This window comes from Thalassophryne amazonica, chromosome 8 (genome assembly GCF_902500255.1).
Source record: "Thalassophryne amazonica chromosome 8, fThaAma1.1, whole genome shotgun sequence".
Lineage (NCBI taxonomy): Eukaryota > Metazoa > Chordata > Actinopteri > Batrachoidiformes > Batrachoididae > Thalassophryne > Thalassophryne amazonica.
This window is the reverse complement of record NC_047110.1, coordinates 28,297,133-28,369,221: the sequence shown is the minus strand read 5'-3', so window position 1 is coordinate 28,369,221 and position 72,089 is coordinate 28,297,133. Positions and strand designations below refer to the sequence as shown.

Below are 72,089 nucleotides of genomic sequence, written 5' to 3'. Positions count from 1 at the left end.
ATAAGCTGGAGTGGAAGATTGCTGCTAATCCTCCGCCCCGGCCCGTGCTACGAGCGTTCTGGCAGTTAGTGTGACTCGGGGGTGTTGACTCATTTAAACTAACATTCATCCTGCTGTAACCAGGTTTCTGTAAGGCAGAATAAATCAATATGTTGATCAATTATTATATCATTTACTAACAGGGACTTAGAAGAGAGAGATCTAATGTTTAATAGACCACATTTAACTGTTTTAGTCTGTGGTGCAGCTGAAGGTGCTATATTTTTTCTTTTTGAATTTTTATGCTTAAATAGATGTCAAAACAGATGCTTAAGCACATGTCAAATATAAAGTTTATTACTGGAACCGTTGTAACTTCTGGTAAGTTTTTTCTATTTCTTTTCCATATGGGATTGTAAGCTAGCAGGGTGAACTTTAGATAGATACCTAAAACATATTACATCATAGCTTCTGTTTCTATAATAAAATAACCATATTTAAAGCTTAGTCTATTATCTATAATTTAATTTTACTACTACTCTACAGACTAGGTATACGTATACTATAATCTTTATTAATATTTAGGTTTTAGAAGCTAAGTCCTATAATACAACCCCTGGCAAAAATTATGGGATCACCGGCCTCGGAGGATGTTCATTCAGTTGTTTAATTTTGTAGAAAAAAAAAAGCAGATCACAGACATGACACAAAACTAAAGTCATTTCAAATGGCAACTTTTTTTCTACAAAATTAAACAACTGAATGAACATCCTCTGAGGCCGGTGATTCCATAATTTTTGCCAGGGGTTGTATTATGTAGTAACTATATTTCTTGTATATGTTGTTTAGTACCCTTTTTTTATTTGATTTATTTGACATACAAGATATAAAATTGCCAAGGATAACACAAAAAGCATAAACACTTATTTCCATCGTGGTCCTTGACCACAATGGAAATAAGTGTTTACATACATAACCCTTATGTAAATATCACTTATATACATGATGTCCATTTTCTTGAGCCGCTTGGGTGGGTAGGGAGAGTTCATGGGATAAAAAACAAAAGCTTTTCAACCTACCATCCCTGATTCTCAAGACCAGGCACATAAGTGGCTCTACTCTGCTCTTTTTTTAATTTAGATATACATTAGTATACACTACAACCCCTGGCAAACATTATGGAATCACGGCCTCAGAGGATGTACATTCAGTTGTTTAATTTTGTAGAAAAAAAAAGCAGATCACAGACATGACACAAAACTAAAGTCATTTCAAATGGCAACTTTCTGGATTTAAGAAACACTATAAGAAATCAAGAAAAAAAGATTGTGGCAGTCAGTAACGGTTACTTTTTTAGACCAAGCAGAGGAAAAAAAAAAATATGGAATCACCCAATTCTGAGGAAAAAATTATGGAATCACCCTGTAAATTTTCATCCCCCAAACTAACACCTGCATCAAATCAGATCTGCTCATTGACATTGACCCTATGTGTCTTTTTGCAAGGAATGTTTTTGCAGGTTTTTTGCTCTATGGCAAGATGCATTATCATCTTGAAAAATGATTTCATCACACCAAACATCCTTTCAATTGTCCAAAATATCAACGTAAACTTGTGCATTTATGATGATGTAATGACAGCCATCTCCCCAGTGCCTTTACCCTGACATGCAGCCCCATATCATCAAGACTGTGGAATTTACATGTTCTCTTCAGGCAGTCATTCTTTATAAATCTCATTGGAAGGCACCAAACAAAAGTTCCAGCATCATCACCTTGCCCAATGCAGATTCGAGATTCATCACTGAATATGACTTTCATCCAGTCATCCATAGTCCACAGTTGCTTTTCCTTAGCCCATTGTAACCTTGTTTTTTTCTGTTTAGGTGTTAATGATGCCTTTCGTTTAGCTTTTCTGTATGTAAATCCCATTTCCTTTAGGCGGTTTCTTACAGTTTCGGTCACAGACATTGACTCCAGTTTCCTCCCATTCGTTCCTCATTTGTTTTTGTTGTACCATTTTTCGATTTGAGACCATATTGCTTTAAGTTTTCTGTCTTGACGCTCTTGATGTCTTCCTTGGTCTACCAGTATGTTTGCCTTTAACAACCTCCCATGTTTGTATTTGGTCCAGAGTTTAGACACAGCTGACTGAACAACCAACATCTTTTGCAACATTGCGTGATGATTTACTCTATTTTAAGAGTTTGATAATCCTCTCCTTTGTTTCAATTGACATCTCTCGTGTTGGAGCCATGATTCCTGTCAGTCCACTTGGTTGCAACAGCTCTCCAGGTGTGTTCACTCCTTTTTAGATGCAGACCTCATTTGATGCAGGTGTTAGTTTTGGGGGATGAAAATTTACAGAGTGATTCCAATTTTTTTCCTCTGCTTGGTCTAAAAAGTAACGTACTGACTGCCACAATCTTTTTTTCTGATTCTTATAGTTGTTTCTTAAAGCCAGCAAGTTGCCATTTGAAATGACTTTAGTTTTGTGTCATGTCTGTGATCTGCTTTTTTTTCTACACAAATTAAACAACTGATGAACATCCTCCGAGGCCAGTGATTCCATAATTTTTGCCAGGGGTGTAGTAGAGTTCTACCTTAGAATTGGAATTATTATAGAAGACATACCTTACTGAATTTTCATGGTAAACTCGTGCTTCTACATTTTACCATTTTCATTTTATTATTGTTCCCAACTGAGTATTTATTGTCCTGACCAGCTGACCTTGTATTGACATTATTGCAACCTTTCCTCTGCATTTTAGACTAAAAAATACTTACAACACATGAAAGTCACTTGTGACAATTGCTTGTTTGAATGCATAATTGAGACCAAGTATGTTTGTGCCATTTAAAAATCAATTATTTGAAGTAATTTTCTTGAATGATTTTGTGCACACTGCACTATATTTGTGTCAAATGGTGACCAAATGATATTTACAAGTGCAATTACAAAGAATAATCACTATTTTCATGATGTTTTGGGTGTTACAATTTAAAATAGAACTCATTGAAAACTCCTCCCTTTCAACATTCTGAAACCCGGGGAAAAAACATATAGTGATTGCAGCACTATTTTTTGTAAATATGTATATCTGGGGAATTATGTTTCACAAAGCAATTTAGAATTTTTGCACTTTTATACAATTAAGCACAGCTCTAAAATTAAAGGCCTGAATCAGTTTAGATGATTTAGATCAGCAGAATACTATTTTAACCGTATATTTTATGTGTGCTGAAAAGAGAAAAATATCCAGCCAAGGTGAAATACCACACTTTAATAAAAGTGAAAAACAGAGTATTTGTTTACCAGGATCAGAAAATGAAGCTTCTGTCCTGTAGGTGGCAGCACAGCACAAAATTAGACATTTGGGTTGTTTGTTACCAACAAAGAAATGTCAGAACATAACGTCCACAATAACCTTTGCAATTCCTGTTTACAAAACATAAAAAAACTCCCTTCTTCCTGAATACAAAAGAAAAGGGGTTCTTCAAAAAAGCTAAATATATTTATGGCAAATTCAAATATCATCCATAATAAATAACAACAAGCTGTTACAGTGAGAAGAAGTGTGCATCAGCATGCTATGTTGTCCTTTTTTAACAGAGGCCAATTTTATTTCACTAGTTACTCACTAATGCAATATAAAAAAAAATCATTTGTTGAATTGGAGTTCTTTGCCTCCCAGAAGACATCCCGATACTCATTACTGTATTTGGGCTTTTCCACAAGTCTCATTCTAATTACATTATACAAGCGACCGTACTCAGTGTGCCCACTAAACAGTCCAAATATAAGCCCAATATTGGATCTTACACTCCTAATAAAAAAGGTTCTTTAAGTTATGTTTTGTTTAGGTTTTGTAAGAAAGCAAGAAACATGAACTGCTTTACGCCACTACAGCAACAACAACACATACACGTTCCAGGGTATCAAGGCAGTGGTGGGTGAGCAAGCAGCTACAGAACAAGTCCTGATGATACCAACTGCATGTACCAAATGCATTGGTGAGTAACTAGTGAAATAAAATTGGCCTCTGTTAAAAAAGGACCACCACAGCATGCTGATGCACCCTTGTCTTACTGTAACAGCTTACGAAAACTAGTATTTTTTATATATATATATATATATATTATTATGTGTGTGTGTGTGTTTTTTAAGCAGGAATTCCAAGGTTTATTGTGGACAATTATTTTCTAACATTTCTTTTGTAGTGGTAACAAACACCCCAAATGAATAATTTTGTGCTGTGCTGCCACCTACAGGACAGAAGCTTCATTTTTTCTGATCCTGGTAAGGACAACTACTCTGTTTTTACACTTTTTTTTAAAGTGGTATTTCACCTTGGCTGGATAGTTTCTCTTTTCAGCACACATAAAATATACGGTAAAATAGTATTCTGCTGATCTAAATCATCTACACTGAATTTCCGGGTGGACTGTTGCACGGCGCGCGCACACACACACACACACACACACACACACACACACTACCTGGGGTACTCGCGCTGCCTAGGTTAACCTGTTTTAGACATAAGCCAAATGCCAATCATTTTAATCAAAACAGTTGCCCAACATGTTTTTGTAATGCTGATGTCTTATATAATGGTTACTGGGCTAAAGTTTGTCCAGCAGAAGTATAGAAGGTGGACTCCCTATGGAGTTAAAATTGTCTCATTAATATTTGTAAATGCACACAGGGAATCATTGATTTGCAAAGTGTTCAGATATCCCAAATGCAAATTTCATATTTGTAACTTGTAAATTGGTCTTTGCAAATAATGTATTTTGCAAATAAAAACTTAATTTTGTAAAAAAAAAGTACATTTGTAAAACTGGAAATGTATTGTGAATTGAGTTTCAGCAGTTTGTTGGATCACCAATTACACGCATTCATGCTTTCCTCTGCGAGGTCATTTTGAGACATTCTTTTTGCGAACACAGATCCACAAACCAAATGCCGACTGATTCACAAATACACACACATTGAATATCCACTAGATGGCAGTGTGGTTCCATTCATTGATGTGACAAGCTGAATTATTTTTAAAATTATGTGTCCGCGGATTTCATCATGGGAAAGGGGGCGGGGGTGTTAGTGTTGTACTCTTTAACGCAGTGGTTCAAATAAGCGTATAAAACAGCATTGCGCCTGTGCGTGCTCCGTGACACAGACATGCTGCAAAATTCTTTGAAAAACTTGAAAGTTCTAAAAGTTGCTACATTTAGCTAAGCTTCGCACAGGAGCCACACAGCATCACCGCAGCAACCAACCAGTCCCGCTTTACGAGAACTGTCGCAACAGCCAGTTTTTCGCGGATGCGAGGAAACTGATTTGTATCTGTAACAAACAGATCAGTTTCCGCGGACTTATAAAACTTGCATTATGTCATTAAAAAAGAACGCTTTGCGATAAGCATTTTAAATACTCAGTAAAGATCACGATTAACAGAGTCATCAGGGAGCATATAGTTTCAGCTTGCCACATCAATGAATGGAACCACACTGCCATCTAGGGATATTCAATGTGTGTATTTGTGAATCAGTCGGCATTGTTTGTGGATCTGTGTTCGACAAAAGAATGTCATCAAATGCGTTGCAGAGGAAAGCGATGAATGCGTGTAATTGGTGATCCACAAATGCTGAAACTCAATTCACAAATACAATTTCCAGTTTTACAAATGTAATTTTTTTTTTTACAAATTAAGTTTCATATTTGCAAATACATTATTTGCAAAGACCAATTTACAAGTTACAAATATGAAATTTGCATTTGTGGATATCTGAACACATTTGCAAATCAATGATTCTTTGTAGATCACCCTGCGTGCATTTACAAATATTGAGACACTTAACTCCATACTCCCCAAACTAAGAAGAAATACTTGGTTAAAAGACAAGCACATTTGAAGTCGTTCATGTAGACTTTGTTTTGCAATCAAATTTCTAACAAAATTATTATTAAATTTATAACAAAATTACACACAAAAGATAGGGAACAGTAAATGTAAATATCAGTGAATGAAAATTGAAGTAGTGGTGTATTTCACTGTCTTTACATTGCAATTTTACAAACAAAATGAATGTATTCAGACAGGAAGGCAAACTGGACTATACAGGACAGTCAGGTGCTGTACAGCTTCAGAGTGCTGCCTGCTGGGTTCTGGCTTGGCTGGTCCATTCTGTCAGGATTCAGAGCCAGGTATTTAACAAAATAGAACCCAAATGCGAGACAGCCAAAACACAGGAGGTGAGTTCAAAAAAGTTGCCAAGATTTAATACACAGTCAATGAGCCCAATATTCAAAAACAGGAGTGGGCAAGGCTTCAACAAAAATAGGTCTACATCCAAAAGGGGTGTGGTATCTAACACACAGCAGGTGAGCGAAAAGATTAACAAAAATATAGTCCCAATCCCATTAAAGGTGTAATATCAAAAACTCAGCAGGAGAGTGAAAGGATTCAGCAAAAATAGGCTTCATCCAAATAGGGGTGAGGTTTCAACAGCAGTAAGAGTGAGGAAAGTTACAACTAAAATACAAATAACCCTGAGCACAGGGTGAGGGAAAAACCAGCAAAACAGGAAGTACAAACAAAAGCCACATATGCTTAGAGCCCCAGGGAATTACCTGAACATATCAACAAATAAAATTAAAGAATTTCAATGATCCATAATATAATACATACCACCACGACATGAGAAGCATGAGCAACAAACAATGGACCAGCAAAGACTAACTCAAAATGTGACCTTAAATAACCAGCTGAACTAATGAGGCACACCTGTGTTGATTACACAACAAGAACATGTACTGACAAAAGGAGAACACCAGAATGCAGCAGAGAACAGACTTCCATGTGAAGAGAAATACAACACTTGACCCCCAAGTCATAGCCTGAACACATCAGAGACAGGAACTGCAAAAATCAAACCTGAAGGACTGTTAACACAAATAAAACAAAGAAATAGACTAAAAAGGGGAACAGACCTGAACAAACACCAAAAAATAACCCATCACAGATGGCTGCATGACATTAGCTTTTATAAAGCTAAACTGATAAACCCCTAAAAATTGTAGCAGAGGTTACAGCTAAAAGCTAAACCGATAACTCTTTAGTATTGACTCCAGGGGCCTGTACTACGAAGCGGGGTTCCTGGCTATCGGGGTAACTTCGGGAGTAAGGTGATGACGTGTGGAGAACTTCCCAGTTAACTCGTACTACAAAAGGGGATAGGTTTTGATCGAGGTATGCTGCCATGGCAATTATGCTGTTTGCCAAACCTGCTCTGAGCAGGTTATGTTCTCGGTTACCTTGAGGTTTTCGCTTAACCACTCCCTTTATAAGTACCGTCCATCCACCTTCAATCACTCTGAAGACAATGCCGGCCTACCTGGATGATCCGTTTGATATTGGGGCACAAATTGTGAGGGGCTCTCTTCGCAGGGCGAGGGTTTTTAAAGACCGCCAGAATCCGCTGACATACCCGGACGATATTCTCTATGAAAGATATAGATTCTCAGCCGAGGGAATTCGGCTATTGCATCTGAAATATTGACAGGATTAGGAATAGCAATCATACAGTCAAGGTAGCCTATTTAGGAAACATTAAATTAACCTAACATTTATTAGTAGGCCTATGCCCACTTCTGAATCGTGTTGCATCTGGGCGTAATTAATGAAAGAAGGTCATTTTTTTTACACATATTAGACATTCCACAGGTTAATCATCTGTAACAGATTTGGGGAACAATTGAATTGTACGTACACATTTACCCGATCAGCAATACGTTGCCAACAAACCTGTCTTGCTTTATTGGCAGACGATGTATTCGATTCCCCCTTAACATTACTTTAAATTCCTCGTAGCTCCACATAATAATCGTGCATTCTTCTTCGGTAAAGTAAGGTGACCGCGCCATCATTGAAAAATGGTGACGTGTGCTGCAACCTGCTCCTTTTATGTGAACGCGCACAAACTCCAATTAGGTTAACACAGGTTCAACAAATCAACATCTTAATCAGCGTTGTAGTACCGATTAACACCACTTGAGGAAACCAGGTTTTGTCAACCCCGGTTTAGGAGGTTGACCCTGGGTTACATCTGAGTAAGTTAACCCCGCTTCGTAGTACAGGCCTCAGTACACTGGCAGCTACTGACACAACAACAAGGCAGCGCTTCTGTCTCAGATCAGCCTTCTGTCAGCAAGAGACCTGGTGACCAGAGAGAAAGGAACGAGAGCCAAAAAAACAGATCATGTATTTTCACAGCTATACAGACTTGCAGACAGATCATAGGAGTCATGCACAGCAAGACAGTTTTGACTTATGTCTAAAATTTTAAGCAAGCTAATTCAGGACAAGTTACTGAAATTAATGTCATCTCTATCGTTTACAAAGTGAACATATAAGCTACATGTTTTAGTTTTGAAGTAATGCACTAGTTTTGAAGGTTTTAGCATTTACAGATACACATGCTGAAAGGCATTTCGGGAAAATTTGTTTCCTTTCATCAGTGGTTGGTCGGTATATGTTACTGTGACATGTGTGTTGGTTTTTACAAATAAATCTGTATTTGTAAATGTGTCATTTTTTTCATTTGTAAAAAGAAAGGCAATTTGAAAACTGAAAATTCTGTTTGTTGAGTGATTTAGCACTTATAGCAAATGTGTGGCAAACGACTTTGTTACATGCTTACGAGGTCTATTAGAAAAGTATCCGACCTTATTATTTTTTTCAAAAACCATATGGATTTGAATCACGTGTGATTGCATCAGACAAGCTTGAACCCTCGTGCGCATGCGTGAGTTTTTCCACGCCTGTCGGTTGCGTCATTCGCCTGTGAGCAGGCTTTGCGTGAGGAGTGGTCCACCCCCTCGGCGGATTTTCATTGTCAGGAAATGGCGGAATGATTTGGGCTTTTTTTCCATCAGAATATTTTCAGAAACTGTTAGAGACTGGCAGCTGGAAACCATTAGAAAAATTTATCTGGCTTTCGGTGAAAATGTTACGGGCTTGGTAGAGAATAAGGAGTGTTACTGTCGCTTTAAGGATGGCCCCCAGTGGCTGTGGGGCTGGCCGCGCTCCAGCCGCCATCGACAGGCTGAACGACCATTTAATTTCTAAACGGATGGCTGTCTGGATCCGTGACCATTGTGTGCCATTTCTCTGGTTATCACAAGAGCTGGACATCAACCATTTTCCGGCAGATTTCACTTTTAACAAGAGATTTTGTCATGGAAAGCCGAGCGGAGGCTTCACGCGTCACGATGGATTCGCTACTGGAGCGAGACAAAACCACCTCCGTTTTGGTCTCACAGGACGGCTTTGAGATGGTGTTCAGACAGCTGTCGGTGGTTTTTCCATCAAGTGATTATCCGAGAAATTGTGGATGTGCCTGGACATGCCAGAACATGTCCCGTGAGGCTTTATCACGGCGTTGCTTTGTGCCATGCGGCACCGCCATGATGCGCGGAATTCCTCCGCATGTCTGTCTCAATGTGCCGAAAAAGTGCTGATGTCTACGTCTTTTCACAATTCCTGTACTAGCCAGATGACATCCCGGATAAAACACAGCGTCCAGTTTGGAAATGAATGGCACATTCCATTGTTACAGGAGGTTTTGTCATGGAAAGAGGAGTGGAAGCTTCGCGTGTTGCGGCGGTGCCACATGGCACAAAGCAACACCGTGATGAAGCCTCACGGGACATGTTCTGGCATGTCCAGGCACATCCACAATTTCTCGGATAATCACTCGATGGAAAAACCACCGACAGCTGTCTGAACGCCATCTCAAAGCCGTCCTGTGAGACCAAAACGGAGGTGGTTTTGTCTCGCTCCAGTAGCGAATCCATAGTGATGCGTGAAGCCTCCGCTCGGCTTTCCATGACAAAATCTCTTGTTAAAAGTGAAATCTGCTGGAAAACTGTTGATGTCCAGCTCTTGTGATAACCGTAGAAATGGCACACGATGGTCACAGATCCAGACAGCCATCCATTTAGAAATGAAATGGTCGTTCAGCCTGTTGATGGTGGCTTCAGAGCGCCGCGTGCCCCACAGCTGCTGGGGGCCGTCCTTAAAGCGACAGTAACACTCCTTATTCTCTACCAAGCCCGTAACATTTTCACCGAAAGCCAGATAAATTTTTCTAATGGTTTCCAGCTGCCTGTCTCTAACAGTTTCTGAAAAAATTCTGATGGAAATAAAGCCCAAATCATTCCGCCATTTCCTGGCAATGAAACGACGACGAGGGGGCTGGACCACTCCTCACTCAAAGCTTGCTCACAGGCGAATGACCCAACCGACAGGCATGGAAAAAACTCACGCATGCGCACGAGGGTTCAAGCTTGTCTGACGCAATCACACGTGATTCAAATCCATATGGTTTTTGAAAAAAATAATAAGGTCGGATACGTTTCTAATAGACCTCGTATGTGTATGTATATCTATGTATATGTATATACACTCAACAAAAATATAAACGCAACACTTTTGGTTTTGCTCCCATTTTGTATGAGATGAACTCAAAGATCTAAAACTTTTTCCACATACACAATATCACCATTTTCCCTCAAATATTGTTCACAAACCAGTCTAAATCTGTGATAGTGAGCACTTCTCCTTTGCTGAGATAATCCATCCCACCTCACAGGTGTGCCATATCAAGATGCTGATTAGACACCATGATTAGTGCACAGCTGTGTCTTAGACTGTCTACAATAAAAGGCCACTCTGAAAGGTGCAGTTTTGTTTTATTGGGGGGGGGATACCAGTCAGTATCTGGTGTGACCACCATTTGCCTCATGCAGTGCAACACATCTCCTTCGCATAGAGTTGATCAGGTTGTCAATTGTGGCCTGTGGAATGTTGGTCCACTCCTTTTCAATGGCTGTGCGAAGTTGCTGGATATTGGCCGGTCCAGAGCATCCCAAACATGCTCAATGGGTGACATGTCCGGTGAGTATGCCGGCCATGCAAGAACTGGGACATTTTCAGCTTCCAAGAATTGTGTACAGATCCTTGCAACATGGAGCCGTGCATTATCCTGCTGCAACATGAGGTGATGTTCTTGGATGTATGGCACAACAATGGGCCTCAGGATCTCGTCACGGTATCTCTGTGCATTCAAAATGGCATCAATAAAATGCACCTGTGTTCTTTGTCCATAACAGACGCCTGCCCATACCATAACCCCACCGCCACCATGGGCCACTCGATCCACAACATTGACATCAGAAAACCGCTCACCCACACGACGCCACACACGCTGTCTGCCATCTGCCCTGAACAGTGTGAACCGGGATTCATCCGTGAAGAGAACACCTCTCCAACGTGCCAAACGCCAGCGAATGTGAGCATTTGTCCACTCAAGTCGGTTACGACGACGAACTGGAGTCAGGTCGAGACCCTGATGAGGACGACGAGAATGCAGATAAGCTTCCCTGAGACGGTTTCTGACAGTTTGTGCAGAAATTCTTTGGTTATGCAAACCGATTGTTTCAGCAGCTGTCCGAGTGGCTGGTCTCAGACGATCTTGGAGGTGAACATGCTGGATGTGGAGGTCCTGGGCTTTTATTGTGGGCAGTCTAAGGCACACCTTTGCACTAATCATGGTGTCTAATCAGCATCTTGATATGGCACACCTGTGAGGTGGGTTGGATTATCTCAGCAAGGAGAAGTGCTCACTATCACAGATTTAGACTGGTTTGTGAACAATATTTGAGGGAAATGGTGATACTGTGTATGTGGAAAAAGTTTTAGATCTTTGAGTTCATCTCATACAAAATGGGAGCAAAACCAAAAGTGTTGCGTTTATATTTTTGTTGAGTGTATATGTATGTATGTGTGTATATATGTATATATGTGTATATATGTATGTGTGTGTGTAATTATGTATGTATGTGTAGGTGTATGTTGGTGTGTGTACACATGTATACTGTATATGTATGTAAATATGTATGTAGACGAAGACACAGTGTTCACTTGATATGTTTATGATAATGGGATTTGAGTTTGTGTTGTTAAATGTATTTGTAGCATGGCCCAAGCAGAGGGTCACCCCTTAGAGTCTGGTCTGCTTGAGGTTTCTCCCTCAATAATCAGAGGGAGTTTTTCCTTACCACTGTCGCCTGTGTGTTTGCTTTGGGGGTAGGTAATGTGTATATATGTATGTATGTATGTATGTATATATGGGGTGGGCGTTTATAAGCATTGCTTCTGCTCACCCCCTTTTTGGTCACACGTCACTGTGGAATTGTTTTGTTTATCAGTTTTTGTTATTGACGAGTTGTGTGCCAAATAAATAAGTTCAAGTAAAAAAAAAAAAAGATTTAACATACACTTTTGTGCAACATATTAACATTTTTTTTCACTTCAATGGGATTTTTTGAGAGGTGTGAATTATACGCCAGGAAGTACATCATATTCAGTCTGACCTTCTTAATAAAGTGTCCCTGGAATGTGATGTCTTCTCTTGTTTTGTGAGGAAGAGACATGGGGACGATGTTTGCTAGTCTCTGCGTCTCATGAATTACAGCAGTGATTTTCAACCTTTTTTGAGCCGCGGCACCCTTTTTATATTTACAAAATCCTGCGGCACACCACCAACCAAATAATATTATAATGCTATTACCTCTGGTTTTGCGCAAAACCCAATTATCGAAATAGAAAATCGATACAGAAAACACCGCATTTCGAAATCCTCAAGCATTTTGCGCTCTGATCTCAAGTAGGGCTGTCACGATTAGGAATTTCTGGAGACGATTAATTGTCAGACAAATAATTGTGATTGACGAATATATTGTCTATTTTTTTCTCTTTTTTCCCCCTTCTTTATATTCTACTATTGTAGTATAATTACACACTCTGGAAGAACGTTTGGCTTCTGTGAGTGGAGAAACTGGGAATGGTGCAACATTTTTATTTTTATCTTCATTTTACATACAGTCCAAACCTTTTTCTGATTTGTGGTTGTTTCTGTTGCATTTCTGAAATTGTTTCTCCTCATCAGTCACGTTTTGTGCTTAAACACTGCATTAAGCTCAAGACTGAACAAATAAATACCTTTGGAAAATAACAGCTGTTAAAGTTCAGAGTTCTTACCTGCTTTTTTGTGATCTCTGCGTCTGAACATTGTTTTTTTGTGGCTCAGTTCATTCATATATTCTCATTTTAAAAATGTTTTTAAAGATATTTGACCGTTTATTTCATCTCATGATCTCATAAATTCAGCATACGACGCGCACATGGTGTGAACAGGACGGTAACGGCAGAATCACACCTTTAGAGAAAGTTCAGAGAGACGTAAAGGCAGCTTCATGTTTCCGTTTTGTTAACGTTCACTCGGGTTTAAAATCCTCTCTCTGCTCCGCGCTCGCTGCGCACATGAACGTGTCGCGCCTGCATTCAGGAATCTCCCTCACCCACCCCCCCTCCCTCGCAGTCTGCAGCCTGTTAACTTCGCGCGCGCGCACACAGGCACAGACACACACACCGACAGCTCCACATTTTAGACAGCTTTTGAAGGAGACGGCACTGTTTTAATCGGCCGTCAGCCTCCTTGTTATTGTCCCGCCTTAAGACGAGAGTGAGGCTGCAGCACGTTTGACATCAGATTCTGAGTCGTTTTATGCTTTATGGATAAAATAAATAATTCACGGTAATCGCGAATATGTAAAATAATCGCGAATATGAAAAATACCCACGGCACCCCTGACGATCGATCACGGCACCCTAGGGTGCCGCGGCACCCCGGTTGAGAATCACTGAATTACAGCATCAGTAAATGGCAGGATTTTCCTGTCCTGGACTTGCACCTGGCAGCTTCCAACCACTCTGGTCAGTTCCTCTTGGACCTTGTCTGAAAGGAACAAAAAATATAATGCAATACTAAAATACACTCAGCTGTATCAGCATTGTGTTCTTTATAATTTGCAGTTTAATTAATTATTAAGATCCTATTGTCTTACATACAATTTGTACATGTTCAATAAAGCACCTCAATCAATCAATCAAAAACAATACATTTTAATGACATCTGCAGGAGGCCTTGCATGTGCATGTATATGAGCTTCTGAAAGAAAAGTGGAAGTTGTGCAAATCAAGGAATATTTGTTGATCACCCTCTGTGCATTTGCAGGTATTAATAACACAAATCTAACTCCATAGGAAGTTAGCTTTCAGCTAGGTGGAAGTTAGTGTGCATGCTGACGTCCACAAAATGTCTTATAGAGGTATTATTAGGTTGCACAACCAGCGTTGTCAGATTTAGAAGCGTTTATTTCTTGCTAGTTTTTACACAGTATATGAGAAAGGCGTTATTTCTCGCCAAAAAAGAAGTGAAGTTAGCAGATAGCAACACCAGGAATTTACAACACCATGTTAACCACACTCTCACGAACGCCACTAGCTTAGCTTATGACAAGCTAAAAGTGGATGCTCTCATTACGGCTGAACAGCTGTCCAGTTTCTGGGTATTCTGTGTTAGTACACGGCCGACATGCTTGATGAATTCCTGCGCAAAAAGTAGTTCCAAGCAGTGGTGGGCACAGCTAACCAAAAAGTTAGCTAAGATAACAGCTAATCAGCTAACTGAAAAGTTATCTTTTATAAAGCTAAACCGATAAACCACCTAAAAATGTATCGGAATCTACAGCTAACCGATAGCTTTCAGTATTGTCTCCGGTAAACTTGCAACTGCGTGGTGTTAAACTGAGTTTTAACACCACGATCGCTTCTGGTAGCATTATAGGTAACCACAGACCCAAACAATGAGTCTGGCCTTCTGTCTTTGTGTGCTCTGCCCACTGCTGGAAGCTCCTGTTTACTACATAGCTTGCATCTCTCCCTGCATCCCACAATCAAGTTTTATGTCTCTTTTTCCAGAACAACCTGTACTTTCAAAATATATATGCTATAGTTGTGTTTTATAAGTGTAATAAAGGTTTACAATCAGAAATAAGAAAGGAAAAAGTAAAGTGGGAAAATAATTTTCCACACACATTTATTCAAAACACACAGCAAACTATAATAAACAACTGCTCTGATACTTTATAAAGGTAATTTGGGCTCTAGTGTGAAAGACTGGACAACAAAAAGGTTCAAACAATAGACACAAATGCACATTTTGAACAATATATACAAAATGGTCTATGCGTTTTGTTTGTCTTCATCTCAAAGCAATTTCTGTCTGCTATTACACAAAAGTCACATCACAAACTTCTACAATGAAGTTGACTGTGTGTTTGTTCTCTCCTGCTCTGAAAGCAAAATTCACACTTCCATCCTCATTCAGTTTGAGGAGCGCCCCCTCCCCCCTCACTCCATTGATATGGTAAACAGTGCTTTACCTCCGGAAGTGAGAGAGCTTGCCATAGGCTTATCCAGTAATATTCACAGGAAAACTAGTCGAGCAATCCTGATACTCACACACTGTTTGAGCACATGAGATTGTATGAGAGGCTCTCTGTCTGCTCCGTCTCCTCACTTTCACTTTCGCTGTGTATAATGGCGCAGGGCATATTTGAGCAGCCAGGGGGCTATTCAAACGGGCCAACTAATAACACATCACTCCTAAAAACAATCTTTGGTGTGTCACGTGAGATGACTCTGTCCTACGATTGGATTTTGGAAAACCATGTGACGGTGAACCAAATCTGATTGGCCACTCACATTGGGCTCAAAAGTCTGCGGAGTTAACTTTTCAGAAAAAAAGTACGTTTCTATCTCGTAACAATTAAAAAGTTATTTCTAATTTAGTGAAACTTGGTCTCAGCCATCGTATACGACAGCGTCGGGCCCAGAGGGTTAATAAAATCCTTCTCTGTACCACTTCATCATAAAGCTGGTGATGCATCTTCTATATATATATATATATATATATATATATATCTATAATATATATATATATAATATTTCAACATAGTATTATTGTCTATATGCCAGTCAAAATCAGCCATTCTTAAGCGTCGTGATGGCTGATTTAGACAATGCAATTTAATTATAATTCAGCATCTCTGATTTCATTCTTCATGCTATTATTCACATGTCACTACAAAGCCTTTTTTAAATTTTGCTTTGATGTTTTTCTTCACTGGGTGCCTGGATAACAACTTTGTGTAAGTGCAGCACAGTTTGAGCTCCTACCTTGTATTTTTGGATACTTGGCCATGAGCAGGAAGACCCCATCTGATTTGTAGATGCTGTTGTGTCAGTGCCAGCGTTTAAAATATTTAAAACTGTCATCAAAGGTTGTCATCGTGAAAGTGACTGTTGGTCATGCCAGATTCCTGTGTTGTGGAAAGATGAGCATTAAACTCAGTTTAATTGTGCAGTACCACTTGTTGAGCCTCTTGTCTCTCACTTATGCTGAGGACACAACAATCACAACAGAAAAAAGAATGCAATGATTTGAGATAGGGTGAGAAGTTTGGTCATCTGTGGGGAGTTCTGAGTAGAGTCGCTGCTCCTTCACGTTGAAAGGAGCCAGCTGAGGGGTATGGGCATCTGGTAAGAATGCCTCCTGGGCGCCTTCCTAGGGAGGTGTTCCATACACAATCCGCCTGAGGGAGACCCCAGGAAGACCCAGGAACTAGGTGGAGAGATTGTATCTCCACACTGGCCTGGAAACGCCTCGCGAGCCCCCAGTCAGAGGTGATCAATGTGGCACGGGAAAGGGAAGTCTGGGGTCCCCTGCTAGAGCTGTTGCCCCATGACCCGATCTTGGATAAGCGGTCGAAGATGAGATGATGATCAATGCATTATGATGCATCTTTTTTTTTCTGTACAGGATTTCTTTTTCCTAAAAATGTGAGCATTGGTATCTTTAAAATTAAGTATTTGAACCAAATTATTTACTTCCAATTCTTTCTTTCACCATTCAGCCATATTTGCACTTGCCACATTGTGGGCTTTCATTCACAGATTCAAATTATAAAACCTCCAGAGCCCATGCTTTCAACACCTGTGTATGTGACAGGCTCATACATGGTGACTTACTCTGTTCTCATCTTGTGCACTCATATTTCCTTTTAATTGCATGTCTGGGTCGCAAGATGAACTTGTGTGCACAGTGGGCTCCAAGTTCAAGCTTCACTGTATTTATGAATCTTAAAGTGCAACAGGAAAGTACTCCACAACTCATACAACCCCAATTCCAATGATGTTGGGACGTTGTGTAAAAGGTAAATAAAAACAGAATACAATGATTTACAAATCCTCTTCAACCTATATTCAATTGAATAGACCACAAAGACAAGCTATTTAATGTTCAACTGATAAACTTTATGTTTTATGCAAATGTTTGCTCATTTTGAAATGGATGCCTGCAACACATTTAAAAAAAGCTGGGGCAGTGCTATGTTTACCACTGTGTTACATCACCTTTCCTTTCTAACAACACTCAATAAGTGTCTGGGAACTGAGGACACTCATGATTGGGTTATAAGGTATAATTGTGGTATAATTGTTTGATGTACGACTTCAGTTGTTCAACAATCCGGGGTCTCCGTTGTCGTATATTGCGCTTCATAATGCGCCACACATTTTAAATGGGCGACAGGTCTGTACCCTCACTCTTTACTATGAAGCCACGCTGTTGTAACACGTTGCAGAATGTGTTTGGCATTGTCTTGCTGAAATAAGCATGGACGTTCCTGAAAAAGATGTTGCTTGGACAGCAGCATGTGTTGCTCCAAAACCTGGATGTACCTTTCAGCATTGATGGTGCCATCACAGATGTGTAAGTTGCCCATGCCATGGGCACTAACACACCCCCATACCATCCACAGATGCTGGCTTTGGACACTTGCGCTGGTATCAATCTGGATGGTCTCTTTCCTCTTTTTGTCCAGAGGACACGACGTCCATGATTTCCAAAAACAATTTGAAATGTGGACTCATCAGACCACAGCACAACTTTTCCACTTTGCATCTATCCAATTCAAATGAGCTTGGGTCGAGAGAAGGCAGCGGCATTTCTGGATGTCGTTTTTCATTTTTTCACTTGCATGTAGAATTTTAACTTGCACTTGTAGATGTAGCTACAAACTGTGTTAACTGACAATGGTTTTCTGAAATGTTTGTGAGCCCACGCAAGTAGTAGTAAGATCCTTTACACAATGATGTCGGTTATTAATGCAGTGCCGCCTGAATCGAAGGTCACGAGCATTCAGTGTTGGTTTTTGGCCTTGCCGCGTACATGGAGAAAGTTCTCCAGATATTCTGAACTTCTGATTATATTATGAACAGTAGATGATGGAATCCCTAACTCCTTGCAATTGAACATTGAGAAACATTGTTTTTAAACTGTTTGACTATTTTTCACACAGTTGTTCACAAAGTGTGATTGTCACCCCATCGTTGATGGTGAAAGGCTGAACATTTGGGGATGCTCCTTTTTGAACCAATCATGACACTCACTCATGACACTTAGTGTCCTCAGTTCCCAAATGCTTATTGAGTGGTTGTCGAAGGAAAGGTGATGTAACACAGTAGTAAACATACCACTGTCCCAGCTTTTTGAAATGTGTTGAAGGCATCCATTTCAAAATGAGCAAATATTTACACAAAAACAATAAAGTTTTATCAGTTTGAACATTAAATATCTTGTCTTTGTGGTGTATTCAATGAATATAGGTTGAAGAGGATTTGTAAATCAGTGTATTCTGTTTTTATTTACTTTTACACAACATCAGCCATCACTGGAATTGGGGTTGTAGAAGATGGGGATGATTAAAATTCAAGAAATAAGTCCATCTTAAATTATTTGCGAAGTACAGCAAACCACTTGGAACTTTGGAGGGCAGTAATGTACATTTGAGGCACTAATGTGAGGAATCTGTGTGACTGGGTATTGGAAGGGCATGAGATGCACCTAATGGCATGTGGCTGAAAACCAATGAAAGCAATTAATCTAACTTCACAAACCATGTGGATGTTTCTAATTCGTGATATGTAATATGCACTGGGTACCCCCCTCCAGGTGTCATTGTGGTAAAATTGAACTCTAAAATGCACGTCTAAGTGTAGAGAGACTGAATCTTCGACTGGACTGGGTGCTTGACGCTTGACGTTTCGCTTCAAACACAGAAACCTTCCTCAGCTAAAATTCTTGCTCTGGATGTCGTAGAGACAAATAAAACAGAAGCAACAAAAGCTGGAGTTTTTAACCTAACCAGACCCTTCCTACTGAGAGGCAGACGCTATAGGTTAGGACTAAACAATAGCTTTATTTAGCAACTATTGTGCTCTAGTTAGCACTCTCCTAATGACAGGGCAGCTGTCCCTCCTAATGATGGGATGAAAGCCTTTCCTGATGGCTCCCTTGATGACTCTCCTGATGACGTGAATGACTGATTACCATGAACAAAAGACTGAAACTCCTTTGACCTGAGTACCCCATTGTAAACAGGGGATAAAGCGTGTCTCAGACCTTTATCTTTTCACCACGACGTCCGATACAGCGACCGCATCTGTGCAGATGCGGCACTGATCCGTCTGTTGATCTCATGCTCCATGCATCCCTCTCTTGTGAACAAGACCCTGAGATACTTAAACTCCTCCACTTGAGGAGTGGAGGAGTTTAAATTAACAAGTATTTCAAGTGAAATAACTTAATCAACCAATTTTCTTTGTGTTTTTGGTAAGTCGCAAACAAAGGGTTAAAATCACATTTAGCACAGAAGTTCATGAGTATAGGATTTATTTTCATAAAGTTGACATCCTCACAAGCAATTTGATACCAATTTCATCTTGTTATAAGACTATGCAAGGTATGCCAGAAATTTGGGCCTTGGTCTGCGCCTCCAATATGCTTGTGATACTGTATATGCTATGTGAAACACATGGCCAGATGCAAGAATATATGCAGTTCTGCTTGGGTCAAGAGGGACAACTATAACACAACTATACACTGCCTAATCAAGGTACAACTTTTTCCTGAAGCCATGACTGCACTTTTAAAAACTCCTTTTTCTCTAAAGTTAATGTTTTAGTGTTGTAGCGAGAATCCTGAAACTTTCCTGAGTTTGCATGAAGCCAAAGACCATAAACCCTTTTTCTCCACGGAGACTCAACCTTGATCCAAGGTCTGTGGAATGTCAAATGCCAACAAAGATGTTTTACCTCATTAAAACATGGATGGGAGTTGTCCATAAAACAGACAACCTTATCAAATTCATGACCTTCTAAGAGCATTATTTTTGGGTAGTTTGGCTTCTCTTATCAGTCATCTGTGACCAGAGTCATCTATGAATACACAAAAGCCCAACAGTTTGAATTCTGAACAAACTTTCCCTAAGTCCTGAAACTCTTTGTCAGTGGCATAATTCTACATAATTCTTCACACAATAAACTGCTTAATAACTTGGAGACCACAATACAGTTTCTCTGGCCGAAATCAACCTCAGAATGACCAAATTCATGTTTTATGATCAAACATTACCAGGCTCATCAGAGACATGGAACAAGAGCGACCCCAGGTGGACAAATTGGGAATGGACACAGACTCCTTAGTTTTGCTTATACCAAACTTTTAATAAAAAAGAAAGAAATGAAAAAGAATCCAATGTATTTTTGGCTGTATTACTTTTTGTTGTTGGAGCAGCCGATCTGCTATGTGTCAGTCTGATCCCATCAGATCTTAGAAGCTAAGCAGTGCGAAGCCTGGTTAGTACTTGGATGGGAGACCTCTTTGGACCACCAGCGGGTGTGTGTTTCTCCAGGTTACAATGGAGTTTTGTCAGGAAGGGCATCTGGCGTAAGATTTGCGCCAGTTGCCAATGCGGATCTGGCTGTATCCGCTGTGGCGACCCAGAACAAAATGGGAGTGTTGTGTGGGCCGCCAGAAGAGGAGGTACTGCTGGCCCACCACCAGTGGGCGCCCTGCCTGAAGTGCGGGCTTCAGGCACGAGAGGGCGCTGCCGCCACGGACAGCTGTCACCCATCTACTCTACATCATCTCACTCCATAAAGACCAGATGTCATCTCCACCTCGTTGCCGAGATATCGTACTTCTTTGGAGGTAATATCCTCAGCCGTTTGTGTTACAATATCATCTGTATATTTTGAGTGTTTGCAGGAGTACCGGTACCTCTGTCGGTGGAAGCTGAGTGAGTGCTGGACGGCACTCTTTTCCCCTGAGGAATCACTGCGGTACTCTGCAGAATAATGAGTGAGAGGTGGAGGTGGCATTCCCACCGTTGTTGTTACTGGGTGTACACACACCACACTTGACTGTCTTTGTTCTTCGCCAGCAGTACCAGATCCGACAGTCGGGGACTGAAATGATCACCTGGGAATTCGGGACTTGGCGGCTCCAGTATTCACCAGGTGAAATCGTGTGGTTCCGGCTCTTCTCAGGACAGACGTCTTCTATCCTCGAGCCTGCCCACACGTCATCTTTTTGGATTGACTGTAATCATATTCTGAGATTGTCTGTACGTTCGTTGTGCACCTTCACAACATTAAATTGTTATTTTTTGGCTCATCTATTGACCGTTCATTTGCGCCCCCTGTTGTGGGTCCGTGTCACTACTTTCACAACAGGGAGCAGCTGAATGGACAACTTGTTTGTTGTTGAAAAAAAAAAGAAAATCTTTTCTTTGATTGTGTAATTCCAAGCATCGAGTTTTAATCTACAGTGCCTTTAGGTTTTATATTTACTATAGATTTTAGAAAGTCTTATCAAATGTTTTTCTTGTTTTCATATTATGGTTGTTGTGTGTTGTTTCACAGGTACTTATTTTACAAAGAAGTTACTATGGGACACGGTTGGTTTTAATGGTACAAATGATTTTTTATCACTTAGACAAAGAAACGCAGTCAAAGACTATGCTACCCAGAATTCTGGAGTCAGAGTTAAAGACCGTTTAAACATGAACGTCTCTTGGGAGACGGGGCTTTTTGCTTCTGCCTTGCTTTTTGTGTTTTGTCTCTTTTGGCTTGTTGCTCTTACTGTTTTGTAGACGCTTCACCTTTTAGCCGTCTCGTTTTATTGCACTTTATTTGTCTGACCAAGTGTTTGTGGATTTTAATTTCTTGTCTATGCGTGCAACAAGTTATTACTTTTCCTTTCTTCCAAGTGGGTCTTGAACTCAACCTTTAGTAAAGCAATGTTTGCTGGTGAACGTTACGTTTCAAATTAAAACAATTTTTTTTAAATCAACTCTACTTCCTAACCCTTATTTTTGTAAGCTAACATTTTTGTCTCAAGTTAATTTTTGAACTGACTGCCCAGACGATGGAAGACGCAGTTTTGTTTTTGGTGAATAGAGAATAAAGACACCCAAACTTTTATTCTGACAACCCAAGACAGCAACCTCTCCGCACAATATACAGGTCAGCCTAAGCCACGCATCTATTTGAACCGTTGTCAGAAGAGCAACAAAGTTCTGGCCGCAGAAAACGACTCCTGGTGACAATCTATAAACCCATTAGAGTTCCTTTGTCAAGGTCCAGCAAGTGAGCTGATGAGATGGACGGATCATCGACTTTGGAAGCAGGCAGCTGCCAGCACCTGACCTCAGAGACACCCTGCACGTCAGCAAAATTAAGCTGTTAGTTCTGTCAGAATCTGGCCGGAGTGGCTTTATTTAATTGTATTCCCTGTCATCAGTAATATCTCACGTTAATAAACACCAAAATAAATCCCATGCAGACTAGGAAGTACAACCTCAATTCCAATGAAGTTGGAAAATGTTACTAAAAATAGAATACAATGATTTGCAAATCCTCCTCAACCTATATTCAGTTGTATACACCACAAAGACAAGATATTTAATGTTCAAACTGATAGACTATTGTTTTGTGCAAATTTTGAAATGGATGCCTGCAACACGTTTCAAAAAAGCGGGGACAATGGTATGTTTACCACTGTGTTACATCACCTTTCCTTCTAACAACACTCATTAAGTGTTTGGGAAGTGAGGACACTAATTGTTGAAGCTTTGTAGGTGGAATTCTTTCCCATTCTTGCTTGATGTACGACTTCAGTTGTTCAACAGTCCGGGGTCTCTATTGTCGTATTTTGCGCTTCATAATGCGCCACACATTTTCAATGGGCGACTGGTCTGGACTTCAGGCAGGCCAGTCTAGTACCCGCACTCTTTTACTATGAAGCCACGCTGTGTAACAAGTGCAGAATGTGGTTTGGCATTGTCTTGTTGAAACAAGCAGGGACATCCGTGAAAAAGATGTTGCTTGGGTGACAGCATGTGTTGCTCCAAAACCTGGATGTACCTTTCAGCATTGATGGTGCCATCATACATGTGTAAGCTGCCCATGCCATGGGCACTAACACACCCCCATACCATCACAGATGCTGGCATTTGAACTTTGTGCTGGTAACAATCTGGATGGTCTTTTTTCTCTTTTGTCCAGAGGACACAACTTCCATGATTTCCAAAAACAATGTGAAATGTGTACTCATCAGACCACTGCACACTTTTCCACTTTGCGTCTGTCCATTTCAAATGAGCTCGGACCAGAGGAGGAGGTGGCATTTCTGGATGTTGTTGATGTATGGCTTTCACTTCGCATGGTAGAGTTTTAACTTGCACCTGTAGATGTAGCGACAAACTGTGTTAACTGACAATGGTTTTCTTAAGTGTTCCTGAGCCCACGTGGTAAAATCCTTTACACACTGATGTCGGTTTTAATGCAGTGCCACCTGAGGGATCGAAGGTCACGGGCATTCAGTGTTGGTTTTTGGCCTTGCCGCTTATGTGTAGAACGTTCTCCAGATTCTCTGAATCTTCTGATTATATTATGGAGAGTAGATGATGGAATCCCTCAATTTCTTGCAATTGAATGTTGAGAAACATTGTTTTTAAACTGTTGGACTATTTTTTCACACAGTTGTTCACAAAGTGGTGATCCTCACTCCATCTTTGCTTGTGAATGGCTGATCCTTTTGGGATGCTGCTTTTATACCCAATCATGACAGTCACCTGTTTCCAATTAACCTGTTCACTTGTGGAATGTTCCAAACAGGTGTTCTTTGAGCATTCATCAACTTTCCCAGTCTTTTGTTGCCCATGTCCCAGCTTTTTTGAAATGTGTTGCAGGCATTACATTTTAAAATGAGCAAATATTTGCACCAAAACAATAAAGTCTCTCAGTTTGAACATTAAATAACTTGTCTCTGTGGTGTATTGAATTGAATATAGGTTGAAGAGGATTTGCAAATGAATGAATGAATGAATGAATGAATGAATGAATACTGTTTATTTCGAACATTTGATACAACAACAATTACAAGATAGATCAGTAAAGACAACAACAAAAAAGTTCCTACTGTGTACCCACATGTCCGGAAAAGGGGTAGGGTGAAGCATCAGCTATTTATCCCTACCCCTTCTTCCCCACAACCAGTAATACCCTTTGCCACATATACACTAGATTCCTACACACCTAAACCGATAGCAATATATATATATATACTATATATATACATATATACATACACACATAACATACATACACATATACATACCATATACACATATACATATATACACATATATTATACACAAACATCAATATCACCTACACATACCTACTTAATACAAAATACTATATATTGACAAGCCGAAGCAAAAACAAAAACACCCTAACCCTCATTACCCTTCCTCCTCCCTATACCCAGAAAAAAACATATTTTTTGTACCGCTGTTTGAACTGGTTCATGCTTGGACAATTGCTTGAGCCCCACTCCCAATCTGTTCCACATCCTACCCCACAGACAGAAATACAGAAACCTTTTAATGTTGTTCGTGCCCACTGATGCTTACAATTAAATTTCCCCCTCAGACTGTAATCCCCTGATCTGTTAAAAAACTATTTTTAATATTTGCTGGAAGTAAATTGTTTATGCTTTATACACAATTTGTACTGTTTGAAAATGAACCAAGTCTGTGAATTTTAAGAATTTGGATTGTAAAAATAGTGGATTTGTATGATCTCTATAGCCAGTATTATGAATAATTCTTATAGCTCTTTTCTGCATTACTGATAGTGATTGTGTTGTACCTTTATAAGTATTACCCCATACCTCTGCACAGTACTGTAAATATGGTAAAACAGTGAGCAGTAAAGAATGCGGAGTGAGTTGTGGTCCAGAATATGTTTCGCTTTGTTTAGAACTGAAATGCTTCTTGACAGTTACTTTGTATATGTTTTATATGAGTCTTCCAGTTTATCTTATCATCTATTATCACCCCCAGAAACTTATTTTCATGTACCCTTTCAATATCTACCCCCTCGACTTGTAACTGAACCCTGTATGTTCTGTATTACAATAGCCAAATAACATGTATTTTGTTTTACTTAAGTTTAATGATAATTTGTTTCTGTCAAACCATATTTTCAATTTTCCCATTTTCTATACTGATCCTCCTCAGTAACTCCTGCAAATCCCCCCCTGAACAAAAATGCTTGTGTCATCTGCAATAATACTAATTTTAATATTTTGGAACATTGACAATATCATTTATATAAATTAGAAACAGTTTTGGACCCAATACTGACCCCTGTGGGACGGCCACAAGCATTGTCCAAGCATGATGATGTATATTCCCCCAACTTCACAAACTGTTTCTGTTACTTAAGTAGCTTCTTCACCCAGTGCAACACCAACCCCCTAATCCCATACTGTTCAAGTTTATTGATATATGTCATGATTAATTGTATCAAAAGCCTTTTTAAGGTCTATAAATATTCCAACTGAATGTAATTTGTGGTCTATGGCGTTTGTAATCTCCTCAACTGATTCTATTAATGCAAGTGATGTTGAACTATGTGCTCTGAATCCATATGACTATCAGTAAGTAATTTATGTTTATTTATGAATTTGTCTAATCTATTATTGAATAACTTTTCTAATAATTTGGAAAATTGTGGAAGCAAAGAAACAGGTCTATAATTTGTGAAGTGGTGTCTATCCCCAGTCTTATACAGCGGCAACAACCTTAGCTATTTTCATTTGATTGGGAAATTTACCGGTTTGAAATGATAAGTTACAGATGTATGTTAATGGTTCTACAATCCATTCAATGACCTGTTTTACCACCACCATATCAATTTCATTTAAATCGGTAGATGTTTATATTTACAATTATTCACAATGTCTATAATTTCATTTCCATCCACTGCTGTGAGGAACAATGAACAGGGATTTCTTTCTATGAGATTATTATCCCAATCCTCAGGTTGGGAATCGGGAATTTTTTCTGCCAAGCTTGGTCCAATATTTACAAAAAATTATTAAAACCGTTGACTACCTCATCCTTATTTTCCTTCTTGACATTATTATCAATGAAATACTGAGGGTAACTCTGTTTTTATTACCATTTTTGATAATGCTATTTAATATATCCCATATTCCTTTAATATTGTTTTGTTATTATAATATATTACTATAATATTCCTTCCTACATACCCGTATAATTAGTTAATCTATTTTTGTATTTCTTATATCTATTTTCTGCCTCTTTAGTTTAGTTTTATGAATTCTCTATACAGTGTATTTTCTTATTACATGCATTTCGTAACCCTTTCGTCATCCATGGTCGAGCTTGGATTTTTTGTTTTCTGTAGTCTTGTTTAATTGGACCATTTTTATATAATGATGTAAATATTTGTAAAAAAAGTTTCATATGCACTATCAACATCACTTTCACTGTATACCTTTTCCCAGTTTTGCTCCTGTAAATCCTTCTTTAGTGTGTTCATGTTTTCCTCTGTCCGCACTCGCCTGTATTTTATTTTCTCCTCTGGCTGATTCCGCCGATGGTTTCTTTTTAAACGATGAAAACTGGTAGATGATCACTAATGTCATTGATTAATAATCCACTCACAGTGTTATTCTCAATATCATTGCTGAATATATTATCAATTAAGGTGGCACTATGGGATATAATTCTGCTTGGCCTGGTGATTTTTGGGTAAAACTCATACTGTACATTATACTGATAAATTCATCTGTTATTTTATGCTTATTTGGATTGAGCAGATCAATATTAAGTCACCACAAATGAACACAGTTTTTTGATTAGTTTTTGAGAACATTTTTCCCATACAGTCAGTGAATGTTTCAATACTAGATCCTGGTGCTCTATATATACAGCTGACTAATACATTTTTGCTTTTTTCTTCACATATTTCAATAGTTATACATTCTAATAAGTTATCAATCACAGTTGTCATATTGTCTACTATTTATAATCCATGTTCTTATCCACATACACAGCCACTCCTCCTCCACTCTTATTTTTCTGTTTACACAATTAAATTCATATCCATCCAGTTCAAAATCCATTCCTTATCTTCATTGATCCATGTTTCTGATATAGCAATTATGTTAAATATTTTTTAAACTGACTTAAATATTCTTTAATGTTGTTAAAGTTTGCATATAGACTTCTGCTGTTGAAATGGATTATTGATAATTTGTTATCCGTTTTAATGATCCGATTAAACTGTTCATCTGTATAATAGCAACAACTGTCATTGATATTTGAGAAGAAATTATTGTCCGGGTCTATATCGTGCTCCAAGTCCAGTACATTGTGGTCTGTGTATTTAAATGTTCTCAGTTCTACTTTCCATGATCAGCAATCCTTTGAGTTATATCCTTCTTGTCTCCAGATGTAGATGAATAGGTAGTAGATGAATAGGTTCCTCTGGTCTGTGTCATGGTGTTGTGATGTGTTTGTGTCCTCATACCTTATTGGTCATATTTGTCCAGATCCTCGCTTTAAGAAACACTATTGTTCATATTTGTCCAGCTCCTCGATGTTCCTTATTGCCATGACTTTTGCTTGTTCTGGTGATCCGTTCAGTTTGATGAATATTTTACAGTTTGAAGTCCATGTGTGCTGGATTTTTCCCTGTTTCTTCAAGAAGCGTGCTTTCCTGGCGATGTTGGCATTCCGTTTGGTGAGATGTTCATTGATGAATACGTTTGTCCCTTTCAGTTTTCTTCCTTGTTTTAACAGTGCTGTTTGTGTTTTCTGTTGATGAATCTCATGATGACGGTTCGTTTATCACCGTCATTTCTCCGGGGCAGAGGGTGGCACGCTTCAATGTTATTTAAATCCATTTCTATACCTTTAGATAGGAGGAAATCAGCAACCTGTTTTTCCACAGAGCTGACCTCCTGTTCACTGGGCTCCCCTCCGCTCTCATCTGTTACCGCCCGTGCGTAGGACCGTGGTTTGATATGAAGACCTGTGATGATGACGTCGTTAATTCTGGTGTACTGCTCCAATTCAGCCACTCTATTTTCCAGCTGCACCAGATGCCGGTCTTTCTCAGCATTCTGGAGCCGTAATGCCTTCACCTCCTCCACCAGATCCATGATTGATTTCTGTTGCTGCTTCACAACAGAAATCTCCTCTGATAGAAAGTCCAGAGATTTTTAATATCGTCACCTTCCTCCGCTGTCAGAACCTTCTTAGGCCCCATGGTCGGCTTATGAGCAGCTTGTCGATCGCCGATGTTAACAGCCTGCGTTGTTTGTCACCGGGATGGATCTGCACTGCGCTGGTGCCGCGCGGCCTCGGTGTTTCCGCGCTGATGGATCCGCGGTGGCTGCACGAGGCCTCGGGGAAGCGGCACTCGTGACGCGCGGCTCTAATGACGCAGCGCGCGGCCTCAGTGAATTCACCACGTTGGGCGGGCCTCGGACGTTGTTGCTGTCCAGTCGCTGGGCTAAGTTGCGGTTGAGGTGGTATTCCCACTGTCCGGGTTGGCAAACACCGGCGTGGCAGATGGCAACTACAAACACCACCTCTGAAAACTCAGGTACAAACTTTTTGCAGCTCGCTCTGACGACACGCAGCTCTGACTGACTGTGACTGACGCCTTTGTATTCTGTTTTTATTTACATTTTACACAATGTTCCAACTTCATTGGAATTGGGGTTGTAATTCATTATTTAATTCCTGCAACTAAATCATATTAGACAACCGTCATATATATTTGTCAGTTGAGCTTTATTATAAATTGCATTACTGTAATCTGTCCTGTTCTGTTGACTGAGTTAAATAAATGCTTTAAACATATAAGGTTGTCTGTGTTTTATGTGGTATGAACAGCGGTATCGGATCTTGACCTGTAGAATCTCCAACTGGAAGATAGAGACTGATATAATATTTCCTATTGACTGATCCTAAAACATCTTGATTTTATAACATTGTTACAAAATCATTCAGCCAGATTTTATTGGAGGTAAAATTAATTACTAGTGTTAATTAATTACAGTGTGTAGAAATACTCAGTCAGGTTGAGGCCTGGTGATTGACTTCAAATTCAGACTGCCCCTTCAAATAGGTGACAAAACTGCAAGTCAGTATGTTGCTCTGAGTGGAAGCAGCAGTTAAAAATGACACTCTGCTTTATGCTAGCATGGTCCCAACCACACCAGTGCATGCTATGGATTGTACAAATATAGAAGCAACATTTTGCACACTGCCCACTGACAGCACCCAAAGACAACTGGTTACCAGGCTGGACTGGGACCAAAATTTAGGCCTGAGAGTTTGGTCCAGACTGGCCCTCTACAATCCACATGCAGATACTGAGCCAACTTATACCCCGTTGAAGTACATAAACACACAAACCCTTAATAACACTACTATACTGAACAATATCCCTTATATTCTGGAGCCTTGAATAAAATAAATGATGAAATATGTGAAAATAGCAGATCTACATGCTCAAACCACATCACATTGAAACGTGAGTTGTAAGCTTGTCGATCTGCAATTATGTGTGGCATCTGTCAGGATTTGTGGATGTGTGCACAGAAAGTGGGTGGATACAAAATGCATATCTCAGACAAGGCGTTGGAGTAAATAAGGACTTTATCTTTAAAGCAAGCAGAGGTTTGGTAAACAGGAAGGCAGTGAGCGAGGCGGAAGTACAGGCAGGTGCAAGGCAAAGGCGTGTGTCAAAAAACAAGCGGGGTTTGTTACAGCACATATTGCTGCAGGGCATATATATTGTTGATTGACAAATATGGTGACCTTCATGGCCACATGCAGCAATATTGTTGCCCGGGACAATATGTGCCAGGTGTGTTACTACAATAATCCACCACACCAGCGACATTGGTACATATTGTCATGATATGCGTACCAGTTGTGTGTGTGTGAGAGAGAGAGACAGAGCGAGAGAGAGAGCGGAGAAAGAGAGAGAGAGAAAAGTCATAATAATTTTGTATTTTATTAATTTGTGTATATAAATGGTTTGTAGCCATTTTTAAGTATTTCTGTTTTTTTTTTATCTTTGTTGTTGTTTTCCTGTGTTTGTCTTGGGGACCATGACATGATGGAAATAACTCAGTGCTTTTTTGTGCCATCCTCTCTCTCTCTCTCTCTCTCTCTATATATATATATACGAGGTCTGTCCATAAAGTATCGTACCTTTTTTTTTTTTTAAACTATATGGATTTGATTCATATGTTTTCACGTCAGACAAGCTTGAACCCTCGTGCGCATGCGTGAGTTTTTCCATGCCTGTCGGTGACGTCATTCACCTGTGAGCACGCCTTGTGGAAGGAGTGGTCCCACCCCGTCGTCGGATTTTCATTGTCTGGAAATGGTGTAATGATTTGGGGGTTTTTTTCATCAGAATTTTTTCAGAAGCTGTTAGAGACTGGCACCTGGAAACCATTTGAAAAATTTATCTGGCTTTCGGTGAAAATGTTACGGGCTTCACAGAGAATAAAGACTGTTAGTACAGCTTTAAGGACCCCTTTAAGGAAGCTCGGCGCGCCACGCTCCAAGCTGCGACGACGCGGCACAAGCCACCCGACCATTTCTAAACGGATGGCTCTGTGGATACGAGACCGTCGTGTGCTCTTTCTCTGGTTATCACAAGAGCTGGACATCAGCCATTTTCCGGCAGATTTCACTTGTAACAAGAGATTTTGTCATGGAAAGCCGCGCAGAGGCTTCGCGCGTCACGACCGATTCACTTTGGAAGCGAGACAAAGGAACATATATATAAATATATATATATATATATATGTTGTCATTGTTATTTGTTATTTCACATCATGTATTTTGCCAATTCACTCGATCTATCAAAGAGAGAAAGAGAGTGAGAGAGACTTGCTTGAATTAGATCCACACACCTCGTGCATAAAAGCTTGTTGGATCCACGTGTAAATCTGTGGATCGGCACAAGAACTGTGAGTGCAGCGTAGCTCCCCATGTGATTGTCCCGCTGGCATCAGCCCGAATCATCCTCGTCTGCACGTACATGACAATATAATATCATGCATGCTTAATAGAACTTCACAACAAAAAGACCTGTTTAACATGTACTGTTGCTGTATTTTCATTTGGAATCATGCCAGTCATTGCCTTCTATTCACTCCAAAGGCTACGATAATGAAATAAAATGAGTATTATTAAAGTATGTAAATCAGAAGGCAACATATATAGGAGGATTTCCTCACAAGTGTCATTTCATGCCTCCAAAATAGGCCACAGCCCACCTTGCACGGACCTGTCGTTCTAACACATGAATGATGAAATAAAACGTCTGCTCTTGTGATTTGCACCACCTTGTTGTCTCACTTTGGGGATCACATCAGAGGCAACAGTCATTTTCTGTTCAACTGCACGCTTAGGCAAACCATGGTGAGGAACGGAGGGGCGTGAGAGGACTCAGCAACCGCACGCACCGCACGGGGAATATTCATCCGAAATTGTCACCATGCTTATGCACAGTGAGGGATCATGTTCTCCAGTTTGTGCCCTGTTCTGTCACCGCCATCAGCAGCAGAAGCGCAGCAGCGCCGGCAACTTTATTATTACTGCGCCAGTATCACCTGAGGCTTTGAATAATTCACCAACATCTGCTAAACGTCATGCTGAAATGAGTGACATTCTGCAGCCTGCGCGCAGAAGCATCTCCACGTTACACATCGCCAGTCGTACAGAATGGCTCAAACCATCTTCCTTGGTCCTGTGCTCACTGGTCGCGTAAAGTCCTGGCACTGTCGAGAAGGCTTGCAAGAAAATAAATGTGACACTTATCATGTATTATCATGTCCAGCTCTCCACAAGTTCTTTTATACTCACTCGACTGGTAAGCATTGAAACCCGAGATAGACATGTCCCAACTTGTCCTCTAACACTCCGAAACGGAGTGTTCCTTTGTCTCGCTTCATCAGCGAATCGGTCGTGACGCGCGGCTTTCCATGACAAAATTTCTTGTTAAAAGTGAATCTGCCGGAAAATGGCTGATGTCCAGGTCTTATGATAACCAGAGAAAGAGCACACGACGGTCTCGTATCCAGAGAGCCATCAGCTTAGAAATGATCCAGTGGTTTGTGCCGCATTGTCGCAGCTCGCAGCGCGGCGCACCGACCGTCCTTAAAGGGGTTCTTAAGCTGTAGTAAAGTCCTTATTCTCTGTGAAGCCCGTTAAATTTTCACTGAAAGCCAGATAAATTTTTCGAATGGTTTCTAGGTGCCAGTCTCTAACAGCTTCTGAAAAATTCTGATGGAAAAAGTCCTTTTCATTCCGCCATTTCCAGACAATGAAAATCCGACGAGGGGGCAGGACCACTCCTTCCACAAGGCATGCACAGGCGAATGACGTCACCGACAGGCGTGGAAAAACTCACGCATGCGCACGAGGGTTCAAGCATGTCTGACGTAAAAAACATAGAATGAAATCCATATAGTTTTAAAAAAATAAAAGGACTGTTAATTTATGGACAGACCACGTACACAGATAGCAAAAAACAAAGGTGAAATAACACATCCATATGAAAAGAACAAAGAACAGTGAACAACAAGATAAGAAAAGGCTGAATAGAAACTGTAATGGCACTCAACACCATGGCTAAACTATGATAAACAGAAAATAAATGATAAACAGGAAATAAACCAGTGCCTAAAGTAACACAAACGATGATCAAAAACTGACCAAAAGTGTTCAAAGAAAGGAAGACAGATGCAGACAGGGGCCAAGGCACACACACAGGCCTGGACAGGGACAAACCATGACAGCCCTTTGATGAAAGTATAAAATAGTGGTTAAGTGGTTATTTATAAAAGCACCTAATCAGTTCATCAGGATATGAATACGGTAATATTTTCCAATACTTAAATAATTAGATTTAGTTGTAACACTCCACAATATGCAGAGTTGGCTATGAGGTGAGTGCATTACATGTATGATTTGAACGTTTATGGAGATGTAAATCTCTTAGACCTGTAGGTGCAACCAGAAAGGGGTGGGGGGATTACATTTATATGAAAAGTTAAACATTTATATGAATAAGTGTTTATCCACACCATGCTGGCATACACCTGCTATCATTGCCATCACACAAATCTCCTCTGCTCCTGTACCACCTCCATAGCAGTGGAGCCTCACTGACACTTTCACTGTTGACTTCAACACCACTGCTGCTGCTGAGAAGGACCTGCAGGCACCCCTGCTAGGCCGGCCAACACAGCAAACATCTCTGAAATTTTTCTGCTCTTAGCAGCATCAGTCCCAAGAGGAATTTTTTTCTTTTCCCTCAGTTTTTCTGCACCGCCTATCCATTTGTTCTGTATTTTGTGACTTGCTTTTTGTCATGTTCTGCTGAGTTGTTTCTCTTTCTGTCGTCATCATTGCTCATCATTAAAAGTGAAAGGATGAAAGGGGTCTAGAACATGCATGGGTGGGACTCCTGGCCCTCTGTAGCCTTTCACAGGGCCACAATTGCATCATTCTTTTGACAGACAAGTCACTGGACCTATGTTGTATCTGCAGGCTGCAGCTGAGCTCTGTGGTTGGGTTAGGGTTAGAGTTAGGGGTTAGGGTTACAGAGCTACCATGGCAAGGCACAGAAAAAAAAATTAAAAGGGCAGTCATCGGCCCATTATTGATCAGCCCACCGGGAAACGTATGCTTAACTTATGCTAAACATGACCCGCCTGTGACTGGCTGCCTACAAGCAACATCTGCTGCAATAAATCAAGTCAACAATATCCTAGAATCCTTTACATAGTTGAAGCTGGATCCACTCAAATGGGCATGGACCTGATTAAAGCAATCAAGATCAGCATCATGGGTGGAAAAGTGAACACCACCACAGAGGAAAATGCAAAAGTACCTCCTACTGACACACAAACATCTATAGTGAACAATGTTGAATTTGCTTCAGCCCAACTTCTTGGAGGGGTCATTCACTAGGTACAGGGAACTAACACAGTGCAACCTGTAAAGCAAACTCTGCAATGCCTACCTCTCAGCATAATCAAAACGGTGTCAGCAGACCTCAGACGCTCACTCCAAGGGAACAAGTGGATGCATCTGAAGGGATGTGTCCTCTGCTGATGGCCTGAAAATGCAGATGAGGCTTAAGACTATGTGTTGATCTCCGTGAACCCCCCTAAAAAATGTGGTAATGAACTTTCATTCCATTCAGCCCACCTTACTGCCACTACTGAAACATCTGCACAAAAAGACATGGAAACTCTACACTCTGTTGTAGCTGATGGCTTTCTAGTATGACATGCACTACCAGCCAGGAGGTCAAAACACAATGGCAGACTGCCTTTCATGTGTTCCTCTCACCAACTCCAGTACAACCAGATTCTGAGCAGGACAGATCTCTCCTCTCCTGACTACATTATCACATGCACAAGCTGAATGACTATTCTGAACTTAAAAAAAAAAAAAAAAAAACTATGAAAGGTCATTCACTCAGGGTGGTCAAAAGTGAAGTCTTTTTCCAGATGAAGTCCAACCTTACTTCCTTGTACAACATAAGCTGGCTGCAGAGTCACCACTGATCTTCTGAGGGACATATCTGATGGTTCCTCATTCTCTAACTGAGAGCTCAAGGCATAGTTTGCACTAAACAGCACCTCATGTGGTTTTACTTGTGTCATTGGATGGATGATCTTGTCCACACAGCTGTCTTCATGCACAACCTCTCAGGAACGTGGTAAATTAGCTAGTTCTCCCCCTGTCTCATGCATCCTGTCAAGTTTCCAGAGGGTCAATTTCAACACTTTTCTGTCGACAATGTAGATCCATTTGGAGGTGGAACCCACGACTGCAGGATTGCCATTACCCTCATTGACCATTTCAGTAAATGGCTGGAAGTAGCCTTTACTTTCACTGCAATAACGACCATAGTTATGGCATTCCTAACTTGTTCTTTCACTTGTGACATTTGTGCCGCTACAACTGATGATGGACCACAGTTTGCATCTTTGGCCTTTCCTGATTTTCTGACAGAACAAGGCATAAAGCACATCAGAATGAGGAAATAAGTATTTGGAATGCTTTAACAGAGTGCTAAAAGATAGCCTTCAGGCACTTGTCTTTCTCACTCATCTTCAACTGCTTATCCGGGATCGGATCGTGGGTGAAACTGTTCCAGCAGGGGACCCCAGACTTCTCTTTCCTGGACAACTTGACCACCTTTGACTGGGGGATCCTGAGATGTTCCCAGCCAATGCAGAGATATAATCTCTCCACCTAGTCCTGGGTCTTCCCAGGAGTCTCCTCCTAGATGGACGTGCCTGGAACACCTCCCTAAGGAGGCACCCAGGAGGCATCCTTACCAGATGCCCAAACCACATCAGCTGGCTCCTTTCAATGCGAAGAAGCAGCAGTTCTACTCTGAGCTCCCCATGGATGACCAAGCTTCTCACTCTATCTCTAAGGGAGACACCAGCCACCCTCCTAAGGAAGCCCATTTTGGCTGCTTGTACCCATGATCTAGTTCTTTTGGTCTTGACCCAACCTTCATGACCATAGGTGAAAGTAGGAATGAAGATTGACCAATAGATCGAGAGCTTCCCCTTTTGGCCTCAGCTCCCTTGTTGCCACAACAGTACGGTAGAGCAAATGCAATACCGCTCTTGCTGCGTGGATTTCTCCAGCAATCTCATGGTCCATTGTCCCCTCACTCGTGAACAAGACCCCTGAGGTACTTAAACTCCTTCACTTGGGGCAAAACCGCATTCCCTACCTGGAGTAGGCAATCCATCGGTTTCCTTACCATGGCTTCAGATTTAGAGGTGCTGATCCTCATCCCAGTCACTTGAAGTAATCCAGGAGTGTTGGAGGTCACAGGCCAATGAAGCCAACATGACCATATCATCTGCAAAAAGCAGTGATGAGACCCTGCTCCCTCCCCCTGACTATGCCTCGATATCTTGTCCATGAATATCACAAACCGGATTGGTGACAAGGCCCAGCCCTGGTGGAGGCCAACCCCCCACCGGAACGGGTCTGACTTACTGATTGGATAGCCTGAGAAGGGACCCCCCTCACTCCATACTCCTGCAGTACCTCCCACAGTCTCCTGGGGTACCTGATCATACGCCTTCTCCAAGTCCACAAAACACATCTAGACTGGATGGGCATACTCCCAGGCACCCTCCAGGATCCTTGTGAGAGTGAAGAGCTCATCGGTTGTTCCACGATTAGGATGGAACCCGCATTGTTCCTTTTCAATCAGAGGTTCTACTATCGTTAGAAGCCTCCTTTACAGCACCTTGGAGTTGACTTAACCAGGGAGGCTGAGTAATGTGATGCCCCTGTATTTGCCACGCACTCTCTGGTCCCTTTTTTTAAATTTGTCATATCTTAGACACTGCCCCAGACCTCAACGCAATGTTGAAGAGATGTGGAATCCAAGACAGTCCTTCCACATGCAGAGCCTTCATCATTTCTGGACAGATCTCATCAACCCCGAAGCCTTGTCACTGCAGCGTTGTTTGACTACCTCAGTGACTTCCACCAGAGAAATTGATAATAATACTCCATCAGCTTCCACCTCTGACCCTACTATAGAGGGCACTCTGGTCTGATGCAGGAGTTCCTCAAAGTGTTCCTTCCAGCAGCGGATTACATCCTCAGTTGAGGTCAGCAGAGTCCCATCCTTACTGTAGACAGATGTCTTTCTCTTTATATGTAATTTATCAGTATTTCATTTAGTCATAGGTGAGGCTAATGAGTTAAATTACTTTAATTTTCCAAAAAGTGTTTAGCATAATAAATAATTTTCAGTGTTCAAAACACACCAATATCATTTTCATTCCTGTATAACAGAAAGTTACTGGTGATTGTGAGCACTTCATTTTGTTTGTTTGTTTGTTTGTTTTTTTTACTGTGGTCATAGGGAGCCATCAGATTAATATTGCACAGCTGCAGGTAACTGGTGTCTGTTGTGAAGCTTCTTATATCTGATGGGCGCATCTGACAGTTGTACTCTGTGTACAACCCTAGACAGCACTGGACTTTGTGGCATTTGCTGGTCTAAGTAGCAGATTTAGCAAACTAAAATCATATCAGAGGGAACTGTAATGTGTTTCCAAACCTCGAGTTGCTTCTTGTGGAAAAGAAAAGAATCCACAAGTCCCCTGCACATGTGTGGATTGAGGGTCTTTCTTAAATGATTAAACAGTTTTAAGTGATGTTTTTTATTGGACTCCATCAACATAAATGCTTCATTCCTGAGAGGAAACCATTTTCCAATCCATGGAAACAAGTTGTACACCTGTAAAAGAATGTGTAAAAAGGTCATATTTTAAAATTACATGAGCATTTACATCAGGAATTTGAAAAGAGAATCAGACTTGAGAATTATGCCTTTAAAATTGGATTCTTCATTGAATAATCTTAACAAAATAAGAATGTAAGTGAATGTATACCTGTACTGATGGGGTGCCTGCAAGCTGAATTGCTCTGTTTGATTGATATACCAGGGTTGTAAACACCGGATCATCATATTCAAATCTGCTTCCATATACAATGGAACAGATAATATTTGAGACAGCACAGTTTATTGAGTTTGTTGTATCAAAAGCCTCTCCTGCATCAGTGGAAACAGAACACAGTCATGCTTGATTAATTTTACACTTCCTATACCCCCCTCAAGAAATTTAGATTTGTTATACCCATGCAAAGCAATTTTGAGCTAAACTTGGTGGAAACGTGTGTGTTTAATAAGAAATACAAAAATAAACTAACCAGTATAGTGAGAAACTGTAAAAAGAGTATTTTTTATAAATTATTGTAGACTTATAGAGATAACATGACAGGTACATGGGACATATTAAACAGTATTATTAAAAATAGCTCCAGACATATTGTCCTCTGTATTTCAAAGAAAATTTTGAGTTTATTAATAACATGTATGATGTGGTCAATAAATTTAACTAGCACATTGCCCATGAGGATCCACAGGCTCTAGACTAGCTAATGTTTATAAAATAGGTAGCTAACATTTTTCAAGGGTGGTAATAAATTATGCAAAGTTTCTACAGTATAATGATTTTAACTGAAAGTGCAGGAAATTAATATAAGAAGGTTTTGTGAATAACTGCATTTAATATTTGGCACATTTAGTTGATGCCATGTTTTACAACTGGCAAGGTTTTGATATCTCCTTTGTTCAGAACTTGTCTGGTTACCAGAGACCACAACCAGGACAGAACCCACATTGCTCCTCCTAAATCTGAGGTTTGACCTAAGTCTTATCTCTATTACCCTGGCATCGACTGATTCCTCTGTAATAGGAACACACTCTCCAATCCCATTTTTCAAAGATGGGGACCACCACCCCAGTTTTCCAAGCCAGAGGTACTGTCCCTAACTTTCATGCAACATTGTATCAGCATGTCAGCCATGACACTCCAACAACATCCAGAGGCTTTAGCATCTCAGGATGAATCTTGTTGTCTCTTGGTGACTTGCCGCCGAGGAGTTTTTTTTGACGGTAACTTACACCAGTGTGATGGCACCAGATCCTCTGGAGATTTGTTACCTCAGAACGTATTGACAATGTTTCACAACAGAGAAGGGGTTTAACCCTCTGGGGCCAACGCCGTCGTCTACGGCAGCTAAGACCAAGCTTTACTAAATTATAAATAACTTTTTAATGATATGAGATAGAAACTTACTTTTTTTGCTGAAAAGTTAACTCCACTGACTTTCGAGCCAGCCATCGGGCATCTTTGTACTCCTCATAGAAGCTGTGTGATGACGTGTGCAATGTGAGTGTCCAATTGGAATTGGTTCACCATCACATGGTTTTCCAAAATTCAATCATAGGGCAGATTCACCTCACGTAAAAAGCCAGAGATTGTTTTCAGGAGTGATATGTTACTAGTTGGCCCGTTTGAATAGCCCCCTGGGTGCTCCAATGAGTACATACTATTGGGCTCCAAATGCGCCCTGCACCATTGCGCACAATCACTGAAAGCAGATTGAGAGCCTCTAATGACAATCTCACATGCTCAAACAAACAGTGTGTAACTATCAGGATTGCTCCACTAGTTTGCATGTGAATGTTACTGGATAACTCTGTTGCGTTTACCATGAAAACAAAAAAATGCATAGACCATTTTGTATATATTGTTCAAAATGTGCCTTTGTGTTTATTGTTTGAACCTTTTTGTTGTACAATCTTTCACACAAGACCTCAAATTACCTTTTATAAAGTGTCAACACTTCTTTATTATAGTTTGCTGTGTGTTTTGAATAAATGTGTGTGGAAATTTATTTTCTGCTTTACTTTTTTCTTTCTTATTTTTGTTTGTAACCTTTAATACACTTATAAAACACAACAAAAACATATATATTCTGAAAGCACAGGTTGTCCTGAAAAAAAGAGACATAAAACTTGATTGTGGGATGCAGGGAGAGCTGTTAACAGCAATAATAAATCATTTATGCCAGGCGAGTGAACTGTCCAAAAAAATGCCTTTGGACCCCAGAGGGTTAAAGTTTGAAGGGAACACTGAATTGTAAGACCTACAGTATTCAAACAACAATGAGAAGTTTTACAATATCAAGCAGTGGAGTTAAACTTTGGAATTTGCTGTTTTTCAGTTGTGAATCTTGCACCATCTCACGGCCCACGACCTGACTGTCAGTTTCAGCAGAGTTCCGGTTCAGGGCACAATGTAAATACACCTCATGAAGTATGGACAACAAGACAACATCAGGGCATGGCAGAAGTCCATCACAGGTGCTGGGTAGAACATCATCATAATTGCCCATAAACTCCCTGTATCAACTCCATCCACATCCTCACTAGACATTGATTACATCCACTGTGAGACACTGGAACTCTGCTGGCACCGCGGTGTATTCTGGGAAGCACAGGGGGTCACCAGGAGGATTATGGGAAACATTAAAGTACTGAATGGTCTGAATGGAGAACTCAAACAATGGCCAAACATCATCCAGTTTAAAAAAATACAAGCTGATTATTTTTGATAGGTACTGGGGGAGGGGGCTTAAATGTCACTGGTATGCCGATTAAGAATTACATCTTATTATACAGTACAAAACAATATATGTATACAGTATATGTAAGTAAGTTATTGTATAAACTTGAGGATTTATATGTGTTTATGTGTATATGCTGTAAGTGTGTATGTATATTCATGTATATTCATTCAGTTCATATTTTGCATGTATAATTATTTCTGAAAGTATATAGTTGATTTTAGAAAACTAAATATTATAAACATTTAAGAAGTTCATTAATAATCAAGAAGTTAATTACATAATGTTGATGGTGGGTGGGGGGTGTCTTATTGAACCTTTATAACAGAAGAAGGGGTAGGACTCCATAATCATTTCAGCTTGTTCCTGCGAATTCTCAAGCATATTTATTTTGTTTCTTTTTTTGTTGTTGTTGTTGTTTATAATCAATACTATGTGTTGTTTTTGGTGCTTTAGTTTTCTTGTCTATTTCACATTGTGTCTTATCGAGATAAAAAAAATAATAAAAATAATAATGACCATGTCATCAAGCCATCAAATGCCTGATGGCTGCACTTGTGCTTAATTTGTGATTTTTAAATTTCTATGTACAAGAATTTAGATCATGTTACTGGCATTTGTTTCACTTCCATATTAATGAAAAAAAATTGCAATTTATTCACAATTCCCCTTCTCATGATGTAATAAAAATATACAAAACTGTAAATGGGTGCGTATTTTTGTCACCTCTGTGCTGCTAATAGTACATACTTGCGTATAAAATATTTACCTTTAAATTTTTTTAACACATCAATGAGGTGATGACATTCCTCAATAATTTTATCCTTGCATGCTTTTTTGCCCATTCCAAAATCTCTTAGGTTAGTCAAGGCAAACCGTCGCATCTCTTTCCATGATTCTCCATTTGACCACACAATACCTGAGTTAAAAGTACAAGAGATATAAATAAACAAGTAATTATGGACAAAAAAGAAAACATAAATGTAATAAAACTATTGATTAGACACCAGTCTAATAAAATAATTGTTCTTCTGTCTGTACCATGTTCTTGAGTAGTGTCAGCCATTATTCCAGTTGGATCCCATTCACTAAATTCTTCAGCATTGTTGACAAGTGCTTCTTTCACAGTCTTATATCCTGCTAGGACCACCACTTTTTTCGGTCCAAAATACACTGTAAATACTGATCCGTACTTCTTGGAGAGCTGAAAATGTTTTGAGAATTGTTTTTTTTTTTTTATTATTAAAAATATCTCTTAAGAAACAATACAAGAAACTGCTCCTCCTCACCTTCAGTAAAGTGTTGTAAGGACTTTGGAGATCTATCTGCAGTAGGTTGCCCAGTATGGGGAGTGCTTTTGGTCCTGGTGGCTCCTTTTGATCAGCCTGGGAGCTGAAACTAGCGGATAACAGGAAGATGAGTAACAAGATCAGCAGAGTCCCCAGTAGAGAAGCCGAACTGAAGGACTGCAAAAAAAGTCCTAACATTGTTACAGCTTTTAAACAAACTGTCCTGCTATGAGTGTGTACAGCCAAAATGTGTTCTCAGCCTGGCTACTTTCTGACCATTTGTATAATGAAGCATCGGTTAAGGCATAGCCCATGGGCTGGAACAATCTGTAAAACATTTTACTCAGTTCAACAATTTTACTCCATTTCGTTAGGTCATTCCAAGCCACTTTACTTTGGCTGTAGCTTGAGAACAGAGAGAACTTTAGTAATAAAACACAGATGTTGGGATTCCAAATAAAAAATATCATCTGCTAATGTAAACAGGAGTCCAAATGATAAAGTATTCAAATCTGCACTGTAAAACTCAATGAGTTAGTTGAACTCAATCCATTTGAGGAAACCGATTGCCTTAATCCATTTGAGTTTGCCATCTTAAATAAACATTTTCACAAACTTACTTGTTCAAGTTTTAGTAACTTAACAATTTATAGTTAATTAAAGTTATGTAACTCTGGGTTATGTTTTTCAAAAAAAAGTGACAAATAAATTTCTGCCTAAAAAATTTGCATTACATTTTGGATTAGATTTTTGATGCATTATTTGGTTTACTTGTTAACTCTGTGTTATGTTGTTATGACTCTGCCCATTCGCTCTCCTCAGGACGCAAACTCACAATCTCCGGCATGGAAGTCGGACTCTCTAACCAGAAGGCTAAAACCCAGGGCTCTGGCCTTGTGACCAGAGAATCCTTTTGAGCTGTTGCGAGTGAGGTTTGCTAACTACATATGCACAGCGACACCTGCTGGCCTCCGTTACATAAACTCAATTAAAATGAGTGAATGGAATGTATTGGAAATACATCACCAACACTTATATGCCTCAAAATTTTAAATGCACTTAAAGGAACTGAGTTGTTATGACAACAATTCATTTTTTGAGTTAGTTTAATTAATGGAACTGAGTGACTATAACTTTTTCCAAAGTTTGAGTTACATTAACTTAATTATTGTATTAAAATGGAGTGTTTGGTTTAACAGTGTGTACAAGTGTTTATGGAGTAGGTGCAGTGAGGTTTTAACTTCATAAATGTACTATCACACATTAAACTACTTTGAGAAATACTTTGAGAAATTAACATATCACAATGACACATTCTCAGATACACTATGATTGAAATCACTCTGTTGCTCATTTCCCAAGAGAATGAACAGTGAATGATTTACCATTTAGTGAAGAGTAAATGAGTCAGATTTAGAGAATGGTTTAACACACACCAGATCAGTCCTTTTCAGTCAGCCAGTCAAGGTGTAGGCAAGGACTGGAGGGTGTCCAGTTTGGTGACCTCAGAGTTGCATCTCTGCTTTTTGCACATGATGTGGTTCTGTTGGATTCATCAGGCAATGACCTCTGATGTGCACTGAGCAGGTTAAAGTTAGAAAGATATTCACAGATTCAACGTTCACAGCTCAATAACTCTTAAGAAAACATTGTAGAAAAAACACTAGTTTCTAGTTTAGAGCAGGTAGACAACAAGCTACAAACTAATTTTTATTCAAATGAGCATCCTCTGACATGGACAGATAACACTGACCTGAATGTGCAGGCAGCTGTGAGATGAATTCATAGAAACTCTCTACAAAATGCAAAAATTAAAAGAGACATCAGAAAAATATTCAATAAATTCATTGCTACAAGGTAGGGCATCAGCAAATTCACTTTATCTATATCCTGCTGGTTATATCACAGCACTCAGTTTGTAAAAAAAGCTCATTTTGTATTACTTTGGAGAATTTTTCATTGTCTCAGCTACTGACAAGCCGTTTTTGAGTTTAGGCACCACCAATGCTTCTGATTAGAATCAAAGGCAATGACAAACCCAACACAACCAACGAGTCAGCACTTCTGTCTTTGTGCACCCTGCCCACTGCTATAACGAAGAGTCAGTTACATTCTTCAAAAGGAAAGCAGGTTTGACTTATGATTTGATTTATAAACCAAATTAATCCAGATAGTTTAACTAAATTAATGTCAACTCTGCCATTTGTCCATCCATCCATCCATCCATCCATCCATCCATCCATCCATCCATCCATCCATCCATCCATCCATCCATCCATCCATCCATCCATCCATCCATTTTCTTCTGCTTCATCCGAGGTCAGATCGGGGCAGCAGCTCAAGCAAAGCCGCCCAGACTTCCCGATCCACACACACCTCCCCCAGCTCCTCTGGGGAAACCCTGATGCATTCCCAAGCCAGCTGAGAGACGTAGTCCATCCATCATGTCCTGGGTCTTCCCCGAGGCCTCCTCCCAATGGGACATTCCCGGAACACCTCTCCAGTGAGGCGTCCAGGGGGCATCCAAAAAAGAAGCCCGAGCCCCCTCAGCTGGCTCCTTTTGACGTGGAGGAGCAGTGGCTTGACTCCGAGCTCCTCCAGAGTGACCACGCTCCTCACCCTATCTCTAAGGGAGTGCCCAGCCAACTCATCAGGAAACTCATCTTGGCCACTTGTACTCACAATCTTGTTCTTTTGGTCATGAGCCAAATCTCATGACCATAGGTGAAGGTCAGAATGCAGATCGATTGGTAAATCGAGAACTTTGCGATTTGTACAAAGTGAAAATATAACACGTCTGTTAATTTAAAAAAAAATAATGCACTAATTCTGAAGTTCTGAACATTAACACACAGATGCCAAAAGGCATTATGGGTAAACATGTTGACATGTTCCGCGCTACAGAGGGTTTTACAAGAAGAAAGAAAGGCAATAGCAAGGAGGTAACGTCTTTGCTGCAGAACAGGTTAAACTGCGAATTAAACTCAATTCCTTCAGCCCAGAAGGACAGATGGTGCTCCATCACTCCATCTTTGATGGGAACCTAGAGCTGGTAAAGCTGCTGGTGATATTTGACGCAGATATCTGACTGGCCAACACGGAAGGGTGGAGAACAGTCATTTATAGTTACACTGTTTTACAAGATTTAAGGGAAAAAGAAATAAACAACTTTCCAAGCATCACCACCACCAACCACCACCTACTATGCAAAGTAACCAAACACAGTGCTCTTTGAGCTCTAGAATCCAAAAGGTGGTGCTGCTTTTATGCAGCGCTTATCCATGAAAAAATAATAGTAAAACGAAACAGCCACGCTGGCCAGTTTTGTTGGTACTGAAGTTTTCCCCTTAAGTGTGTGTCAACCCCGATCATGTGCTCCACTCCAGCGGGAGCCGATCTGTTCGTATATGTGTGTGTGGGTCAGCGTGTGTGCATTTGAATTCCAGAGCAGAGATGGCCCCTTTTCACCCTCCACAGTCTCCTTCTTCCTTCAGTCTCCTTCAGCATGGGTGCAGATTCAACCTGTCATCTTTTATACTCTCGTCTTTTAAACTTGTTGTATGTCACAGTCAAACATGGCACATGATGCTCAGCATCACAGTGACAGCCCGGTCAGCCGGCTCTGAGATGCACTGACTCACTGACGCAGCACCTGTGTTCACATTATAACATCCAAAATGAGCATGTAATCACACATCCATTGTCAGGCCACCTCATGTATCAGAGGATTTATCTGTATTACCATGTTATCATGGCTGACTCGTTGTGTATTTGGTGTGATTGCGAATAATCACGTCTAGTGCACATGATGATTGCGTGCCACAGACTTTGCAAATTACAATATTTCCTTTGCGCACCGCAATGAGAATATTGGGCGGGGGGTGTCCCGGCTTACTGGTGGCACAATTGGGACGTGCCAACATGTTCAGACTGCTCTGAATGCTGGTGGTTTTCCATTGTGAATGCCAGTTCATATGCCATTCGAGGGAGCACTCACACAGCAATATGACTGCCGCATAAAAAACAACACGACATTCGTGTGCCTGTTCTCTGCATTTGTGCTGGCCTGTCAATTTGGCATATTTCCATAAGTGCCACAAGAATGCTGTCCAAAAAATTTGAATGCAGCTCAAAATGCTGTATGAGGCATTCGAGTGCAGTTCGACTGTAGCATGAATTGCATGAATGTTGTTCGATTGTCAGTGCAGCTCACGTGTCCAGACCAGCGTGCTGACCAGGTTTATTCAACTTAATTTCAACTTCTTTCCTCAGAAAAATAAATCTAGAAATAAATAAACAGTCCGTTTTATGCAGCTTGTTCATCCAGCCCAGCATGAACAGGAGCATTAAGCTTAATTTCCACTTCCTTCCTCAGAAAACTAAATATGAAAAAACTGAATTAATAAATAAATAAACACAATGAATCTGGTTCATGCAGCTTGGGCATCTAGCCCAGTGTGCGCATGCATGGTTGGCCGGAGGCTGCTGGAGTGTTCAGCCACTTCCAGAAGTGCTGTTCCTCTCAGATGATGTAATTGGAAAAGTGTGTGTCAGCCCCTCACAAGTTGTCTCACATGTTGCACACATTCTGGATTGTGAGGGGTACGAGGTGCCAGCCAGACCATTTGGTGATGGAATTCATTGTGGTAAATTTTTCAGTTTGTTCAAAAATCAAGTGATGCATGAGTGCCAGCATTAAAAAGGTTCACAGGTGTTATCAGAAGGTTGTCATTGTGAAAGAGACTGTTAGTAATGTTGCACGGCCTTGGTCTGCTCTGCTCCCCCTCCCTTCCTGTTGCTCCGGGCGCCGCATCATGGGCCTGATCCTGCACACCTGCCTGTAGTCATCACCAGCTGTATTTAAATCCCAGTCCTGCCACTTCACACTCGCCAGAAACTTAACTTTGCCTGCATGCACTACAGTTTGTAGTCAGATCCATTGCAGCCTCCTGGTCCTTGTTCTGGTTTTGATTCAGTTATATCTAGTGTCTCCTTCCTCTGGTGTCGTCCTTCTTGGACATTGTACATTTATCATTTCCATTTTGCTTGTAAAAATAAAATTGTGAATTTACTTTTATTTCAGCTCTGTGCATTTTGGGTCCTAATCTCTGTCTTTGGTTTAACCGGAATATGAGTTTCTGGCCACCACATGGATCCAGCGGGAGCAGACCCAATCCAAAAGGCCCTCAGTTCACAGGGATCCTTGTTAGGTCAACAACAACAGCAGCTCATGTCATTATCCAAAACAACAGCAGGCATTTGCCTGTCAGGTATCTCAGTTGTGCACAGTTTTCAGTCCTAAATGAATGAATATCTTCTAGTCTAACTACTCCCAATGCACCTGCCCCTCCGTCCATGTCCATTCCATTAGTACTGACACCAGCCTCAGTTCAGCACCACCAGGAACCCATCATTTGTCATCCAGAACTATACTCAGGATCAGCTAACACCTGTGCTGCCTTTTTACTTCAGTGTTAGTATTTTCGCAGAAGCCAGCCATGTATTCCACAGATAAACATAAGATTGCTTACGTGATTAGATTAGATATACTTTATTGATCTCACAGTGGAGAAATTATATTTACACTCCAGTTACCCCAGACAGCAATTAGTCCACAATTATTACTTGTTTACCGTAATAATGGCACACATCAGAATTAAAGGCAACACATACACATTTGACATTGTTCACGTGCACTAAGTTTGAAGAAGTCCGTTATCCGAATTGAGGCAAGTGGGTGAAGGCCACACAGCAACCCTGAGATGCGCCGCCGTCAGCTTGGGGGGGGGGGGTAACGAGAGCTACAGCTAAAACTGTACCGCCCCTGCCGAAGGGAGAAGGAGTGACGTTTAGAAAGGGGGTGTGTTGATGGGGGAAGGAGGGGGTGGGGGGAGGGAATGGAGCATGCTTCAGTCATGTGAAAAGCAGTTTATTGTCTTTGTGAGATGAGTTAATTAGTCTTATGATAAAGTATGATAAACTCAGTCAGTCCCCCTTGTGTTTCTATAAGTTGCTGGTTCTGTAATTCGAATTCTGTGAAATGAATGGTCACTTTAGGAGATGGAGATGAGGCATATCACTTACACTGTGAGAGGATGGCAGCTCTGACGGCTATCTGTAACCTTTGGTTCATTTCAATTCAATTCATATTTATAGGACCAGATCCCATAAATCACCCCAAGGCACTTCACATTGGTAAGGTCTAAGCGGCCTTCAAACTCTCTGTTCCCACTCTACCCTCTATGCTCACATTTCATCTCAACATTACTGGCACTCTTCTCTTCTGGTTCAGAGGAACAACAAAAGTATTAACAGTATTAATAATTCCCCACACCTCCTTCATTTCTGATTTTTATGTATCTGCCCCCTAGGTAACATCATACGCAAACACGTATGATGTTACCTCAGAAGACGTTGTAAGAAGTCCTTTGTGGTTTAGTGAGGGATTTAGGGTCAGTGATGAACATGTTGTTAGGTCCTTTTATCACAGTGAGTGATCTTCAAAGAACTGGACAGGAATGTTGTGAAAGTGTGGTGACACGGACCCACAACAGGGGACATAAATGAACGGACAATGGAGGAAGTCATATATGAACACTTTACTGTTGTGAATAGCACAACTCAACACAGCAGATTACAGAATATGTGCAAAAATCAATTAACAAAGGTGTCGTGTGAGCAGGCTCGAGGATAGAAGACGTCTGTCCTGAGAAAAACCGGAACCACACGATTTCCTCCGCCACCGAACCTGGAAAATACTGGAGCCGCCAAGTTCCGAGTCCCCAGGTGGCCACCGTCTCCGCGTGTCAGATCTGGTACTGCTGGCGAGGAGCAGAAACAATCAGATGTGGGTGTATGAACACCCAGTAACACTTATGGTGGATATTCCATCTCCACCTCTAACACAGTAAGAGACTGAGGGCTACTTAGTTTGACGTGCGTCACTCGTCACGTTTCCCCAAACTTAGCGTCCCGCTATCAGTAGGCTCCTCAGGAACTCCTGCAACAACTCAGAGAATTACGTGTTTTATTTAACAGAACAACAACGGCTGAGAGTTTACCTCCTTAGGTAGATGATATCTCGGCAACGAGGTGGAGATGACGTCCGGTCTTTATGGAGTGAGATGATGAAGTGTAGATGGGTGACAACTGTCAAGAGATAATGAGTGACAGCTGTCACCCCCGGCTGTGTCCGTGGCGGCGGCGCCCTCTCGTGCCTGAAGCCCGCACTTCAGGCAGGGCGCCCTCTGGTGGTGGGCCAGCAGTACCTCCTCTTCTGGCGGCCCACACAACAAGGAAACAGACTTCAAAGTTTAAATGTTGTATTGTAAAGAGTTGTTACACTGATACAGGAATCATCTCAGCTTTGGGATCTTGAACAGGTTGCATGCAAACACCTGGAACAAAGAACCCAGATTTCCACTCTACACTACCTTTTGTTCCTTAAGACTAAGCCACCCCTATATGGGCGGTCCTTAACCTGGCTTGAATCAATGCCTATGTGAGCTGGCTGCAAAGTGAGGTGAAGTAAGCGGTCATCTGTCCGCGTTGCATTCAAGGTTGTTATGTAAAAATCTTATAGTGCGTGTTTATGTACGCAGTGTGGTGTCACGCAATAAAACAGTGTTCCATCATGCTGAGTGGTTTTATCAATTAAACATCTATAAAAAGATCAGATGGTTTTATCAATTAGACAGTTTTAAAAACATCAGATATTTTTACCAAATACACGGACATTTTGTGTGTCAGCCATTTTGAAAAGCAGTTAGGTTAAGATCAGGTAGTTACAAGGACATTTTGGATGTGTGTCAGCCATTTTGTGTTATGCATCATGGAACAATCTTACAGTGTCAAATTTATCACTATTGAGTTGGAGGAAGCTGGCTTGCTTGAAGTTGGCAAGGACCGAATTTCAGTGAGTCACTTTTTCAGCATGGAGATGGTTGTAGATCCACTCCTCCCTCAATGCTCGAGGTTAGGACAGTGGAGCTAGTGGGGAATATACTGATGAGACACGCTAGGATTTTTTGAATTATTATTTTTTTTATTATTCATTGTTTGTATATTACTATTTTATTATTTATTTTATTATTATTTATAACGATTTGCCTTCTGTGCCTATTGTCAGGGATATTTCCACAGGCTCTTTCCACATAATGGCAGTATAATAGTAACCGACCTCCATCCTGAGCACTTTGTGTACGAACATGTCATTTCAGTGAGATTCCAACTAAAAAATGATTATTAATTTGCATATTGTTTTCATTAATTTGTGTTTCCAACTACTCCCCAGCCCAATGATATACTACCTCAACAACTTGTGCTTTGATAAAAAAAAAAAAAAAAAAAAAAAAAAAATGGAGTTAAAGGGGACCTGCATTGAAATAAATGTGGTCAGATTTCAGAAAAGAAATAGCTGATATGTATTTATAAGACCCGTGTGAATGCAGTAAAGTAAATCTGTAAGCCCAAATTTGTAATTCAGCGGAGAAATATTCGTTTAAAAATGACAAATTTGCAGCTAACATTTAGCCCTCTGTGAAAACAGTTTGTACATCCGGATCATTTCCATGACGTCGGTGACAAGACGACGCGTTCCCGCCTTCAGTCCGATCCCGCATTGAAATTGATTTTATCTGTTAGTAATGTTACTGTTATACACATCCTGGTTTCAACATCCAAAAGTAAGCTGCAATGAATGTGAAATACAGCTCTGCTTGCTCAGATCCAGGGATCAGATCAGCGGTGGCATCGACAGCGGGCGACATTATTCCCTGATGCCTCGATCTCACTGCCCCCGATACGCTTACCGAGTGCATGCGCTCGTTAAATTCCGCCACGGCACTCACACCCCCGTGTCTGCTGTGCAGCCAGCACCACCTCTCTGTCTACTGAATGGAGTTGCAGCCAACTTGGCACAAGTCCAGAGACTACGCTCGCCGTTTTAATGCAGAGCGCGCGGTGACACCTGTTGCTCGCAAGGACATACTTCTTGCTGCAAAATCTGCAGCGCCGCACGTCTCGGTAATCGGAGCCGCAGAGCTCCGTGGCCACTGAGAGAGATTTATATATTTTTAATGACTTGAATTCTTTGCGGGTGTTGTGAGTCCTCATCAGCCCTTGGCAGACATCAGAAATCTCAGATTTTTCTTGTTTTATATAGTGTGGCCGCAAGTAGAACAAAGCGTGGGATCCAGGGGGACAACACGGGTCACAATGGCACGACAAATTACGTGTTAGTTCGGGGATCAAATTCATACAAGTGTCAAGTTGCCTTTAGAGTGAACAGTTTTTATCTTACCATGAGAGGAGCTGCAGGCACTTGCATGGATTGTCATTGAAGGCATTCCACACACAAGGATTTTCATATCTATCGATCAATGTGATAAGTGATAGACTGACTAACATATTAGTTTTGATACTTAGCCTGGCTTTCAGCATTTTACTGTACTTTGACAGGAGCACATGTCTCTTTTGCCTGCTGTATCTGCTTGATGCTGTGCACACAATTTCATTTCTTTGACAGAAAACCTGTTTCTCCTGAGTTCACCCTCTGAATAGCAAAATGCAGATTGACGTCATAACAGCATTTGAAATGATCTGATCGTGATTGAGGGAACTCAGAGATGAATCGGTCACAGCAAAGCCTGCTGACATGTCCTGTATGTACCACGTATGTCCACCACCATTGGACCCCGGCAAGGGAGTGCAAAGAAAATGTGGATATGTAATAAAATGTATCTGGCATGCATGTGCAGTGGATGTGAACAGTGCAATCAAACTGAAAGCACTGTGTGCCACTGCAGGTACATGCGTTGCATGCAGAGCTGAATGGGATGTTATATTCATAATAGTCCTTACAGTACAGATACATTTCTATTCTGTTGGGGAAAGTGTAGTGACACGGACCCACAACAGGGGGCGCAACTGAACGGTCAATAGATGAGCCAAAAAGTAACAATTTAATGTTGTGAAGGTGCACAACGAATATACAGACAATCTCAGAATCTGATAACAGTCAATCCACAAAGGTGACGTGTGGGCAGGCTCAAGGATAGAAGACGTCTGTCCTGAGAAGAGCCGGAACCACACGATTTCCGCCGCCACCGAACCTGGTGAATACTGGAGCCGCCAAGTCCCGAATTCCCAGGTGATCACCGTCCCCGACTATCGGATCTGGTACTGCTGGCGAAGAGCAAAAACAGTCAAGTGTGGGTGTGTGTACACCCAGTAACAACAATGGTGGGAATTCCACCTCCACCTCTAACACACACTCGTGCAGCGTCTGTGTAACCACTTATCTGGCGGAAAGCAGAGCAAAACAGTCGCGGCCCACGCCGGTCCTCTGGGGAGACAGCTGCAACAATGTAGCTATTGAAATCACTTATCAGAATATGCAGGCTAAGAAGGTTACCTCCATAGAAGTACGATATCTCGGCCACGAGGTGGAGATGACGTCCGGTCTTTATGGAGTGAGATGATGTAGTGTAGATGGGTGACAGCTGTCAAGAGATAATGAGTGACAGCTGTCACCCCCAGCTGTGTCTGTGGCGGCAGCGCCCTCTCGTGCCTGAAGCCCGCACTTCAGGCAGGGCGCCCTCTGGTGGTGGGCCAGCAGTACCTCCTCTTCTGGCGGCCCACACAACAGGACCCCCCCCTCAACGGGCGCCTCCTGGCGCCCGACCAGGCTTGTCCGGGTGACGTCGGTAGAAATCGGCCAGGAGGGCCGGATCCAGGATGAAGCTCCTCTTCACCCAGGAGCGTACTTCGGGTCCATACCCCTCCCAGTCCACCAAATACTGGAACCCCCGGCCCATCCGACGGACGTCCAGGAGCCGGCGCACCGTCCAAAGTGGCTCCCTGTCGATGATCGGGGCAGGAGGCGGCGCCAGTCCGGGAGCACAGAGGGGTGAGGTGTGGTGTGGTTTGATCCGTGGCACATGAAAGACCGGGTGGATTGGACTGAGGATTTTGAGGATCTTGTATGGCCCAATATACCTGTCCTTGAGTTTCGAGGAGTCCACCTGGAGGGGGATGTCCTTCGTGGATAGCCACACCTTCTGCCCGGGCTGGTAAGCAGGGGTTGGGGATCGCCGGCTGTCTGCATGGGTCTTCGCCCTCGTCTGGGCCTTCAACAAGGCAGAACGGGCGGAGCGCCACACCCGACGGCACTTCCGCAGGTGGGCCTGGACCGAGGGCACACCGACCTCTCCCTCCACCACGGGAAACAATGGGGGCTGATATCCCAAACACACCTCAAATGGGGAGAGGCCGGTGGCAGAGGACACCTGGCTGTTATGCGCATACTCGATCAAGGCCAGATGTTCACTCCAGGCCGTCGGGTGTGCGGACGTCACACAGTGCAGGGCTTGCTCCAATTCCTGATTGGCCCGTTCTGCCTGTCCATTGGTCTGCGGGTGATACCCGGACGAGAGGCTCACAGTGGCCCCCAGTTCCCGGCAGAAGCTCCTCCAGATGTGTGAGGAGAACTGGGGACCACGATCAGAGACGATGTCAGTCGGTATCCCATGCAGACGGACGACGTGGTGGACCAGGAGGTCTGCAGTCTCCTGGGCCGTGGGGAGCTTTGGGAGGGCCACGAAGTGGGCCGCCTTGGAGAACCGGTCCACTATCGTGAAGATGGTCATCATGCCCTGGGACGGCGGGAGGCCCGTGACAAAATCCAGACCGATGTGGGACCAGGGGCGATGAGGCACAGGAAGTGGCTGAAGAAGTCCCTGTGCCTTCTGATGGTCTGCCTTGCCCCTGGCACAGGTGGTGCAGGCCTGGATATACTCCCGGACGTCGGCCTCCAGGGACGCCCACCAGAAGCGCTGCCGGACCACTGCCACGGTCCTTCGCACCCCCAGATGACAGGAGAGCTTAGAACCGTGACAGAAATCCAAGACAGCAGCTCTTGCCTCCAGTGGGACGTAGAGTCTGTTCTTTGGCCCTGTTCCGGGGTCCACACACTCGTGCAGCGTCTGTGTAACCACTTATCTGGCGGAAAGCAGAGCAAAACAGTCGCGGCCCACGCCGGTCCTCTGGGGAGACAGCTGCAACAATGTAGCTAGTGAAATCACTTATCAGAATATGCAGGCTGAGATGATGTAGTGTAGATGGGTGACAGCTGTCAAGAGATAATGAGTGACAGCTGTCACCCCCAGCTGTGTCTGTGGCGGCAGCGCCCTCTCGTGCCTGAAGCCCGCACTTCAGGCAGGGCGCCCTCTGGTGGTGGGCCAGCAGTACCTCCTCTTCTGGCGGCCCACACAACATATTCCTTCCCTTGGGTGACATAAATAATGTGAACTATTGTACCCATCATATCTGTGACACGACAGGCAGGTGTGCCCCACACGCATCAGAGGGTCAGAGCTGCACAGATCTCACTGCTGTAATATACATATTATTACATTATCGGCATCTATTTCCATAGGATATGGAACTGTTTTGCCAGCCCATGACATCATGATTATACATGTGAACTCTCCTCCAGTACAGCCTCAGATGCGTTCACAGCAAAGGGTGGACAATGGCCAAGGAAACTCCTCTTACCCACCTACATTGTGTGCCACTGACACCCTGCAAATGCTCCGTCTACCATGGCATAAAAAATGATTCATGCAGGTGCTGTCCTGAGCATGCAATGGTGATCCAAATGGGTAGAGCTCAGCCGGCCCGTGTGCTCCATTTCCTGACAACACCAGCCCGCAAATGCTCCGTCCACCACGGCATAAAACAATTACCCATGCAGGCACTTTCTTCTGTGTGCCGTGTGCTGGTGATTGAAACTGTCATCGCAGAGCATAGCTGTTCCATACGCTCTGTGTGGCAACGACAGCGGCTCAGAAATGCTCCCTCCACCATGGCATAACATATAATCCATGCAGGTGCTTTCCTGTGAGTGCTGTGCACTGGTGATCCAAACGGTCAGCACGGAGCACAGCTGTTCTGTGCGCTCCATGTGCCGACAACAAGCAGGTCAAAAATGCCCCATTCACCATGGCATAAGACATAATCCATGCAGGCGCTTTCCTGCGAGCACTGCGCGCTGTTGATGCATAGGGTCAGCATGGAGCTGCTGTCCAATGCGCACCATTAGCTGATGACACAGCCTTCCCGTGTATTCCATGTCAGTACGGTGCTGACAGTCCTTCATGTGAGGTCGATGCATGTCCATCCTTCCTCCACTATGTCCTACTCAGGTCAGTGTGCGCGACCCTTCAAGTGGATGAGCGAATTGGTGTATGAGGGGTTGAGTGAGTGACAGCACTCAGGCCTGTAGCACATCCCAGCCTTTTGCAGGTCTACAATTTTGTCCCTGGTGTCCTTCGACAGCTCCTTGGTTTTGACCATGGTGGATAGGTTGGAGTGTGATTGAATGAGTGTGTGGACAGGTGTCTTTTAAACAAGTAATGAGTTCAAAGAGGTGCAATTAATACAGGTAAGGAGTGTAGAATAGGAGGGTGTCTTTAAAAAACAGCTAAAAAATTACAGACCTCTCCATTCTTTGTGGATGTGGATGTGGAAATGGATGTGTATTAACAAATGAAATGAAGTCAACCACACAAAACATGAAACATCTTGAGTTCATACTCAGCAATGAAACAGAAGTCAAAGTCAATGTAAGAAAGACTTTTTTTTTTTTGGTTTGTTTTTTTCGACCCTAATTGTTTCTTAATTATAGAACAAAGCCTGTATTTATATTGCAAAATAATGATTTAGACACTGCTCCAGTAGAAGCCTTGTTTTGCAGTATTTTCGATGTTCTTGATTATGTATGTATATATAAGGGGTGGGCATTTATAAGCTTTGCTTCTGCTCACACCCTTTCTGTCACACATGTTCACTGTTGAATTGTCTTGTCAGTTTTTTGTTATTTTTGAGTTTGTGTGCTGAATAAATTCATTCATTTTCAGCCATTATTCGCCATTATTATTGGATCTCTCTGTACAAATTCTTCAGCATTGTTGACAAGTGCCTCCTTCACAGTCTTGTATCCTGCCAGGACCACAACTTTCTTTTGTCCAAAATACACTACAGATACTGATCCATACTTCTTGGACAGCTGAAAAGTTTTTAAATTGTTATTTTCTTTGAATTAAAAAGATCTCTCAAGAATCAACACAAGAAACTGCCCTGTCTTACCTTCAGTAAAGTGTTATAAGGTCTTTGGAGATGTATCTGCAGTAGGTTGCCCAGTATGGGAGATGCTCCTTTTGATCGGCCTGGGAGCTGAAGCTCGAGGATAGCAGGAAGTACACAAGCAAGAACAGAACAGCCCTCAATAGAGAAGTTGAACTAAAGGACTGTAGATAAAGTCCTAACATTGTTATGGCTTTAAAACGAACTGTGTCTTTGTGTTGCTGGTGTGAATCGACAAAATAGGTTGCAACTCGGATGCTTTGTAATCATTCTTATAAAGAAGCACCAGGCAAGACATAACCCATGACCTAGAACAATCTGTGAAATATTTCACTCATTCCATTTGGTCAGGCCATTTCAGGCCAGGTTACTGTGGCTTTAGTTTGGAGACACAGCGGTATAGTCCTTTGTACTTTGTGGGATAATACATTTAAAAACGCCACACAATAACTCTTAAAATGAATTATGCAGTCAAAACAATTATTCAGTCAGGTTGTTTCAGGCCACTTTGTTGTGGTTGTACATTAACAGTTGGACCTATTTTATCTTCAAAACTAATTGGTAATGTTCAAAAGTAGTCCAAAAGTTGATGTATTTAAATCTGTACAGGGTTATGAGACTACTGTAGGGACAGTGAAGTTATAAATCCATAGCCTTAATTTACAGTAGAAGCAAAAACAAACTATGCAGTGGGTGCAAATTTATTTGGGGTATTTATGAGCACACATGGCTATAAAGTAAGAAATACCAATGCTCAGCCAAGTACTTGGTAAAAAAGTGACTAGATTTGCCATGTTTGTTTTTACATGGATGTGTTACCATCAAACAGTATCAAGATGGCATGTCCTCATGTAGTTTAAAATAAGAGCATCGGGTCTGTTGGGAAAGTGTAGGAGCACGGACCCACAACAGGGGGCGCAAATGAACGGACAATGGATAAAGCCAAATACAACACTTTACTGTTGTGAAAATGCACAACAACAACCGATTACAATAGTGAATGAAGTCAAATACAAGATGTCATGTGGGCAGGCTCCTGTGAGGCGGCAGCGCCCTCTGGTGCCTGGAGCCCGCACTCCAGGCAGGGCGCCCTCTGGTGGTGGTGGGCCAGCAGTACCTCCTCTTCAGCGGCCCACACAACAGGACCCCCCCCTCAACGGGTGGCGGCGGTAGAAGTCGGCCAGGAGGGCCGGGTCCAGGATGAAGCTCTTCTTCACCCAGGAGCGTTCTTCGGGGCCGTACCCCTCTCAGTCCACCAAATACTGGAAGCCCCGGCCCATCCGTCGGACATCCAAAAGCCGGCGCACTGTCCAAGCTGGCTCTCCATCGATGATCCGGGCAGGAGGTGGTGTCGGACCCGGAGTGCAGAGGGGTGAGGTGTGATGCGGTTTAATCCTGGACACGTGGAAGCTGAGGCTTCAGCTTCCGGCCTCACTGCGGCGGGACTGATGACCTTGAGAATCTTAAATGGACCTATGTACCGTTCCTGTAATTTTGGGGAGGCCACTTGCAGTGGAATGTCCTTGGTTGACAACCACACTTCCTGCCCAGGACGATACGTAGGAGCCGGGGTCCACTGCCGGTCTGCATGGGCCTTTGTCCTCATCCGGGCCCTCAGCAAAGCAGAACGGGCGGCACGCCACACCCGACGGCACTTCCGCAGGTGGGCCTGGACCGAGGGCACACCGACCTCTCCCTCAACCACCGGGAACAACAGGGGCTGATACCCCAGACACACCTCAAAAGGGGAGAGGCCGGTGGCGGACGACACTTGGCTGTTGAATGTTGAATGCGGCATCGCAACGATCCGACCAGGTGAAGGGGACTTTTGGTGAGGTCAGGGCTGTCAGGGGGCTAACTACCTGACTGTAGCCCTTAATGAACCTCCTGTAGAAATTAGCAAAGCCAAGGAACTGTTGCAGCTTCCTACGGCTTGTGGGTTGGGGCCAGTATCTCACCGCCGCAACCTTGGCCGGATCAGGAGCGACGGAGTTGGAGGAGATGATAAATCCCAGGAAGGACAAAGATGTGCGGTGGAACTCACACTTCTCGCCCTTCACAAACAGCCGGTTCTCCAACAACCGCTGCAGGACCTGACGTACATGTCGGACATGGGTCTCAGGATCCGGAGAAAAGATGAGTATATCGTCTAGATACACGAAGACGAATCGGTGCAGGAAGTCCCGCAAGACATCATTAACCAAAGCTTGGAACGTCGCGGGGGCGTTTGTAAGACCGAACGGCATGACCAGGTACTCAAAGTGACCTAAGGGGGTGTTAAATGCTGTCTTCCACTCGTCTCCCTTCCGGATCCGAACCAGGTGATACGCATTTCTAAGATCCAGTTTGGTGAATATTCGGGCTCCATGCAGGGGCGTGAACACCGAATCCAACAGGGGCAACGGGTATCGATTACGAACCGTGATTTCGTTCAGTCCCCTGTAATCAATGCATGGACGAAGTCCGCCATCTTTTTTACCCACAAAAAAGAAACCTGCACCCATCGGGGAGGTGGAATTCCGGATCAACCCGGCGGCTAAAGAGTCCCGGATGTAGGTCTCCATTGATTCGCGCTCAGGCCGTGAGAGGTTGTACAGCCTGCTGGATGGGAACTCACCGCCTGGAACCAAATCAATGGCACAATCGTACGGACGGTGGGGGGGAAGGGTGAGCGCCAGATCCTTGCTGAACACATCCACAAGGTTGTGGTACTCCACCGGCACCGTCCCTAGATTGGGTGGGACTCTGACCTCCTCCTTAGCCTGGGAACCGGGAGGAACCGAGGAACCTAAACATACCCGATGGCAGGTCTCGCTCCACTGAACCACTACCCCGGACGGCCAATCGATCCGGGGATTGTGTTTTAACATCCAAGGGAACCCTAAAATCACACGGGAGGTAGTTGGAGTCACAAAAAACTCAATCTCCTTCCGGTGATTTCCTGACACCACCAGAGTTACTGGTGGTGTCCTGTGTGTGATTGGAGGGAGGAGGGAGCCATCTAGTGCCCGTACCTGCACAGGCGAGGTAAGAGCCACCAGAGGGAGCCCTATCTCCCTGGCCCATCTGCTGTCTAACAGATTCCCTTCAGAGCCCGTGTCCACCAGTGCTGGGGCCTTCAGGGTTAAATCCTCATAAAGGATTGTAACTGGGAGTCGTGTGGGAATGTGGGTGTGTCCCACGTGAATGTCTCGGCCCACCCCTAGCCCAGTTTCTAGGGGCGGGCGTTGTCGTTTAACCGCTCGGGGCAGTCTCTTACCTGATGCTCTATCGAGCCACAAACAAAACACGCTCCGCGGGCCAGCCTCCTCTGTCTATCTGGTGCCCTAAATGTGGCCCTGCTCGTGTCCATAGCTTCGTCAGCAGGGGGAGCTGTCACCACACGGAGCGCAGGGGCCGTGGAGCGTGGGGAGGGCGGAACGCGGTCGGAACCGGAAGGGAGAGGAACGACGCGTGCCCAGCCACGCCCTTCGTCTCGTTCCCGACGGCGTTCTTCTAACCGATTGTCTAATCGTATGACGAGATCGATAAGCCCATCTAAATCCCGCGGTTCGTCCTTAGCCACCAGGTGCTCCTTTAGAACCAGTGACAGTCCGTTTACAAAGGCGGCGCGGAGGGCAGTGCTATTCCAGCCGGACCTTGCAGCCGCGATGCGGAAGTCGACTGCATAGGCAGCTGCACTCCGGCGCCCCTGTCTCATTGACAGCAGCACGGCTGAAGCGGTCTCTCCTCTATTTGGGTGATCGAACACTGTTCTGAACTCCCTCACAAACCCATCATACACCTGAAGGAGCCGTGAATTCTGCTCCCAGAGCGCTGTAGCCCAAGCGCGTGCCTCACCACAAAGCAAATTTATGACATAAGCTACTTTACTAGCATCAGTCGCGTACATAACGGGACGTTGTGCGAAGACGAGCGAACACTGCATAAGGAAATCAGCGCACGTCTCCACACAACCGTCGTACGGCTCTGGCGGGCTTATGTATGCTTCCGGGGATGGTGGGAGGGGTCGTTGAACGACCTGTGGAATGTCACTGTTACGCACAGGGTCGACAGGAGGGAGAGCCGCAGCATCGCCCTGAGGGCGCGCTTCCACCTGTGCGGCGAGAGCCTCCACCCTGCGGTTAAGGAGGACGTTCTGCTCGGTCATTAAATCCATCCGAGCCGTGAAAGCGGTGAGGATTCGCTGCAACTCACCGATCATTCCTCCTGCGGATGCCTGTGCGCCCTGTTCTTCCATTGGCCGTTCAACAGCCGGTTGACGCCCCTCGGGATCCATGACGTTGGCCGAGATATCCTGTTGGGAAAGTGTAGGAGCACGGACCCACAACAGGGGGCACAAATGAACGGACAATGGATAAAGCCAAATACAACACTTTACTGTTGTGAAAATGCACAACAACAACCGATTACAATAGTGAATGAAGTCAAATACAAGATGTCATGTGGGCAGGCTCGAAGATAGGAGACATCGGTCCGAAGTCGAACCGGAACCACACGATTTCCTCTGCCACCGAACCCCGGGAATACTGGAGCCGCCAAGTCCCGAACTCCCAGGTGACCACTGCCTCCGCGTGTCGGATCTGGTACTGCTGGGGAGGAGCAAACACAGTTAGAAGTGGGTGCGTGTGCACCCAGCAACACGTATGGTGGGAAACCACCTCCACCTCTCGTCGAAAAAAGGAACAGAATGAATACTGTCCAACTCACACAAGTAACAGATATTCCTGTCAACAAACACAGTCAGCTGAGAATATTACCTCCTTAGTAGAGCGATATCTCGGCAATGAGGTGGAGATGCCGTCTTGCTGATATACCTCTGTAGATCTGGTGATTGATGACAGCTGTCGTCGGTGATAAGTGACAGCTGTCACCCCGGCTGCTCCTGTGAGGCGGCAGCGCCCTCTGGTGCCTGGAGCCCGCACTCCAGGCAGGGCGCCCTCTGGTGGTGGTGGGCCAGCAGTACCTCCTCTTCAGCGGCCCACACAACAGGGTCTGTCCTTTGGTGGGAAGTTGAGTGGGGGGGGGGGGTGTAATGGGGGTGTAGTATGCCCCAGTGAGCCTTTCTGCCGGAAATAACATGAGTAACAACAGAATAATTGATGAGCATTGCTTCTGCCTATGCATTTAGGCACCATGTACTTTGTTTATTTTCTTATATTTCTTTTTGCCTTTGACTGTTCTGAGTTTGGTTGTTTGTATATGAGTGAATTTCCGTTATGCATGTGTGTCTAATAACTTCATATTCAAAATTCAATTATAAACAGGGGTGCACATAACTGGTACTCATTGTGCTCGTGTGTGCTAAACATCATTCATGCACAGCAGAGGGAAACACTTTTCCAACAATCTGTCATTGCTTTCCTCTTATGAAGTGCTTCTCTTGTGTTTTCTGCTGTGCATAATTTATTTTTTAGCATGTACAAGCACCATGGCTGAATCTCAATTCTACCCCTCGGCCCTTCCCCTTACCCCTTCCCCTCCGTTTTGTGCGGGCACGAGAGACAGAGGGGTGTCTCAATTCTCTTTTTGGAGTGAGGCGAAGGGGTAGGCGGAGGGCTACAAATCCCTCCAAATGGAGTGAATCTGGATGCACACTCTGTTTAGAGGGGTAGGAGGAGCTTACCACTGTCTCCAAAGAAACAAACATGGCGCCGAAAGAGTCGGACAAATGAAAGTGGCTTTCATTACAAATTACATGGTTTAGAAAGTTATAAGTTGCCAAAAAACGTTACAGGCAATTGCCTATGACAGCAACGTATATGCTGCTGGATGCATGTTGCGTATATTGGTGTTCTGAAGAATATCGTAACTTTGCTCGTGCGCTGAGGTGTTATAATGCATATACAGTGAGGAAAATTAGTATTTGAACACCCTGCGATTTTGCAAGTTCTCCCACTTAGAAATCATGGAGGGGTCTGAAATTTTCATCTTAGGTGCATGTCCATGGTGAGAGACATAATCTAAAAAAAAAAAAAAAAATCCGGAAATCACAATGTATGATTTTTTTAATAATTTATTTGTATATTAATGCTGCAAATAAGTATTTGAACACCTGTGAAAATCAATGTTAATATTTGGTACAGTAGCCTTTGTTTGCAATTACAGAGGTTCTTTAGCCCTTCTCTCTGTAGTTGTGGGCACCTGTAGGGCTCTGTGTTGAAGAGTCCTGATCACCCCGAGCTTATGTTCAAGGGGGTGGTTTGAGCCAAAGAGCAGGTATTGGTCAGTGTGAGTGGGTTTTCTGTAAACCCCTGTCTGGAGCTGCCTGTTCTCTCCAATTGTAACATCACAATCCAAGAAGGCTGAAATGGTTGTTTCTGGCATCCTCACATGTGAACTTGATATTGGAGTCCACCGAGTTGATGTGCTCTGTAAAGTCCTCAACTTCCTGTTGCTTGATTTTGACCCATGTGTCATCGACATATCTGAACCAGTGACTGGGAGAGATGCCCGTGAAAGACATCAAGGCTCTCTTCTCCACTCGCTCCATGTACAGATTGGCCACAATGGGGGATACCGGAGACCCCATCGCACAACCATGGATTTGCATGTAGTAATTCCCCCTAAACAGGAAATACGTGGTGTTAAGACAGATCTCCAAGAGTTGGCAGATGTGGTCTGGTGTGAGTTTGGTCATTTCAAGTAGCAACGCATCCTTCAGCAGTCTGGTTTAGTTAGGTTTAAAACTCCAGCTTTTGTGGCTTCTGTTTGTTCTTCTCTACAAGGGTCAGACTTAAGTCAGACTACCAGAGCAAGAATTTTAGCTGAGGAAGCTTCTGCGATTTGAAGCAAAAAGTCCTCGCGTCAAGCAACCCAGTCCAGTCAAATATTAAAGCTTCTCTACTATGGAAACCACCTGGACAACGGAGAGTCTTCACAGAAACTTTGTTTTTGTGCAAATATTTGATCATTTTGAAATAGATGACTGCAACACGTTTCAATGTTTACCACTGTGTTTCATCACCTTTCCTTCTAACAACACTCAATAAGCTTTTGGGAACTGAGGACACTAATTATTGAAGCTTTGTAGGTGGAACTCTTTCTCATTCTGGCTTGATGTATGACTTCAGAAGTTCAACAGTCCGGGGTCTCCGTTTTCAAATTTTGCGCTTCATAATACGCCACACATTTTCAATGGCCCACAGTTCTGGACTGCAGGCAGACCAGTCTAGTACCCACACTCTTTTACTACAAAGCCATGCTGTTGTAACATGTGCAGAATGTGGCTTGGCATTCGTCTTGCTGAAATCAGCAGGGATGTACCTGAAAAAGACATTGCTTGGATGGCAGCATATGTTGCTCCAAAACCTGGATGTACCTTTCAGAATTGATGGTACCATCATAGATGTGTAAGTTGTCCATGCCACGGGCACTAAGACACCATATACCATCACAGATGCTGGCTTTCGAACAGCGCTGGTAACAATCTAGATGGTCCTTTTCCTCTTTTGTCCAGAGGACACGACGTCCTTGATTTCCAAAAACAATTTGAAATGTTGACTCATCTGAACAGAACACCCTTTTCCACTTTGTGTCTGTCCATTTCAAATGAGCTCGGGCCCAGAGAAGCTTTGGATGGTAGAGTTTTTACTTGCACTTGTAGATGTAGCGACAAACTGTGTTAACTGACAATGGTTTTCTGAAGTGTTACTGAGCCCATGCGGTATGATCCTTTACACAATGATGTCAGTTTTTAATGCAGTGCCGCCTGAGGGATCAAATATCATGGGCATTCAATCTTGGTTTTTGGCCTTGCCACTTATGTGTAGAAAGTTCTCCAGATTCTCTTAATCTTTTGATTATATTATGGACTGTAGATGATGGAATCCATAAACGGAATCCCTAAATTCCTCACAGTTGAATGTTGAGAACCATTGTTCTTAAACTGTTGGGCTGTTTTTTTCAGGCAGTTGTTCACAAAGTGGTGATCTTTGCCCCATCTTTGCTTGTGAATGGCTGAGCCTTTTGGGGATGCTCCTTTTATACCCAATCATGACACTCACCTGGTTCCAATTAGGTGTTCTTTGAGCATTCAACAACTTTCCCAGTCTTTTGTTGCCCCCTCGCAACTTTTTTGAAACGTGTTGCAGGTATGCATTTCAAAAAGAGCAAATATATGCACAAAAACAATAAGACAATAAAAACTAATATATATATATAAGTTTTTATTGTCTTATATTATTATTATTATTATTATTATTATTATTATTATTATTATTATTATTATTATTATTATTATATTATTATTATTATTATTATTATTATTATTATATTATATTAGTTTGTCTCATTTGGTAAAACACTAAACCCTGTTGTATTCAGTTGCCTGAACCCACTGACACTTTTAAGCACTTTTCTCCTGTTTAGACACAACTTACCAACACATTTATTTTCATTGTGATGCACCTGTGTTGCATGGTGAGCACAGGTGGCAAAAGTCAAACACAGTTAAATCACAGGTGTCTCCTGTTGAACAAAAGAACTCAAAACTGATCACACTTGTAGCCAATGATGTCAGGGAACATATAACAGCCAGTTCAAAGAGCACCGGTTTGTGAGGCACAACAATGGATAGAAATCTGAGGAGGAATTGGTGTGAGAGGTGATTGAGGTGGTCAGCGAAGACAAATAACAGTCATATCTGATGAAATCAGAGCTACTGTGATTAACCATGTTCTTGTCCATGGTATGAGCATGAGGGAGGCTGGACAAAGGATCCAACCAATCATCAGTAGATTCACTGTGTCTACCATAATCCCAACATTTAGAAAAGAGTAATGGCAACCCAGTCTCATGGCCAGTCGTGATTCAGCAGCACAAAATATACATTACAGTTTTTAGAACTGCTATGACCCGTTGTTCAATACCTTTAACGGTTTTTCAAAACTCTTCACACAGTTACCACAACATCAGCCTGTGTGGGCTATACAGTGAACACAATTCTTCTTCTTTTGACACAAAATACACACATTTTACACATTTAAAATTAGTTTTAACTCCTTTTACACACAAGCTCAATCATGACCAAAACAGTAGATGTTAACTGGTAAATTTTCAATTGCTTTCACACGGTTTGTCAAAACAGAAAACCTCATGTTCAAAACTAATGGATTGAAGATTACATTGATCACAGCTGATTCCCGTCTCACCGAGCTCAGGTGCTGGGCTTTATTTCCAATCACATCACCTATATTTATAGGTGGATCTTGTGAGGGAAAAGAACAAAAGACAAGGGACAAGGTGGAGGACTTGCAAAAAACAAGTGAGAAAAATGCCTCGAGGTAGAGGTAGAGTTAGAATGTGTGGTGGAGCTCAAAGAAGGGCCAGAGATAGGGTGACAGATGAAATATGAGCTACCATCATCGACCATTCGATCACCATCTACATGAATGTACCTCCTGGATGCAATGGCTGCTGTATGCCAGGACGTCACAGCTGATAACTGCCAGGGCTGGATAAGAAATGCAAAAAGATACTTCCCAAGATGCCTGGCCAGGGAAGACATCAGGTGTGATGTCGATGAAAATACGAGGTCTGTCAATAAAGTAAACACGTCCAGCTCTCCACAATTTCACTGATACTTACTGGACTGGTAAGCATTGAAAGCCGAGATAGACATGTCGAGTGTCCTTAAAGGGGTCCTTAAAGCTGTAATAACAGACCTTATTCTCTGTGAAGTCCGTAAAATTTTCACCGAAAGCCAGATAAATTTTTCGAATGGTTTCCAGGTGCCAGTCTCTAACAGCTTCTGAAAAAGTTCTGATGGAAAAAAGTCCTTTTCATTCCGCCATTTCCAGACAACGAAAATTCGACGAGGGGGCGGGACCGCTCCTTCCCAAAGCGTGCTCACAGGCGAATGACTTCACCGACAGGCGTGGAAAAACTCACGCATGCGCACGAGGGTTCAAGCATGTCTGACGTAAAAACATATGAATGAAATCCATATAGTTTTTGAAAAAAATAAAAAGGACCGTTACTTTATTGACAGACCTCGTATGTGGCCCAATGCTGACAACTGAGCCAATTACCTTTTTTTCTTCCTCTTTTACAGTGATTTCTTCTGCTCCTTTTACTTTTTGTGTATTTGACAATCCAGTAATGAATGACAGCTAAAGGCTGATTTTTTTTTTCCTCTTTACTGTACTGTAAGTCATTTTCATTTGCAATACAGTAAAGTGTTTACTACAGATCCTGTCATTTACTGTCTTCTTCCTTCATAAACATTCTGCAAAGCTGCTCTGACATGGGTCATTTTTTGAGCAAAATTCATGCCCAACAAAAGAAAAATGAAGAACATCATCACAAACATTAATTTACATTATGATCAATACAATAATCTTTTGATTGTAACAGAAAAAGGAAAACAAAAGTAGATTTGACGCATGCTAAGTGATTCAGATTGTGTTATTCCCTCAGTTGTCTGTGTTTTTTTATGACACTGTGCTGTGACTGACTACATGTTCTGTTGGAAGACAACGTGTCAGTGCTTTGGTAGATTTGGTGAACTGTGTTACTGCTGATGCCATTCGTGCGTTTTTAGTCATATATATATATATATATATATATATATATATATATATATATATATATATATATATATATATATATATATATATATATATATAAAGACTCATCACTCTCTGCAAAGTCTTGGCTTTAGTCCGCCTCTCACATCAACAGGACCAATTAATCTAACTCCATTAAAAACCTTCATCGACATCTGCTGCTGTAGCACTGTTCAGGTCTGCTTTCCTTGGTCTTGATCCAACCACACGCCGTTTCAGTTTAACTCAAATTGGGAGTTGGTGGATGTTGGCTGACAGTTTGAAACTTCTCTGTGGGAGACAGATCTTCTTCACTCTTTCTAAGGAAACTCATGATCTCATGTGGATAGCTTTGGGGCATATATATATAGCATACCAGGAAATTCCATCCTGAAAAATGTGACCACATCCTTATACATGCTATATACATACCCTACATAGCTGCAAAGCATATATATGAAGCAGTCTGATTATGGTAATAGCTTGTGAAGGAATAAAATTCTGTCCCTCCATGAGAAGTCTAATTGTGTGAACGGCACAGTCACTTAACAGAGTGACCTTGTTACAGGAGCCAGTTGAGAAATTAGAGGCCACATATGAGCAGCATTACTTGAGCTTTCAGTGAGCAGTGAGGGCATGAGCTGTGACACAGCTGTTTATTACCAAAGGTTTGTCTGTCAGCAGACACTTGTGAATATGTCATAGAATGAAAAAACTATACAGCCATAAATTGTACTTGGGAAGCAGGTAGTGAATTTAAAGTCAGTTATCACTGTCACAGCTACTTTTCTTTGGATGTCAGGAAAAGATGAGTGTGTAACAATACACTAACCTGAATCGATGTATCAGTTCAACAATTAATGATCCAATACAATCAATAAAAAGTGAAAATATCGATCCATATCATCATGCCATTTTTTTGACAATTCCGTGGAATGTCAATTCAATTTCAATTTTCAATTTATTTTCATTTATATAGCGCCAAGTCACAACAGAGTTGCCTCAAAGCACTTCACACAGGTAAGGTCTAACCTTACCAACCCCCAGATCAACAGTGGTGAGGAAAAACTCCCTCTGAGGAAGAAACCTCAAGCAGACCAGACTCAAATGGGTGACCCTCTGCTTGGGCCATGCTACAAACATAAATTACAGAACAATTCACGGACAAATATACAAGAAATGCTATTGGCGCACAGGACAGGAGGATCGCCAACATGAATACAACTCCCATCTCTGGATGGAGCTCCACCTTAAACAGAGAGAAAAACAGAATCAGGCATCAGAAAGACAAAAAAATACTGTATAATTTGCCAGTATTAAACAACAAGAAAAACAGAGAAATACTAAGGTGATCGCCGGCCACTAGCCCTAAACTTCACTAAAAGACCCAGAATTTAGGTAAAGTTGAGGCCGCGGCCCATTCCAATTACTAATAAATGAATTAAAAGAGTAAAAAGTGTAAAACAAAAATGTACCAGTATGCTAGCCATATGAAAGGGAAAATAAGTGCGTCTTAAGTCTGGACTTGAAAGTCTCCACAGAATCTGACTGTTTTATTGATGCAGGGAGATCATTCCACAGAACAGGGGCACGATAAGAGAAAGCTCTGTGATCCACAGACTTCTTATTCACCTTAGGAACACAAAGTAATCCTGCACCCTGAGAATGTAAAGCCCGAGCCAGTACGTAAAGTTTAATTAGGTCAGCTAGGTAGGGAGGTGCCAGTCCATGAAAAATTTTATACGTTAGTAGCAGAACCTTAAAATGTGATCTCACTGGGACAGGAAGCCAGTGAAGAGACGTCAAAATGGGTGTAATGTGGTCAAACTTTCTGCTTCATGTCAAAAGTCTGGCTGCAGCATTCTGAACCAATTGGAGACTCCTAATGCTAGACTGTGGTAAACCAGAAAATAGAACATTGCAGTAGTCCAATCTAGAAGAGATAAATGCATGGATCAGGGTCTCAGCATCAGCCAAAGACAGGATGGGACGACCCTTCACTGTATTTCGCAGGTGGAAGAAAGCAGTCCTAGTAATATTTCTAATGTGGAGCCCAAAGGACAACAAAGAATCAAAAATTACCCCAAGGTTCCTCACTTTGTCAGCGTGATGTATGACACAGGAGCCGAGGCTGAGCGTTAACTGGTCAAATTGATGCCGATGTCTCACTGGACCAAGAACCATCATTTCAGTCTTATCAGAGTTTAAAAGTAGGAAGTTTCTAGACATCCAACTTCTCACTGCTGCAAGGCAATCTTCTAAGGATTTTATGTGAACGTGATTACCAGCAGTTATCTGCATGTATAACAGAGTATCATCTGCATAGCAGTAAAAGTAATCCCAAAACGCCGCAATATGTGCCCAAGGGGTGCTATATAAAGGAAGAAAAGCAGCGGGCCTAAGACAGACCCCTGTGGAACCCCAAATTTCATGTCACTAAGGTTAGAGGTAGTGTTACTGTACAAAACTCAGTAAGAACGAATGGTCAAGTATGACGTCAGCCATGCAAGGGCACTCCCAGTAATCCCAAAATGATTTTCCAGCCTATCAAGTAGAATATGATGATCCACTGTATCAAATGCAGCACTGAGATCTAACAGCAACAGAACCGTAGTGGTGTCCGAATCCATTGTAAGCAGAAGATCATTCACCACTTTAGTGAGAGCCGTCTCTGTGGAATGATATTTTCTAAAAGCAGACTGCAGTGGCTCAAAGAGATTATTCTCAGTAAGATAGTCTACGAGCTGCCGTGACACCACTTTTTCCAGAATTTTAGAGAAAAATTATAGATTTGATACCAGCCGATAATTTGTCAATACACTAGGGTCAAGATTAGGTTTCTTAAGTAATGGTTTAATCACTGCAGATTTGAAACATTTAGGAACAGATCCAGAAGTTAAAGAAATATTAATAATTAGATAGCATCACGCCACACAAGGTGAAATACTTCTAATTTTGAACAACGCCATTTCCGTTCTAGACTTCTTGCGTTATGCTTGAGGTCACGCAGATAATCATTGAACCAAGGTGACTGTGATTTGGGGGAGCACAGTTTTAACACAGGTGGTGCAATCATGTCGAGTGCAGTTTCACACAAGTTTCCACAAGTCCGTCTACTGACTGGGTATTTGTCAAATGTGAAGCTAAGACATCCGGCAGTCTAGCTTCAAGTTCAGTCTTAGTTGAGGAGTTGATGCATCGCCGTAGTGATATATAAGGATGTTGTTCCACTAAACACGGCAGTGAAACTACAAACTTAATAAGTGAGTCATCAGACACAGATATAAGAGGCATGATGTCAATATTCGTGACAGCAATACCACGTGCGGTATTTCCACTAATGTGCGTCGAATCCCGAATACATTGCCGAAATCCTAATGCATCCACAATTTCCATAAATGATTTGCAGAGGGGATCAGAAGGCTTATTTCTATAAATGTTAAAGTCACCAATGATCAGAATGTTATCTACACTAGTTGACAAGTTAGAGATGAATGCACCAAATTCATCTAAGAATTCAGAATATGGGCCAGGAGTATACAGTGACAAAGTAAACGACTGATTTTTATTCTTCTGACCTTGGCAATGTGTAATATCCTGAGCAGAGCGGAGAATCAGATGCTCAAACGAGTGATATTTGTAACCCCCAACAGCTAATAAGTTAAACCTAGATTTATAAATAAGAGCAACACCCCGCCTTGCTTCGCATTACGAGGGACGTGACTAAATGTATATGCTGGTGGGCAGGCCTCATTTAAGGGGAGGACAGCTGTAGGTTTAAGCCAGGTTTCACATAGCCCAATCATATCTAAGTGATGATCAATAACACTATGTAACAAATTTTTATTTTTGTTTTGTTCCTGGGTGCACAGTTTGTTTTCCTAACCTGTTATGCCATAAATAAATAGAAAATAGCTGTGTGATCAGGACAATGATATTTTGAAATTTGTCTGTTTTCAAGAATATTCTCGAGTTGCCTTCACTACTACTGAGTAGTCTTCTAGAATATTCTTTAACTGCTAGAACTGTCCAGAATTTTCTAGAAGTTTCCAGAATTATCTAGAAATTTCAAGAAACTTTTAGAACTTTCTAGAACGTTAGAAAAAAATCAAATCAAAGTTTGTGCTGAATGTAGTCATTTTTCCATAGACTTTAGACATAATCAGTTGAAATATGTATAAAACTTAGAAGCCAGGAACAAAAATTATGTTACATAGTGTAATTAGATAATTGATCAACAATGATTTTGAGGACAGTGATCATATGTTAATGAGACCCAGTCTAAGGACCTCAGTGAGGTTGACAGTTGAACTGTTTGGGTTTAGGGGTGTTTCCAGAGTAGCATATATAAGATGCCTAGAGGTAGGTTTAGGTTTAAGACATTCCACACGCGTTGTAGGTAGCAAACACAAAATCTTTGCTATTGCTGGAACAACCACTGGGCCATCCTCAATTTCAACATCATCCAATATAGTAATGGGTATTAAGTTTGGAAAGCATATCCCTCTATGATTTTTATGGACACGACTACGGAAGCAGACCACAGTCTCAACTTGTTGAAATTCCCTCCCTGGCAAATAAACTGCACTATCACCATAGTGGATTTTCTGCACTAAATTCCCCGCTAAGCTAATGGATTCCAGACCCACATTTGTCATAAGCCTTGCAGGGTCTCTAATCACCTGCTCCGTGGCCTGCTGTAGATTCCTAATGTTACCCTCCCTGTAGAGCTCTATCTGTGTTCGCAGACAAGATGGCGGCGCCTTCCCCAGTAGGGTGGAGGCCGTCCGGCATCAGCAAGCCACGGCAGCCCCAGAACGAAGGCCAGTTATCAATAAAGCTAAAGCCTTGCTGTCTACAAAACTGTGCCAGCCCCCTATTTAACAATGTCAGCCTGCTAAACGCCTCATCAGTACCCCGGGAGGGGAGGGAACCAGAGACTATTAATCGATGCCGACACATCTTTCTGGCAAGGTCACAAGTCCTCTCTATGTCCATTTTTGTGACCTCTGAGTGCTTCATCCTGATATCATTGGTGCCAACGTGAATAACTATGTGACTATATCTCATGTCATGTTCCTTCGTCTGTCTTCCCTTCTGCAGCGTCAGCACCCTAAGACGAGATACTATGTCGGCCCCAATCTGGCCCCAGGAATACATTTAATGTCAGCCGGCATCTGTAACCTGACTTTGCGGGTGATAGAATCCCCTATCACTAAAGTCCGGTGTTTCGGCCTGGAGACAGGAGTGGAAGTCACTTGTGGGCTCAGAGAATTCACATCTGGCAAATCCAAGGGGGAGAACCAATTCACAGTTCGCACTGGCAAGTGTGATCGGGGTGCCACAACCGGTCACCAAGCCCTGCGAGGCTTCCTCTGCCTAGGCACAGTCCAAAAGCCGTCCTCCACAGCCGGCGTTTCTTAGCTGATGCTAATGGGCTCGCTAGCTGGCCCAACACTAACCTCATCTGGAGTGCCCGTAACATCTAACTCCACTGCGCTAAGAAGCTGCTCTAACTTACGGACATGGCTCTCTAAGAGAGCCACCCTATCTTCCAACATCACGCAGGATTTATGGAGGGTGTAAAGTAGAATTAGTGGTGTACTTTGTGCACTAGGAAATTCAAGAATGTAGCCAAGCAAACACGAGCTAGCCAATAATGGATAAGCTAACCACTCCTAAGGCTCACACAGACGCAAATAAATTTATTAAAATTCACAGCAGTTACACTGAAAAACTAACAGAGGTATTAAACATGTAAAAACGCAGCAGCTATAAAATACACTAAACTGTTAATTAACTAACAGGAGTGTAAAAAAATGAAATGAAAAAATTATGACGGGGGTCCGAAATAGCTAAC

The 72,089-nt window shown here is 42.2% G+C and overlaps 1 pseudogene; it reads right to left on the bottom strand.

Annotated features, from left to right (window-relative positions):
- Positions 1-13,743: 13,743 nt before the first annotated feature.
- Positions 13,744-41,903, bottom strand: LOC117514871 (annotated as a pseudogene).
- Between the last annotated feature and the right edge of the window lie 30,186 nt (positions 41,904-72,089).